The 72,089-nt window shown below is 38.6% G+C and overlaps 3 protein-coding genes across 3 annotated transcripts; all 3 read right to left on the reverse strand.

The window, feature by feature from the left end:
- Positions 1–26,564: 26,564 nt before the first annotated feature.
- On the reverse strand, positions 26,565–26,975 carry LOC142171974 (uncharacterized). The gene has a single exon (XM_075235710.1). It carries the CDS (start codon positions 26,973–26,975, stop codon positions 26,565–26,567), a length of 411 nt encoding a protein of 136 aa, XP_075091811.1.
- Positions 26,976–32,732: 5,757 nt separating this feature from the next.
- Positions 32,733–37,253, reverse strand: LOC107768816 (galactinol--sucrose galactosyltransferase). The gene is made up of 6 exons (XM_016587969.2): positions 36,448–37,253; positions 36,058–36,327; positions 35,528–35,958; positions 35,248–35,425; positions 34,049–34,416; positions 32,733–33,445 (listed from the first exon to the last, which is right to left on the reverse strand). The coding sequence occupies exons 1-6, from the start codon at positions 36,986–36,988 to the stop codon at positions 32,882–32,884; spliced, it is 2,352 nt and encodes a 783-aa protein (XP_016443455.2). The 5' UTR covers positions 36,989–37,253; the 3' UTR covers positions 32,733–32,881.
- Positions 37,254–45,859: 8,606 nt separating this feature from the next.
- LOC107768817 (glycosyltransferase BC10) lies at positions 45,860–52,246 on the reverse strand. Its single transcript, XM_016587970.2, has 11 exons — positions 51,475–52,246; positions 50,017–50,133; positions 49,421–49,521; positions 48,939–49,010; positions 48,655–48,736; positions 48,415–48,495; positions 47,971–48,009; positions 47,749–47,814; positions 46,727–46,876; positions 46,281–46,409; positions 45,860–46,140 (listed from the first exon to the last, which is right to left on the reverse strand). The coding sequence occupies exons 1-11, from the start codon at positions 51,715–51,717 to the stop codon at positions 46,099–46,101; spliced, it is 1,122 nt and encodes a 373-aa protein (XP_016443456.1). The 5' UTR covers positions 51,718–52,246; the 3' UTR covers positions 45,860–46,098.
- Between the last annotated feature and the right edge of the window lie 19,843 nt (positions 52,247–72,089).

The raw sequence follows: 72,089 nt of genomic DNA on the forward strand, positions 1-72,089 counted from the left end.
CTTCATTTGTAGCCGAGCTTTAGTTTGTGGCTGTTCTTAGCCTTTATTTAGTTCTGCTAAGTTTGTTTCTTGCTGTCGAGGTATGTATCTCAGTTTTAGACAATGTAATTGCTATAATTGCTAATTAAATGTTAGGATATTATGCAATCTGTTCACTTATGTGTTTATTATGTATGGGATTAGTTATTTATGTATTTGTTGACTTTAAATTATTATAACTTTGATTTGGGAAATATGAGAATCATGTGGTAAATGAATAATTTTGTAAAGCTGGAAGTGGGTTTGGTTTAATTCAGTTTATTAGTAACTATAATTAACTCAATAGGAGGGCAATTGATGTTCGTGCCATGATTTCTAAAAAAAGAATAATCGGTTATGTTTGTCTGATCAATTCAATTATTTTTTTGCATTTAATTATGAATGTGAAATGGATATGACTTGATGAAATTTATTTAATTTAACATGTGGGATTAATCTCCTTTCTCCTTATCATATTGGGCCTCGCATTTAGCCAATCCCTTATGATTAATATATAATGACATAATCCCAGAAGGTGTCGAAGTAGTAGTAATATGATAATTGCGTCAGTTTTGGGACATATGACCAAATATACAAGTTGACAAGTTGGCAAATTATTGATAACTATAATCCCTCTCTCACCATCTTTTCCATAATCTTTGGCCTTACAATAATCTCAAACTAGTTTAGGAAAATAACTCATAAATTAAATGACGCTAGTATGCTTTAGGCGCACAGTAATAAATCAATTATTGTGATTATGTACACGTTCACGTGACATAATTATGATTCTCAAAATAAATCAAGGTACGCACTCGCGTGACTTTGGACAAAAACGATCTTAGTAAATAATAAAGCGTGATTAATTGTGTACACGTACGCTTGGGTTGATTTTAGCGCACTAAATAAAACAGATTTACACACATGTGATCCGTTTCAAAGATAATTCCATATTTTAATAATTAAAAGCAGATAGATAAAACATGAAAACCAATAAATCACAGTATGTCTAAATTAATCCAAGCCAAGTTGTAGTCAATAAAGCGACCATGCTTGAACCACGAGACTCGGAGAATGCCTTACACTTTCTCCCCGGTCAACATAATTCCTTACCCGAACTTTGTTTTCGCAGACCAATAATAATAGAGTCAAAATTTTCTTTGACTAGGGATTCAAATAAAAGGTGACTTGGAACACCTAAAAAATCCATTTCGAGTTGCAACTCTGTAAATAAAATAATCCCTATTTCAAAATTGTCACTTTAATTGGAAAAGCTCTTTAACCGACAACCCATAACACATATCTATTTTGTGGGGTAGAAAAGGGGTATGACAAGGCCTCAATCGTTGTCCCCGGTACTGCGAGGCAGAGTACCGGGTCCTTGCCATCCTCGATTGATGAGTATCCAGCAATCAGTGCTTCCTTCGGTGCGATTGCTTCCCGTTCTTCTCCTTTACCAACTTTATCACCACCTTCTTCGCCACCAACGGTTACTACCTATTTTCCATCTTCATCCTCGCTTCTCCCAACAACATCATCTCCAACCACCGCACCTGACCGTACTGAAGGCGTCCCTCTTCCCCAATCTCCTGTTCATGGGGATTTGGGGCAAAATTATGCTGCCCCTTCTGAAGATCCTCAGAGGAGGAGGATTGTTACCCTCTTGGTCTCTACCGGATGCAAACTTTTTTCCCGACCGGTGTAGCTTGCAAATTATCTGAAGCCCCTGGCTTCAGAGAAGGATTGGGAAAAGATTCAGACACTTTCGGGAGTGTGTTTGTTGAACAATGCCATGCATAATGTTGTAACGGTATGCTTCTCTCTTTCTCTGCTATTTTGTTCAGCTTCCTGAATGAGTGCACTTTAAGCTTTACCTCTTTTTATCTCGCAGGCCAATTTTCTTGCTTCTGAGGGCCTGATAAGTGGGGATTTTGACTGCTTATTTGCGCCTTTTGACTTTCGTTTTAGTTCAAAAATGTTTAAAGGTATTCCCGAAAACTGATGAAATATGCTTACTTGCAAGAGTATTAGAAAATGAGCCATTACGATGAAATCCAACTCAAGAAGGAGTTCTTTTGAACAAGGACAAAAATCAAGCACACAGGCTCAAGTGCGGACCGCAGAATTCTATCTGCGGCTGCAAAATATGAAGAAGAATCTACAGAGATTCAGTGTAAAGTGTGGAGCACACAATAATTGTGCGACCGTAGAAGTCAAATTTCAGAGAGTTTCAAATTCAAGCCCAACAAGAACTGCGGACCGCACTATAATTGTGCAGACGCAGAAATCAAATGTGCGGACATACCCAGAATTATGCGGACCGCAGAACTCAAGAGATGCGGCCGCAATCCAGAATTGTGCGGCCGTAGAATCCACTCCTGTCAAGAGCTGAAGTAAAGTGCGGACCGCACACAGAATTGTGCAGCCGCAGAACCTCTGAAAGGGCAATTTTATCCGAAAATTCCAGCTTTGTATAAATAGACTACTTTCACGAAATTAGGTCAAATTTTGAATACCAGAAAGTCTGCAACCATTTTTCTTTACTCTTTTAGGAAACTTTAGTTTATATTGTTGATTTTACATTGGATTTTCATCTATTAATCATTCAATATGAGTTTTATTATCTTTTCTTCTTTATTTTCTTCAATATCCTCTATGAGTAGCTAAATTTCTAGCTAGGGTTGTGACCCAACCCTAGTGTGGGAACTTAATGGGTGTCTGATTTAGGGCATGTTTATGGTTGGGTGTTTATTATTTAGTCTTGTTATTGCTTATAATTGTAGAATTAATGGTTGTAAATAGTAGTTCATGCCTTTTTGACTTAGTCACTTCTTGAGAAAGAGAGACTTAGTCTAGGAAACTTGGCAAACAAGAATTTGGGATGAAATCAAGAGATTGATAGTCCCAATTAAAGGGTTGAACCTAGAGATAGTAAAACCCGACTTGGGCAATTTATCAACTATTTTCTTCAATACCTATTTGGACTTGAGAAATCCAAATTGGGCAAAACCACTCTCTTACTGAGAGGTATTGAGTGGGTATTTGAGTGTTGATTGCTATAATACACCCCGACCAACGAAACACGCTTTAAAGCTTACAATCCGTTAGGCAAACACCTAGGTGGAAGTCAGAGCCCTAGTCCTTTTATATATTTGAAAAACAACAACAAAAACATTATTCTCTAGTTTCGTATTTTAGACTTGTAATTCGTAGCATAATTTTAGAAGTGAAAACAAAACAATATTTATGGAAGCGCAACTTAGAGAATTCACGTGCTTAGACCAAATACATACCACTAATCCCATCTACGCTCCCTGTGGATTTGATCCCGACTCCTAGTTGGGTATTATTATTGCAATCGACCGCTTCACAACCCCAATTTGAGGTGCAACTTAGGCGAGACCAATTTTTGGCGCCGTTGATGGGGAGCATAAAAACGGATTTAGCTATATATTTGGTTTTGTGTGTGAATTGTCTTCTTTTCCTTCCGTGTTACTAATCTTTTTGGCGAAACAATTATAGGTGAAACAATGGCTCTCAACAACAATGATCCTCTCGGAAACATGCCTTTGGGGGATATGGACGTGGAAGATGACCAAGTTGAAGAGGTTCCTCTTGAACCTCAAGCAAATAGACGAGGCTGACCGCCTCAAGACAACGTTCCCGTTCCACCCCTACCTCCACCAAGAGCGGCTCCACACCGGGTGTTGCCAAATAAAGGATATGCAAGTGCCACAATCCCACCCCGCATTAGGGAGGGCAACTTTCAAATCACAAATGTTATACTCACATTGCTAGAGAAATGAGGATTCTTCACTGGGGATCCGAATCAAAATGCGTACAAATACTTGAAAGGGTTTGTGGACACTTGATGGGGGAGTAAACAGACAAACGTCTCTGAGGATGCTTTAAGGTTGAGGCTATTTTCTTTCTCTCTATGGGGGAAAGCCTTGGATTAGTTAGAAAGGTTGCCAAACCATTCTATCCATACATGGGATGAATTGGTGGAGAAATTTATTTCTCTGTTCTTTTCTCCCAGGCATATGGCTACTCTTAGAGACGAGATTCTAGCATTCAAACAAGAACCCAATGAGCCTTTGCATGAGATATGGGAGAGATACCAAATTATGGTGAAAGAGTGCCCGAATAATGACATGACAGAGGCTATGGGTCAACTAACTTTATATAGGGGGATCAATACTACCAATCAATGCGTGGTCAACCAACTTGCCGGTGGAAATTTTGTGACAACACCATATGCCGAAGCTTGTGAGATCTTAGATGAGATGAGAGATACTTCATCGGCATGGCAAAGTAGAGCAAATGTTCCTCAAGGTGATCCAAATGTGATTCACCTACATAAAGAATTGCATGATCATGGGCAAGCAATTTTCGACTTGACCACTACAATGAATCAATTAGCCAAAGCTCAACTTCAACAAGTTCAAGGTCCTAAGCAAGTAAATGCAATGGAGGGTGTCAATATGATGGTAAACAAGAGAAGGCAAAAGGGTCAACAAGTACAAAACCGTGCGGAACAATATGTGCAAGAAGATAGTGGGTTTGACCAAAATGAATCTTACAATGAACAAGAGGAGGAAGTACAATATGTGAACAACTTCCAAGGGTAAAGAAACAACTCTCAAAGCCCGAATCAACAACAATAGCGATCTCAAGGTAATCAAGGGAATAAGAACTCAAACAACTAAGGCAATTAGAGTGGTGGTAACAACCAAGGTAATTGGAACAATCAAAACAATCAAGGAAATTGGAATGGTCAAAACAACCAAAGAAATTGGGGTAGAAATAGTCAAGGATATTGGGGAGGCAACAACCAAGGGGGGTGGAACAATAACCAAGGGAATCGGGGGTGGGGATTTCAAAGGCCCTTGATGTATCAACAACCAAGCAACCCGCCTCCTTATACTTCCCATGGTCCTAGCTCTTCACAAAAATTAGATGGGGCGAATTGAGAACATATTCAAACAAATGATGGAGTAGAATGTCGACTCCGATGCTCAACTAGCCTCTCACAACACTTTAATTCGCAATTTGAAAGTTCAAATACGGCAAATCTCGCAAGCTTTGAACACTCGTCCTAAGGGGGCACTACCAAGTGACACGGTGGTGAACCCAAAGGGTGGGAACAACACGGGACATGCTATGCTCATGACTACAAGGAGTGGAAAAGGTGGGGATGCAACCACCTCAAGTCAAAGCAAATTTGTGGATGATGAACATGTGATTCAGATGAGATTCCAAACAATTTGGTGCAAGCCAATGATGAAGTAAGAATTAATATTGATGGCAATGTGGAGGAGACTCAAGAGGAAGTGAACCTGTCTAGGGAGCACATTGTAGACATACCAGAACCGGTTGTGCCAAAGGCTAAGGCACCAAAGCCAAGGCCTCCTCCTCCATACCCTCAAAGGCTTTCCAAGCAAAATGGCGAGAACCAATTCAAATATTTCATTGACATGATGAAAAGCCTATCTATTAATGTGCCAATGGTTGAGGCTTTGGAGAAAATGCCCGGTTATGCTTGGTTCATGAAGGATTTGGTGATAAATAAGAGGTCGATTAATTGTAAGACTATAAAGATGACACATCAAGTGAGTGCAATTGTGCACTCAATGGCTCCTAAATTGGAATATCCCGGCGCTTTCACAATCCCTTGTACTATTGGAAGCGCCGACTTTGCAAAAGCTCTTTGTGATCTTGGGGCAAGTATCAATTTGATACCCTATTCGGTTTTCAAGACTTTGGGAATTGGGCAACCAAAACCCACATCTATGAGCTTACAAATAGAGGATCGTACTATAAAGAGACCATTGGGTATTATTGATGATGTGTTGGTTCGTGTTGATAAATATATCCTCCTGGCGGACTTTGTGATTCTTGATTGTGAAGTAGACTATGAGATACCTATTATTCTAGGGAGACCTTTCCTTGATACGGGGAAGGCTCTTTGTTGATGTGAAAGCCGGTGAGCTCACTTTCGGGTGGGTGATAAAAAGGTTGTTTTCCATGTGTGCAAATCTATGAGGCAACCAAATAGCAATGAAGTTTGTTTATTTGTGGACTTGGTAGCCGATGTGATTATTGATGATACTTGTGCCATGATGAATGTGGATGATACTTTGGAGGCCGTTTTGCTCAACCTTGATGATGATGAGAAGGATAGCTATATGGAATGTGTGAATGCATTGCAAGGAATGGGGTCTTACACTTATGAACCCCGCAAATTGTCCTTGGATCTTGAAAATAGGAAGAATCCTCCAACAAAGCCCTCAATCGAGGAGCCTCCCACTTTGGAGTTAAAACCATTGCCTCCATATCTCAGGTATGAATTCTTTGGCCCTTGTTATACTTTATCGGTTATTCTTTCCTCTTGTTTGACTAACGTGCAGGTAGACTCCACATTGACGGTGCTACAAAAGAGGAAGAAAGATATCAGATGGACATTGACGAATATTCGAGGTATAAGCCCCGCCTTTTGCATGCACAAGATTATTTTGGAGGAGGATGCCAAACCCTACGTTGAACATCAAAGAAGATAAAATTAAGCAATGCAAGAGGTGGTCAAAAAGGAGATCATAAAGTGGTTGGATGTCGGGGTTGTTTACCCTATTTTCGATAGTTCGTGGACCTCTCCGGTGCAATGCGTCCCAAAGAAAGGGGGCATGATGGTGGTCACCAATGACAAGAACGAGTTGATTCCTACAAGAACGATGACCGGGTGGAGAGTGTGTATGGATTATCGCAAGATCAACAAAGTCACAAGGAAGGATCATTTCCCACTTCCCTTCCTTGATCAAATGCTTGATAGGTTGGCCGGCCGTGCTTTCTATTATTTCCTTGATGGGTATTCCAGTTGCAATCAAATTCTTATTACTTCGGAGGATCAAAAGAAGACTACTTTCACATGTCCCTATGGTACTTTTGCATTTTTGCAGATTCCATTTGGTTTATGCAATGCACCGGTGACTTTTCAATGGTGTATTATGGCTATATTCGCGGACATGGTGGATGATTTCCTTGATGTCTTCATGGATGACTATTCAGTGGTCGAGATTTCTTTTGATGATTGCTTGACAAATTTGGATAAGGTCTTAGCAAGATGTGAAGAGACGAACTTGGTACTCAATTGGTAGAAATGTCATTTTATGGTTGATGAAGGCATTGTCCTTGGCCATAAAATTTCAAAGAATGGCATTGAGGTCGACAAGGCAAAAATAGAGGTGATTTCTAAACTTTCACCTCCAACATCTGTGAAAGGAGTGAGGAGTTTCTTAGGTTATGTGGGGTTCTACCGGTGTTTCATAAAGAATTTTTCCAAAGTGGTGAACCCCTTGTGTAAGCTTTTGGAGAAAGATGCCAAATTCCATTTCAATGAGGATTGCATAAAGGCATTTGAATTTCTCAAGTTCAAATTGACAATTACTCCTATAATCACCACCCCAAATTGGAGCTTGCCTTTTGAGCTCATGTGTAACGCTAGTGATGTGGCGGTCGGAGCAGTTTTGGGGCAACGTGTCAACAAGATCTTTCATCCGATCTACTATACTATTAAGACCATGAATAATGCCCAAGTCAATTACACTGTGACCAAAAAAGAGCTCCTTGCTATTGTTTTTGCTATGGAGAAGTTCCGCCCGTATTTGATGGGTACAAAGGTTATTGTCCATAAGGATCATGCGGTGCTTCGGTACCTAATGAGCAAGAAAGATTCAAAGGCGCGGTTAATGAAATGGGTGCTTTTATTACAAGAGTTCGATCTAGAAATCCAAGATTGCAAAGGTAGTGAAAACCAAGTGGCGGACCACTTGTATCGCTTGGAGGAGGAGGGGAGGCCACATGACGGCCTTGAAATCAATGACTCCTTCCCCGACGAGCAACTTCTAGCCATTTCAATGACCAAGATGCCATGATTCACCGACTTAGCAAATTATCTTGTGAGTGGTATTGTACCGAATGAGTTTTCTTCAAACTAATGGAAGAAACTCAAATGGGATTGCCTTGACTACTATTGGGATGAACCGTACCTCTTTCGGATTTGTACCGATAGTGTGATTCGAAGATGTGTGCCGAAGGAGGAACAAGTAGAAATTCTTGATGCTTGCCACTCTTCACCATATGGTGGTCACCATGGTGGAGCGATAACGACGACGACAGTGTTGAGTTGTGGATTCTATTGGCCTACTCTCAACTCTAGTCAAGCGTTGTGATGAATGTCAAAGGGCCGGTGGGATTTCTAATAAAAATGAGATGCCCCTCACTACCATCTTGTAAATTGATATTTTTGATGTGTGGGGCATTGATTTCATGGGACCGTTAGTAAGCTCTTGTGGGAACACCTACATTTTGGTAGCTGTGGATTATGTGTCAAAATGGGTTGAGGCCGTTGCTCTACCCAACAACAAAGCTAGAAGTGTGGTGGCATTTTTGAAAAAGAACATCTTCATAAGGTTTGGTACTCCAAGGGCCATTATAAGTGATGGGGGATTACAGTTTTGCAACAAAGCTTTTGATACCTTACTCATGGTGCTCAAAGTCACGACCCCCTATCACCTTCAAGCAAACGGACAAGTGGAAGTCTCCAACCGGAAGATCAAGAGTATTTTGTCAAAGACAGTGAATGCCAAACGGACGGATTGATCAAAGAAACTTGATGATGCTTTATGGGCTTATAAAACGGCTTACAAAACACCGATTGGGATGTCTCCATAGTCCATACTGGTTAGTGTTCGGGAAAGCTTGTCACCTTTCGGTGGAACTTGAGCACAAGGCTATGTGGGCAATGAAGAAGCTAAATCTTGAGTGGGATGTCGCCGCCAACTTAAGGGTGGAACAATTGAATGAGCTTGATGAATTCCGGCACCATGCATAGTTCTTCCTTATATAAGGAGAAGATGAAGTACCTCCATGACAAGTACATTCGGAACAAGGAATTCAAAGAAGGTGATCTTGTGTTATTGTTCAATTCTCGGTTATGGATGTTTCCGAAATAGTTAAAGTCTAAATGGAGTGGCCCATTTGGGGTTGTGAGTGTGACACCCTTTGGTGCATTAGACTTGAAGAATAAAAATGATGAAGTGTTTAGAGTAAATGGTCACCGGGTGAAGCATTATTTGGGAAAAGTTGACGATGGCCACGTCGTGGAATTGATTCATTTCAAGTAATTGATGGTAATCTGCGTTGTGCCGCGACGTTAAATCAGGCACTTCTTGGGAGGCAATCCATGTTTCTTTTTGTTTTTATTTTTCTTCTTTTTTTAGATACGTCTTGTTTTGTGCTAACTGGTTTTGAAGTAAGCTGCAGGAATGAGTGTGCTTTGCAGGAACTGTGATCTGGAAAAGTGGCTAAGTGTGAAAAAAGTGTGGATCACACATTTATTGCGCGGACCGCACAATCTTGATGGCCACAGCAGAAAGGAGTCTGCAGCCGCACAATTTATTGTGTGATCGCACAACTGGAGATCACAAAATTACAAACTCTTTGAAGTTTGAATTGCATAGAAATGACTGATCTGCGGCCGCACTCAGAATTATGTGGACCGCAGATCGACAAAGAGGGAAGCAAGTGACAGGTAAAGAGTGCGGAACGCGTACAAAACTATGTGGCGGCACTCAACTGCTAATCCTTGCCCTAAAATCAGCCAACTATAAATAGTAACCCTCTACCACTGTTCAAAACTTTATACACTTTGACTAGTTGACACCAAAGCAAGCACAGTGTACTCAAATTGATTCAATCATCTCGCATTCACTTCATCACACTAGATTCTTCCCTGCATCATTCATTACTAGTATGTTCAATTCATGTTTAGATTCTTTCAAATTTCTTAATTTTTGTTCTTTATTAGTTTAGTTATTTTTAGGTCTAAATGTCAAAATGAATCATCATGTGTGCTTCAAATAGTGTGGGTAACTTCATACTTGTTAATTGGGGGATGGATAAACTGTGCATCATGTTTAATTTGCCAATACCATGTCTAAATTGTGCTAAATTGAAAAGGCCCTAAGTTTAGTGCCGTATAATTTTGAATTATGCGGCCGCACAAGAAATTGTGCGGTTCGTAGATCCTTAGGCAAGGGAAAAGTCTATGCATTGATTGTACAGACCGCACTCAAAATTGTGTGGTCCGCAGAAACTGAACTGCGGCGGCAGAAAATGTGTGCGGCCGCAGATCAAAACTTCAGAGAATTGGTATTTCTAGGCCTTAAATTGTGCGGCCGCACTCAGAATTGTGCGGATCACACTTCAATTGTGCGACCGCACTTTCAAAATTATGCGGTCCGCACAAGCCATTATGCGACCGCACAAGCCATTATGCGGCCGCACTCAGAATTGTGCGGACCACACTTCCCCCTCCTGCCCACTATTTTGTCTGTAACTGTTTTATAGTCTGTGTTTGAACTTTAACTGATTCAAGTTGCTATGTATTACAGACAATGGTCAAATAACGAGGACGAGGTGATATATCCAAGGGGAGGGGTGAACCCTTCCGAGGCCGAGGCAGGGGTGCCCTACCACTCTCCGTGCAAAAAATGATTAGTAAGAAGGCAACAATAGGCCAAGGTAGACAGCCGAAGCCCTCCAAATCAAGTTCATATGCCCCGTCTAGGGAAGCATCGGAGGGCGACTCAGTGCAAAGGCAGCCTACTGTGCCATCACAGCCACAACTACCCCAGGATAGATACCAACTGAGAGATGAGCCTACCTCTTCTGAGAGTACTTTTGAGGGATCGAAAGGGAACATTCAGGCTACAGAGCCCTCATCTACTCATGACCCCGCCGTACCAGTCATAGTTGTTGATGATGATATTCTGGATGACGATCGGGGGGGGGTGATACCAGAGTTGCAGGCCTGGAGAGGTCAAAGAAGAGGGAAGTTTGGAAAGATAGGTTTGTGAGCCTGACTGCATTCAACAAGTTCCGAGAGTGTTGGCCCCAGAGATCACTCACACTTGAGCATCAACTCCTGTTGAAATACTTGGATATGCATAATCCAAATAATTTAAGACAATTTCGGGAAAGAAAAGAGTGAAAGTGGTTTACGAAAAGCGTATTGGATGCCAAAGAGCACTTAGTCCGGGAGTTCTACGCCAATATGGCGCACATCAAGAAGGGGACTAAGGTGACTAAGGTCCGGAACTTGAAAGTACGATTTGATTAGAGCACCCTGAACACTTATTTAGGGATCAAAGATATAGAGCCGGTGTGGTATTTAGAGAAGTTCACACTAGGTGATGCAGCTCGCCCTTGGCTAGCTGAGATACTAGCAGCTCCAAGACCACCATGACCATGTATCACAGCAGGGGTTCCCATTCTGCGGAACACCCTCAACTTTGAAGCAAAAGGGTGGCAAACATTTGTATGTAGTCGAATAGACCCAAGACGGAATGAAAACAATCTCCCAATCCCTCGGGCAGTCCTAGTTGCTTCCATCATGGCCGAGTACCCAAGTAAAGTGGATGCCATCATGTCGGACAACATGTCTCTAGTTGTCAGGCAGGGTGAAAGCTCCTATCTATATCCCAACACTATCACTGAGTATCTCAATGATGCGGGGGTAGAGCCCAAGAGCTTTGATACGAAGGTTAGGGCTAAGCAACCCTTCTCCCGGTACTTTCTAAAGGACCCAAGGAACCTGAAGAACAAGGGTAAGTCGACTACTACCGTAGGCCAGTCTGATGAGTCGACGGTGGTAGTTGCATATTCTCCTGCTATGCCTTCTATAGCTTCCATACCTTCCACAGCAGCCGGGCCTTCCACTAAGACAACTTCCATGCCACCACCTCCATCTTTAGGGCCATCAACATCAGTATCAGTGCCTTCATACTCCACTTATGCACTCACTGCGCTGTGAGTCTCCTAGACACTGGCGAGTCTCAACAACTAGATGCAGACAGCTACTGTAAAGCTGTCTGACCTATCCAGTGCTGTTGCAGCACAGTCTTCTGCCCCAGCACCCCAGGTTCCTCTGTCAGTGGAGGAAACATACCATCATGGATACCTTGGTGGCAGCACATGGGGGAGAAATTGAGGAGCTAGGTAAATAGGTAAAGAAGATGAGAAAATCCCAGGCCTCGAGAAAATCAGTGGACAAGTTGAGACGTGAAGTGACCAAGATAGCACCAACTGGTGATTTTCCTTTAACTTACTGATGGAGACAGATCCATCAGTACCAGCAGACCCAGCAGCACCATCAGTACTAGTGGCACCAGCTGGCCAGTCTGAGGAGCCAGACCTCGCTGTCCACACGGCTGAGGCAGTGCTACAGATGTTCACCAACCGAGATACTCCCCGAGCAGAGGATGATGAGATCCAGTTGGAGGAGCCTGAGGGAGGTGATGCTGCTATGGACACTGAGACCACATAGGGAGTCCTCTCTACTCTTTCCCTTCCTTATTTTGATTTTTGTTAAGTATTGAGGAGAATGCTTATTCTTATTCAGGGGGGTGGTCTATTTTGATTTGATATGATATTTGACATTGGCGTGTAATAATTGATAGTATTCTCTTTTTATTTTTACTTTCATTATGTACATATTCTTCTCTCTATTTATGTATATATTCTCTTTCCCTTTCTCAGTTTGTATATTTATTTATGCTTTCAGCAGTTTACTTCAGAGCTTCTTTATTTTATTTTCTTAGTAGTCAATGTTTAGCCTAATAGCTTCTTATTTACTTTAATAGCTTCTTTTTAATTTAGTAGCTTTTTTTCATGTTTAAGTGATCAATAAGCCTTTGGTTTTCTTAATGTCACGGTTCTTAGTGGTTTTTGTGTGAGCCGGGTGACTCTTCCTAACGATGGATGCCGTGATAACTTTCTTAAGGGATTGAGTCCGTTTTTGATGTTTAGGTAAGAACAATAGTAATAATGAATAAGAGGACCTAATTGAGTCGTACTAGAAGAGTCAATCATGTTTCACTTGGTACCAACACACCTACATGCTTATGATTAAAAACAAGTTCTTAAAAAGAAATAGCTCTAGTTAGTGACATTGTGACTCTTGCGTTGACTTAGGCAATCATCGAGTGGTTTAGTTGAACCATTAGTGATTTTTAATCTTGAATACGCTTGTTGTGGGCCCTCGACTCTATCCTCTTTAATAATCCAGTTGTGTGAGAGGTGGGATGTTCTATTGCAAGTCCAAGTACCTGTGCGAATAATCTAGAACTTGCCCCGAATGTGTTTCTAGGCGAAATTTTAAGTTTTGCTTGGATTGAGAAGTGATTGTAGGATGTCCTTGACCCGTTTTGAAATTTTCCATGGCCCACCAATGATGTTATCCCTAGTCAACCCTTTTGAGCCTAAAGCCTTTCTCATTTGATAACCGTGTTACAAGCCTTTACCCGTTTTGTAGTGACCCTCTCTTGGCACCCGAATTTTTCTTAACACTAATGAGAAGCAATTGGCGAAAACTTAAGTTTGGGGGAGAGACGAGGAGTTTGAAAGTGGTATCAAGGTACAAAAAGAGAAAAGAAATGAAGAAAATTCAAGGTAAAGAAAAAGAAAGAAAGAACAAAAGAAAAATACAAAAAGAAAGTGAATAAATTGAGGAGTTGAACGGATTCAAAGAAAAGCAAAAATGCAAAGCATGGAGAAAACAAAGAAGGATAAAATGAATATCATGACCAAGAAAGAGTGATGTCAAGGCTCTCTAGTTCCCCTAAGAAAAAAGAAAATGCCTCAAAAATTTGGCAAAGAATGACCAAAAAAAGAAAATGAAGTGCTTAAGGAAAGATGAACCCGTTCTATTCGAAAATTTCCTACCTTTGTCCAAAAGCCTTCATTACATCCCGAAAAAGCCCTACGTGATTTCAAGCCGAGTGAACTTACATTAGTGGTGATTTACATGAGGGGCAAGCATATAGTACTTAGAGTTGTACTTGTGACATTCTTTTGAGAGAGATGAGTGATCTTTTTACAAATCCTTGAATTGAGTGATACATTCTTAAGTGAGATAAGATAACGGAGAGTTGAGGAGGAGGAGTTTGGGATCCACAGTGACCCACATGAAAGAGCGAACTTCCTTGATGAGTAAAGTCAACTCTTGATGCTCAAGTGTCACATTAGAACTATTTGTGCTTAAAACATCAAAACATTGCCTTGTTGATAATTCATGAGTATGTTGGTAATTGTTGGTCCCAATTGATGTGTGTTTGATTCACCGTAGATTAGCTGAAATAGCTATTATTTTGTGGAGGTGGGAATTACTTTATTTGCTTGAGGACAAGCAAAAGCTTAAGTTTGGAAGTTGATAAGTGGGGATTTTGACTACTTATTTACACCTTTTGACTTTCATTTTAGTTCAAAAATGTTTACAGGTATTCCCGAAAACTGATGAAATATGCTTACTTGCAGGAGTATTGGAAAATGAGCCATTAAGATGAAATCCAACTCAAGAAGGAGTGTTTTTGAACAAGGAAAAAAATCAAGCACACAGGCTCAAGTGCGGACCACAAAATATGAAGAAGAATCAACAGAGCTTCAGTGTAAAGTGCGGACCGCACAATAATTGTGCGGCCGCAGAAGTCAAAGTTCAGAGAGTTTCAAATTCAATCCCAACAAGAACTGCGAACCGCACTATAATTGTGCGGCCGCAGAAATCAAATGTGCGACCGCAGGACCGCAATACTCAAGAGATGCGACCGCAATCCAGAATTGTGCGGCCACAGAATCCACTCCTGTCAAGATCTGAAGAAAAGTGCGGACCGCACACAGAATTGTGCGGCTGCAGAACCTCCGAAAGGGCAACTTTTGTCCGAAAATTCTAGCTTTGTATAAATAGACTACTTTCACGAAATTAGGTCAAGTTTTGAATACCAGAAAGTCTGTAGCCATTTTTCTTTACTCTTTTAGGCAACTTTAGTTTATATTGTTGATTTTACATTGGATTTTCATCTATTAATCATTCAACATGAGTTTTATTATCTTTTCTTCTTTATTTTCTTCAATATCCTCTATGAGTAGCTAAATTTCTAGCTAGGGTTGTGACCCAACCCTAGTGTGGGAACCTAATGGGTGTTTGATTTAGGGCATGTTTATGGTTGGATATTTATTATTTAGCCTTGTTATTGCTTATAATTATAGAATTAATGGTTGCAAACATTAGTTCATGTTTACTTGACTTAGTCTCTTCTTGAGAAAGAGAGACTTAGTCTAGGAAACTTGGCTAACAAGAATTTGGGATGAAATCAAGAGATTGATAGTCCCAATTAAAGGGTTGAACCTAGAGATAGTAAAACCCGACTTGAGCAATTTATCAACTGTTTTCTTCAATAACTATTTGGACTTGAGAAAGCCAAATTGGGCAAAACAACTCTCTTACCGAGAGGTATTGAGTGGGTATTTGAGTGTTGATTGCTATAATACACCCCGACCAATGAAACACACTTTAAAGCTTACAACCTGTTAGGAAAATACCTAGGTGGAAGTCACAGCCCTAGTCCTTTTATATATTTGAAAAACAATAACAAAAATATTATTCTCTAGTTTCATATTTTAGACTTGTAATTCGTAGCATAATTTTAGAAGTGAAAACAAAACAACATTTGTGGAAGTGCAACTTAGACAATTCACGTGCTTAGACCAAATACATACCACCAATCCCATCTATGCTCCACGTGGATTCGATCTCGAGTCCTAGTTGGGTATTATTATTGCAATTAACCACTTCACAACCCAAATTTGAGGTGTGACTTTGGCGAGACCAGGGCCTTCAAAGGTTAATCCGCGAGAAGGAGGAACTCTCTTCTGAACGGGATCAGCTTTTGGCGGAGCGGGACCAGACTGTTCTTCGCCTCTCAAAACTGGAAACCAGGACCACTGAAGCCAATATTTTGGAAAACCGTTTGCAACAAAGTGAGCAAGAAGTGGTAACCCTCAGCCAGGAAGTTGGGCCGCTGAGGGCCGTATTTGATGAAGTCAAGGTGTCACGACCCAAAATCCAACTAGTCGTGATGGCACCTAACCCATCCCGTTAGGTAAGCCAATTTCCAACTAACTAATTACAATAATAATTATTAAAGCAATTTAAATGAATAAAGATCCTGATCTTTTACAATCCCTAAGAACTGGTAGTACAAATCAAGAGCTTCCAAGAATAGAGTATACAAAGCGGAAATGACATAAATACATAGCCTGTTTGAATAATACATAAACAGAGCTTTTATAAATCTAAGGCTAACCTGAATAAGAGGCAGCTTCAATAGGAACGCAGGTACATCTTCAAGTCCCGCAACCATCGAGCACAGCAACAACAACAGTCAACATCTGCACGCAATGTACAGAAGTGTAGTATTAGTACAACTGACCCCATGTACTGAGTAAGTAACAAACCTAGTATTAGGTTGAAAGTAGTGACGAGCTTCTACCAAGGTCGGGTCCAAATCCACTAATCCACAATAGTTAATAACGACATAAAGCAAATAATACCAGAAGTAACTCAGAGATAAAATGCTCAGTCACATCATGATTTCAGCAATAATAGTTCTTCCTTTCAAGTACATCAGTGAAAACCCAAATCTTTTGCCAAAGTTACCAAAAATGTGAATAAGTTTGAAAACAGAAAATTTTCCAAAATTCTTTCAATAATAGATAAATTATCTCATTTTCTTTTTTAGATAACCATTGTAAAACAAATGCGTCACTATGCCCATCTGTCAACATGTGTGATAAATCATGAATAATGTGATACCGTACATCATGAGGAAAATACATCTCTATGCATATATGTCATGTGTGCATGTCAATGCAATGTATCTCAGAGATTGTACTCATGTACTCACACTCTCAGAGTACTCAATCTCACTGTCTCACATTCTCTCTCACTATGCTCAGCTCAACACACTCAATCACTCAACGCTATACAATACCTGTTGCGGCGTGCAGACCGATCCCTGTTGATAGTCGACTGCGCTCACTGGGGGTGTACAGACTCATGAGGGGCTCCTACAGCCCAAGCGCTATAAGTACGGACAACTCACGTGCTATAATATCATATCTGGATCCGCACCCGTACGGCCAACTCACGTGCTATAGTATAATATAAGGATCCGCATGGCCAAATAGGGATCTGTACGGCCAACTCACGTGCAATAATAATATAAGGATCCGCACGGCCAACTCACGTGCAATAATAATATAAGGATCTGCACGGCCAACTCACGTGTCGCACGGCCAACTCACGTGTAATAACTTTCGCCATTTCAAGCCTAATTCTACTACGGACCTCCAAATAATTTTTCGAACACGCTCCTAAGTCCAAAATCACCATACAGAGCTATTGGAATCATTAGAATTAAATTCCGAGGTCGTTTACACATAAGTCGACATCCGGTCACTATTTTAACTTAAGCTTTAAACCTTGGAACTAAGTCTTCCAATTCATTCTAAAACCTCACTGGACCCGAACCAATTACCCCGACAATTCACACAACAACTGTAAAGTACAATTTGAGAAGTAAATGGGGAAACGGGGTTGTAATTCTCAAAACGGCCGGCCGGGTCATTACATTCTCCCCTACTTAAACATACGTTCGTCCTCGAACGTGCCAAGAGTTGTTTCCAAGCCATCAAATCACTGTACCATCTTACCACCCACGTACCCGGGGGTGAACCCACGTCACCCTATTCCACATAGGCTTCACTACACAATACAACTGAAAATCATTAATTTAACCTTAGCCCATAAACCTTGGAGTTTAATTTCTAACCTTTAGAATTTCTTTTAAGATACAAATCTTACATTTACACACCGTATAAGTCCGAACAAGTTGCATCGAGCTATAACTATAACCCTGGATATAATCAACCAACATATTACACAACTCGCATGCTCGTAGCACCATTCCTGATCGTAGTGACTACTCCAAAACCAACCACATACTAGTATTAAGCCCATATCGAACCAAACCTCATCCCAAAACCTTCGTACACTGTTGATGATAAAAGAAACACGCAGAATCTCATAACCCCTTATCAGACCAACAAGTCACAGAGCCCTCTCGCCCCAACCAGAACCATAATCCTTTTCTGAGCCGACTTTCAATATTTCACTCCCGAATATACCGAAATCAAACCTGATAGTACTCATTCTAGGTCCAATGACCTTATATTACTAAACACAACTGTTCCATAGACATGCCTCACCAATATAACTCAGAGCCACAACTCGTGCCATCCGTGCACTAATATGTAACAATTCAAATGTACCCAGTCATGGAAAATGACTCAAATGAGAGAACTGTCCCTCCAGATTAACAAGTACCTCCACAACGAAACGCTGAAAATTCATCATACACCGTAGAACCATTACCCGATTCTAACACGAGGTTCATGTTATATACTCCGAGCCACCCTGCTCCAAATTAATAACAACGGAGAGGCAAATGACAAAAAATACCACACAAAACCTGAAAGGACATAACCATTACGATATCGATCATGCAATACCCAAATACTCATCACACTAAAATTCCGCTAGAAAGCTCAAATAGAACCACACCATCTATGCACTTAACCAATGAATCACAACTCCTCGTAGCATAAAGGAGTAACTCACAGATCATTTGAGAACACGAATAAGTTCAACATCAACCAAATGAAACATCCCTTACTAATAGCATTATGGAGCCAACCATTTCGGCTCGGTGTAAAATACACATCTTAATTGGGCATACCTATGGACCCCCAAATCAACTCGGGTTACCCACAAATAGATTAAAAAAAATCCCTCCAAAAATCCATAATGACTGAATCATAACACATTTTATCGTCTGGCTAGCTCCAGCCACAACTTCACAGTCCACAACCATGAAACAATCTGCTCCTGGGAACTCCCAATCTCCAAATCCATAGAACACGTGAATCACCATATTTGATTCCATCTCCACCACCCGAATGCCTAACACCTCTCTCATACATGATCATCCCACGAGAAATACTTTGAAAGTTTTTCCGTACCACTTGACAAAATTTGAATATCAGTAGTCTATCAACCATGTGAGTACCACAATACTAATTTATACATCCGTAAGTCAAAATACAATACGCCTTCTGAAGTCCGCCCCTTTCTCATATAACACCAAGTAGTAATAGTATTCATCTAGTTATTTGAAACCGTCCATGTTGTCCAACATTCGTTACCTTCTCTTCAAGACTGTACTGCCACCTTGTACATGAAAATCTAGCTTTCGTACAACACATAACATCTATCTTGCCATCATGTGAAAAGCACAAGAATCTTATTATCAACTTTGAGTCACCAATAATTTACATACCATTTTAGTTAGAAACCTTTCTCTTGCTTCTTTTCAGGAGGAAATCACAATACACAACATGTTCTCCACACCGGTAGAAACCATCAAGAATACTTTGGAGTCCATTTGCATATAATCAAGCCCTTAAAACTAAATTAATCTAACTCGACCAAGCCACGCAGGTCGCCAAGTCCAGGTGTATTGCCACAAAGCACCTGTAGAAAACCCCCCACATCATAAGCACCCAAAGAACCGATCATATCCATTACCATACTAATCCAACCTACTACCCAACTGTCCTATTTTCTCCGAGTCCCTTTCGAATTTGTCTTCAGATTGATACTTTTTCTTGCTAAAATACCATGATCTTTAACCACAACTCACCCTACAAACCTTAGCATAGAACCACAACGCCCTACGGCCCATAAGCAACTGTATTCTTCTTAAGCACCTTCAAAAATACCACAACTATAACACTCACTCTGAGAATACCTTATGTGAATTTGAAATTGTTCTTCTTACCTTCCTTATACAAAAATGTAGAATCCATAGTCATATAGAATTTTCGCAAGTCCAGGCACCATCAAGCGCAAATCTCGGATTTTATCTACACACAAGTCCGGAAACATTCTCAATTGATATATATAATTCGCAAACCCATTGGAATTTTCTCGGGAGTCACCCACTTTGCTCAAATCTAATTGCACCGCCCAAATAGGCCAAAAGACACGTGTCCTATTAGCACCAGAACACTCAAAGAAGTAACTCTACTTTAACACCACATATCAAATTCATACTTCGTGCGCACTACATCCTTCACCAATAACAACTCACTCATCCCGCGAATTTCATTTACTCATACGTGCAATATAATCCTTAACCAGGAATTTCCTTATTCGAGTCATCCTTGATCTCAACTTCTGCAAGTCATAGCTAACCCACAAGTATTCCTCAGACCAAAATTAAAATTTAATATATAACCATGAAATTAAGCCGTCTGCAGTAGGCTCCCCCACTTGGCTCAAAGCCACAAATTTAATCGCTCCATAACTCACAATATCCATACTATACTACTGCCCTAATACTTCCGTTATTCAACGAAACTTCTTCTCAAACTCATGCAATGCCAACCATAAAAAAATACCTCAATCATCCACTAAGCTCGTATTCATCCTCTTAACATACAAGTCAACTTTCTCAACCAGATTCAGATTCAAATCTCCACCCCTACACCCCGTCAGTAGAAAAGAAACTCTCTACTCACATCATAAGGAATACTCCTACGTAGATTACTCCGCAGGGGATAACCCACCTGCTTAGCCTCAATGTGGTATCTTGTTATACCCCTTTCGCAGTCATAATTACTATGCAATCACTTAGTTTATCTGAGTCCAAACTCATTAACCAGACATGAGAGTTTGGTCTGTCCCAAAATTTAACAATGTGAAAGATCCTTCAAAACATTTATTACTCGAAACTGTTCGTCACATCAAATCGAAAATCAAGCACCCAATGGCCTTTTCCTTTACATTTTAAGGAAACACTTCTCATCATATTCAAATCGTCTTAACACATTCTGTAGTTACATCATACTCATCACAAAGCCATTCCACCGCTCATCAAGCCACAAATTCCACTGCAGGGTCATTATCAGTCATATGAGTCCAATTGTACAGGTTACAACTGAAGCTACCGAGCTTAAGCTGCGGTCTAAGCCTGGCCTCAAGTCCTCCAGACTGGCCCATCACTAAAACATAGGATACACATCTCACACATCATCCCTGAAATCACAGGCCGACGATACACAACTGATGCCGAGCGCTCATGTGCGCATACGAATACGTGGAAGGAATTCAAAGAGTTAAGTCCCAAGTTGAATCAATCCCGTACGATAAGGAAAGAAAAATAGGAAGTATATATCCTAAATGCTCTATAGCCTCTCGAAGATAAGTATGAACGTCATCATACCAATCCGCAAGACTCTACTAGACACTTGCTCATGACTTGTAGAACCTATGAACCTAGAGCTCTAATACCACCTTGTCACGACCCAAAATCCAACTAGTCGTGATGGCACCTAACCCATCCCATTAGGTAAGCCAATTTTCAACTAACTAATTACAATAATAATTATTAAAGCAATTTAAGTGAATAAAGATCCTGATCTTTTACAATCCCCAAGAACTGGTAGTACAAATCATGAGCTTCTAAGAATAGAGTATACAAAGCGGAAATGAAATAAATATATAGTCTCTTTGAATAATACATAAACAGAGCTTTTATAAATCTAAGGCTACCCTGAACAAAAGGCAGCTTCAACAGGAACGCATGTACATCTTCAAGTCCCGCAACCATCGAGCACAACAACAACAACGGTCAACATCTGCACGCAATGTGCAGAAATATAGTATTAGTACAACCGACCCCATATAATGAGTAAGTAACAAACCTAGTATTAGGTTGAAAGTAGTGACGAGCTTCTACCAAGGTCGGGTCCAAATCCACTAATCCACAACAGTTAATAAAGACATAAAGCAAATAATACCAGAAGTAACTTAGAGATAAAATGCTCAGTCGCATCATGATTTCAACAATAATAGTTCTTCCTTTCAAGTACATCAGTGAAAACCCAAATCTTTTGCCAAAGTTACCAAAAATGTGAATAAGTCTGAAAACAGAAAATTTTCCAAAATTCTTTCAATAATAAATAAAATATCTCATTTTTTTTTTCAGATAACCATTGTAAAACAAATGCATCACTATGCCCAATCTGTCAACATGTGTGAGAAATCATGAATAATGTGATACCGTACAACATGAGGAAAACACATCTCTATGCATATATGTCATGTGTGCATGTTAATGCAATGTATCTCAGAGATTGTACTCATGTACTTACACTCTCAGAGTACTCAATCTCACAGTCTCATATTCTCTCTCACTGTGCTCGGCACACTCAATCACTCAGCGCTATACAATACCTGCTGCGGCGTGCAGCCCGATCTCTGTTTATAGTCGACTGCGCTCACTGGGGGTGTACAGACTCATGAGGGGCTCCTACAGCCCAAGCGCTATAAGCACGGATAACTCACGTGCTGCACGGACAACTCACGTGCCATAATATAAATATCTGGATCCAAACGGCCAACTCAAGTGCAATAATAATATAAGGATCTGCATGGCCAACTCACGTGCAAAAATAATATAAGGATCCGCACGGCCAACTCACGTGCTGCACGGCCAACTCACGTGCAATAATAATATATATAAAGCCAACATGGCCTACTGCGGCGTGCATCCCGATCCCAAAAATATCCTCACAATCAGTCCCTCGGCCTCCCTCAGTCATCAATCTCTCCAGTCTCTCTTTTATGGGCTCACAATGTCATGAGAATAGTCCAAAATGATGATATGATGTATCAGTAAATAATAACAGAGACTGAAATATGATATGTAATGAAATGAATATGACTGAGTATGAATTTTCAATTTAAAATAAATATTTCACAACAATATGACCTTTATGGGTCCCAATAATACTGGCACATAGCCTCAACATGATTTATAATATGCTTTTCGGCTCAATTTCTTTAACTCATAAAATCGCATGAAAAATGCCAAGATCATTTAACTATAAATTTCCACAGAAACAATTATGTCACAATTTCTATAGTGCACGCCCACACGCCCATCACCTAGTATGTGCGTCACCTCCCAACAATTTACGAAATACATATATTCAAGGTTCATACCTTCAACTCCAAGAATAGAAGAGTTACTTACCTTGAACAAGCCAAATCCAATGTCGAACAAGTTAAGCAATGCTTCATAAATTCCATTCTACGCGTATCAACTTCCAAACGGCTCGAATCTAGTAACAATTAATGTGATTCAGCCCACAAAAATTATAGGAATTAATTCCATATCATAACGCTAATATTTTCCATAAAATCCGAAATTACACCCCAAAAATCACCCGTGGGGCCCACGTCTCGAAATCTGACGAAACAAATACGACAACCCATCCAATTACAAGTTCAACCATACCAATTTCACTCCAATCCGACTCCAAATCGGTATTCAAACTTGAAAAATTCATTTTGTGACATTATAGAAATTTTCTTCTATTTCTCTTGAAGATTCAATAATCTTATACCAAAAATGAAGATTAATTTATGGAATATAATCACAAGGGAATTAAGAACACTTACCCCAAGTTGTGTGGAAAATTTACACTCCAAAATCGCCCAACCCGAGCTCCAAAATCCGAAAAATGGGTGAAAATGTTGAACCCTCGAATTTAAGGTTCTGCCCAGTCGATTTCCGCATATGCGGACATTATTCGCGCACCTGCGCCTCCGCTTGTGCGAGAAAAATATTGCATTTGAGGACTTCACTCACCTGCCCAGTTTCCGCTTCTGCGTGCATTCCTCCGCATCTGCACTCATGCAGGTGCAGAATTTTCCCTCGCTACTGCGACCAATGCCTAACAACCCCCTGCCCACATCTGCGTTGCTACCTGCGCAGGTGCGATTCCGCACCTGCGGAGCATCTTCCGCACCTACGCACCTACGCACCTCGCTTCAGCGCACCCTTGCTCGCACTTGCGAGCTTGCACCTGCGATTACTTTTTCGCAGGTGCGATTAGACCAAAAGGCTTCAGTTTCAGCAATCTTCCAAATTCAAAAATCAATCCATTAACCATCCAAAACTCACCCGAGGCCCTCGGGTCCCCGTCCGAACATACCAACAAGTTTCATAACATAACACGGACCTATTCGAGGCCTCAAATCATACCTAACAACCTCAAAAATACAAACTACACACGGATTCAAGCCTAATAAATTTCTAAATTTCCAAATTCTACAAACGACGTCGAAGCCTATCAAATCACGTGCGATTGACCTCAAAATTTGCACACAAGTCTCATTTCACATTACAGACTTATTCAAATTTCCAGAATCAGATTTCGACCTCGATATCAAAAAGTCAAACCTCCGGTCAAACTTCCCAAAAATTCATCTTTCAGCATTTCAAGCATAATTCCACTACGGACCTCCAAATAATTTTTCGGACACACTCCTAAGTCCAAAATCACCATACGGAGCTATTGGAACTTAGTCGACATCCGGTCACTATTTTAACTTAAGCTTTAAACCTTGGAACTAAGTATTTCAATTCATTCCAAAACCTCACTAGACCCGAACCAATTACCCCGGCAATTCACACAATAACTGTAAAGTACAATTTGAGAAGTAAATGGGGAAACTGGGTTGTAATTCTCAAAACGACCGGCCGGGTCGTTACACAAGGCTAAATGGGCTGAGGTCCAAAATGCCATTCTTGCTTCCAATGATCGTGAGGCTGTTGTTGCTGAAAGGATAACTAATTTAGAAGCAACCTTGAATTCTAAGGCCGAAGAACTTGCTGCCATGGGGGAGAGACATGTCCGGTTGGAGAAGAAGCATAAGAAGACTATCGAGCACAACAAGCTCTATAGTTCAACTATCCATGATCTCGATGTCAGTCTTCGATCTGCTAGGTCCGCCCAAAATAATCTTTCTACCGAGATCACTCAGCTCAAAGAAGAACTCAGGCGTCGAGAGGCTTCCCTCATTGTTGAAAAAACTTATGCTATGTACAACATGAGGAGTAAAACCTTGGAAGCAGCCAAAGTTGGAATTATTGATATTGATGTCAAAATTGCTAAGGCACACGAGCTTGGGTTGGCTACAAAGAATGGACTCCTGGCGCGGTCTGACGCTCCCGGTTCTTCTGATTCTGGTTCCGATATTTCTGATACCAAAGAGGAATCGGAAGGCAATGATGCCGAAGATCAAGTTGGGGAATATGTTGATCCATCGGTTAAACCGGCTACTGCTCCTGGGATATGGATACTTCTTTTCCTCCCGATTCTAGTGATGTTGTAGCTTAGCTTTTTCTTTCCCTGTTTTATATTTCTTTTGGCCCATTCTTGTGAATGAATACATATTTTTGCTCAAATGTTTGATTGAGTCTTTCTTTTGCTTGAATGTCTGCATATTTTCCTGTTTTTATGCATGTGATCTCGGGCGCATTTTCTTCTATGCATTTTTGTTGTCGAGAATTATCCCTTTTACATGAGGGTTTTAATAAGTATTTGCGCAAGTTTGGTTTCTTCATCTTTTTTTTAAAACCCCTCCCAAATTAGGAGGATCTATAGTGTTTCCACACTTCCCCTTCAGCGTGACTTGATCCCAGGACCTAACGGTCATGGGTGGAGGTGCTTTTACCAACTGAGCAAGCCTCACTTGTCATTTCTGCATCTTTTTCATATGTAGGTTCGGGTGTATTTTTTTTCGATAGCATTTTCGGTTCAGTGCATATATTCTTCCGGAACAAACCCTTTAACATGAAGGTTTCAATAAGAGAGGGCCCTCTTATATTTACGGTGATCTTGAAGAGGACGTCTCCAGTTCATTACGACATTAACATTTAAAGTACTTGTTTAATTTTCAAATGACAAAATTAGCTCATCGTGTAGATAAGAAACAAGATAAAAGGAAAAGGACTTCATTTCACTCCTTCTGTTTCCATAGTTTACATAGGCATTTTGTTGCGTAGGAAAGAAGCTGCCATGACTAGTGGCTATCTTATTTCTTTGGGGCTGACTGTGCAGTCCCCGGTCTCGATGATGCGTGGCATTCAGTGTTGCCTTACCGGATTTTTGTTCCCGGCTGACGTGGCATTCGGTGTTGCCTTACCAGATTTTCGTTCCCGGTTGACACGACATTCAGTGTTTCCTTATAGTTGTATCATTACCCCAGTGTTCTAATGCGAAAAATACGAGTTGGAACACTGGAAGTCATGTATCTTCGAAGGTTCCATCGATGAATTGCTACGTAACCCTTAGCTCGATAATATATTTTGCTTTCCCCTTAGGAATTCATAATGTCGAGCGAAAGAATACCTAACAATCCCTAGTGGTTTGTGCTCGTGAACGATCGTGTAACCCTTGTTCGGTAGCAAACTTAACTTCCCGGTGGGAATTTGCTACCGAAGCAAATATTACATTATCGTCCTCGAACGGAGACTTGTTTGTTTTGCCTTGTCATCAAAGCTCTTATTACTGTTGTTGTTATAGTATGCTTGTTGTTATTTCTGTCTGGCTGTTGTTTGTCAGCAATAATATTTTTTGAGATGAGCCACGTTCAAGTTGCTGGGAAACTTGTCTCTATTGTGGTTTTCCAACTCGTATGACCCTTTATCGGTGATAGCTGAAACCCAGTAAGGGCCTTACCATGTAGAGGTTAACTTGCCGGCGTTGAGTTCTCGGGTGTTTTGAGTCACCTTCCTCAAGACCAAGTCTCCTACTTTGAAGTAACGAAGGTTGGTTCTTTGATTATAATATCGCTCCATCCTTTGCTTTTGAGCTGCCATTCTTACATGTGCCAGGTCTCTGCGTTCCTCGAGTAGTTCTAAGTTGATTAGCATCGCTTCATTGTTTGATTCTCCGTCTACATGGAAATACCTTAAGGTTGTCTCCCCTACTTCCACAGGTATTAAAGCTTCTGCGTCGTACACAAGGGAAAATGAGGTTTCTCCTGTGCTTGACTTGACCGTTGTCCGGTAGGCCCATAGCACTCCAGGTAATTCTTCGGGCCAATGGCCTTTTGCTACTTCTAACCATTTCTTCAGGTTTTGCATAATTCTTTTATTTGTTGACTCCGCTTGGCCGTTTGCGCTCGGATGGTAAGGTGAAGAGGTAATCCTTTATATCTTCAAATCTTCTAGGAATTTTGTGACTTTTGTGCCGATAAATTGCGGCCCGTTGTCACATGCAATCTCTTTCGGTATTTCGAACCTGCAAATTATGTTTTCCCACAAGAAGTTGACCACTTCGCGTTCTCCGATCTTTTGATAAGGACCTGTTTACACCCATTTTGAAAAATAGTCAGTCAAAATTAAAAGAAACCTTACCTTCCTAGGAGCCGGTGATAACGGTCCGACGATGTCCATTCCCCATTTCATGAATGTCCATGGGGACAGAACTGAATGCAGGGGTTCCGCCGGTCGGCGTACTAGTGGTGCATAGCGTTGGCACTCATCACATTTTCGTACGAAGTTTTTGGCATCTTCTTCCATACAGAGCCAGTAATATCCTGCTCGGACCAACTTCAGCACCAGAGAATCTGTGCGCGAGTGATTGCCGTATATCCCTTCATGGACTTCTCCCATGCATAATTGGCTTCTGATGCACCTAAGCACCGGGCCAATGGGCCTTGAAAGGATTTTCTGTATAATTGGCCTTTCTTGAAGCTATAGCGTGCAACTTTGGTGCGCAACGCTCTCAATGTTTTAGGGTCTTCGGGAAACTTTCCATGCTCGAGGTAATTAATTATCTTGTTTCTCCAGTCCCAGACCAGACTAGTCGAATTTACCTCGTAATAACCATCTATGTCCAAAGCTGAGTTCATCAGTTGTACAATCGTATCTGATTCCGGTCCTTGGATTTTTGTTGATGAACCCAGATTTGCTAATGCATCTGCTTCTGTGTTTTCTTCCCTCGGGATGTGGGTTATTGACTACTCCCGGAATCTTGTCAGTAAAGCCTGAACCCTTACTACATATTGTTGCAAACGCTCTTCTTTGGTGTCAAAAATTTCGTAGGCTTGATTTACCACCAACTTTGAATCACATTTTACTTTGATGGCTTCGGAGTCAAGTCCCCGAGCCAGTTCGAGCCCTGCAATCAAAGCTTCATACTCTGCCTCACTGTTAGTCAGAGGGATCGTTCTGAAGGCTTACCTTAATGTTTCCCCCGAAGGCGTGATCAAGACTATTTCGAGTTCGGACCCTTTCACATTTGAAGCTCCATCCGTGAATAAGGTCCAGACTCCCAGTACCTGCTCTGACACCATTGTTGCCTCTTTGACAGCCAGAGGCAATAGCCCAGGGCTGAAATCGGCCACAAAGTCAGCCATGACTTATGATTTAATCGCTGTCCTCGGTTTATACTCTATGCCAAACTCGCTCATTTGAATAGCCCATTTAACGAATCTGCCGGAGAGTTCGGGTTTATTGAGTATATTCCTTAAAGGAAAAGCAGTCACTACCATTATCGAGTGGCATTGGAAGTAGGGCCTTAGCTTCCGGACGGCTACCATGAGAGCTAAGGCCAGCTTTTCCATATGTGGGTAGCGTGTTTCTGCTCCTGTTAAAATTTTGCTAACGTAATATGTGGGGAATTGAGTACCTTTTTCCTCCCGGACTAAAACTGCGCTTACCGCAACTTCGGAGATCGCTAGGTAGACCAACAATGATTCTCCTTCTTTAGGCTTCGAGAGCAACGGAGGGCTAGGCAAGTATTTCTTCAATTCCTTCAAGGCTTGCCGATATTCTGGCGTCCACTCGAAGTCATTTTTATTTTTGAGCAGCGAGAAGAAGCGATGACACTTCTCCGATGATCGAGAAATGAACCTGCTCAAAGTCGCTAATCTGCTTGTGAGTCTCTGTACTTCCTTTGCGCTGAATAGTTGATCCGGGATGTCCTATATGGCCTTGATTTTGTCCGGATTCACCTCAATTCCTCTTTGTGAGACCGGGAATCCTAAGAATTTACCTGATCCGACCCCGAACGCCCACTTCTCGGGGTTAAGCTTCATATTGTGCTCTCTCAGTGTGTCAAACATTTCTTGCAGATGTCTCGGGTGATTACCTGCATGTAAAGATATAATGAGCATATTGTCTATATATACTTCCATAGTTCTTCCTATCTGTTTTTCGAACATCTTATTTACGAGCCGTTAGTAAGTGGCTCCGGCGTTTTTTAGTCCGAAGGGCATTACGCTGTAACAATATGTACCAAAATTTGTTCTCTTGTTAAGATCTTTAAAATCTACACACATGTGAAATTTATTGTTCTTCTTAGGAACTACTACCACATTAGCTAGCCAGTTCGGATATCTTACCTCTCGAATTGAACCAATTTTAAGTAGACGGGTTACCTCTTCTTTGACGAATTTATTCCTTGCTTCGGTAATAGGGCGCTTTTTTTGCCTTACCGGAGGTATGCTCGGGTCCAAGCTTAGCTTGTGTATGGCTAAATATATCAGGATTCCTGTCATATCCTCGTGCGACCATGCAAAACAATCGGCGTTAACTTTAAGGAATTCGATAAAACCTGACCCGAGCTCCGGGTGAAGTCCTGTTCCCAAACAAAATTTCCTTTCTGGGAATTTTTTGAGCAATGCAGCCTTCTCTAGCTCCTAAGCAGTGGATTTCGTTGCGTCCGCTTCCACCGGTACCTGAAAATACCTTGGTACATGATATTTCCCCGACTATCCTGCCCCCGGGGAAACTTCTTTAGGCTCAAGGACGGAAGTCGGTTCCGGTAACTGCTATGCCGCAGGTTCCTCCCCTTGCTATGGGAGACTGAGATCGCATTCATCTCTCTTGCTGCTGGTTGATCACCCCTTATCTGCTTGATCCCCTCGTGTGTTGGAAATTTCAACAATTGGTGGTACGTCAAAGGCACACTTTCATTTCGTGCAGCCATGGCCTTCCCAGGATGATATTAGCCCATGTCCCCATCTACTACTTCGAGGAGAGCTGTCTTCGTTACACCACCGGCATCCGTAAGCAGTAAAATTTCCCCTCGGATTGTCACGCTTGCAAGGTTGAATCCAGCAAGGAGGTTTGTTGTCGGGACGATGCTCCCGGTGAGTTTAGCTTGATCTAGAACTCTCCATTGTACGATATTGATGAAACTTCCTGGATCTACTAAAACACGTTTAATTTTGAAATTTAACACATTTAAAGAAATTACCAGCGCGTCATTGTGCAACAGTAGTAATCCGTCTGCGTCTTCATCCGTGAATGTGATATCATCATCCCGGAGCCTCTTACTGTGGGTTATCGATACTTTAGTCTTCTTTGCGGTCGAGAAAGTGACCCCATTAATCTCGTCCCCTCCGAAGATCATGTTGATCGTTTGACGTAGAGGTTCTTCTCCTGCCTTCGAGGTTTGCGCGTCGCCCCTGTCCCGGCCATAATTATTTTTGGCTCGGTCACCTAATAGTTTTCCAAGGTGACCATTCTTCAACAATGTTGCTACTTCTTCCCGGAGGTGCCAACAGTCCCCAGTCCGATGGCCATTAGTGCTGTGGCATTCACACCATAGATTTAGGTCCCTCTGGCTGGGATCGGACCTCATAGGTCTCGGGAATCGTGCCTCTTTGATATCTCTCATGGCCGACACTAACCCCATTACGCTGACGTTAAAATTATACTCTAATAACTTTGGATAAGAAGAACCTCATGGTCTCGAGATTTCTCTATCCTGTAGCGATATGTTGTTCTACCCACGATTAGTCCTCCTGTTAACGGTGAACTTGTCCGATGTCAGAAACTCCCATCACGACCTTCCGTCCGCTCGTAGGGCAGAAACGGGCCCCTTGAAAATTGTCTATGTAAGTCGACATCGTCCTTTATTTTTTCTTTGTTCTTCTCCCGTCCCTTTGCTGATGACGGGAAGTCATCCTGATCGTCTTGTATCCTTATCTTTGACTCGTACCGGTTATGGACATCCGCCCAATTTGTTGCTTGAAACCCGAATAGAATTTCCTTCAACTTCCGGGAAGCGTCTGAACTCCTCGGGTTCAAACCCTTAGTGAACGCTTTAGCTGCCCATTCGTCCGGGACTGCCGGTAACAACATCCTTTCCTTTTGGAACCGGTTAACGAACCTTCGTAATAGCTCAGATTTTCCCCGTGCGATCCTGAATATGTCGGTCATTCGGGCTTGTACCTTTCTGGCGCCGGCATGGGCCTTGATGAACGAATCCGCGAGTATTTCGAAAGAATCTATGGAATGCTCGGGAAATAATGAGCACCATGTCAAGGCCCCCCTCGTGAGAGTCACACCAAATTTCTTCAATAACACGGTCTCGATTTCGTGAGGAGCCAGATCATTTCCTTTCACCGCCGTTATGTAGGTGGTAATGTGTTCCTGTAGATTTGAGGTCCCATCGTATTTTGGCACTTCGGGCATTCTGAATCACTTTGGGATTAATTGCGTGGCCGCACTCGGTTTATACGGTAATTGGATGTACTTCTTCGAGCTCGGGCCTTTTAATATCGGGGGTGCTCCCGGGATTTGGTTCATGCGGGCGTTTACTTCCTTCATGAACCGCAAGAGTTCCTCCTTGAACGGATCGTTATCACTGTTGAGTCCAGATCTGCTCCCCCAGCCCCGTCAGAGCCAACTTCGCCCCTAGGAGTGTTGTTGTCAACTCTCTGCATTGTTTGGTTTGTAGGAATAACGGGAGGAACAGGATCTCGCCTATTTGCATTATTTGAAGCGCCCGATAGCTCTTGTTTTAACTCTGTCATGACCTGATCCTGCCGTCTGAGGTGGCCTAAGATGATTGCTTGTTGCTCTTGCAGGATCCTCACCGCGTCTGCTACGTTCCCCTGGTCAGCATCATCTGGAGTCACTTCTCGTACTCGTCTGGGGTACCGCCCGTCATACACTGGCGTGGCATCTTCCCCTTCATTGCGAGTGTCGCTGATTGAGTCTTCAAAATGGGGGTGTTCCCCTTAAACCTCAGGATTGTGAGTGTATTTAATGGTATTGATTGCCATTCTTTGTGATTTTGCTAAGACAAGAACGTTCAAGGCTTGTGAGTGAAGGAGGTAAGGATCTGTTTAACCACACGACTGCCTAGGCCCCACGGTGGGCACCAAATTGTTTATCCGAAAAATATTACAGTTGAATTTGTTCGTGGTTTCTAGACAGATAAATCAATTTGATCCCAAAAGATAATAAATTAATCAATTTTTGTACAAGATACTTGGCTCAAATGTAGATAAAATGACAGATTTAGAGAGCCCTGGAACAACGTTTCCGAACACAATGATGATAAGATTAACAAGCGAGAAAGAGAGGAAAAAAGGTATCGGATTGTTGTGTGGAATTTTTTTTTCAATGTATCCCAGAAAAAACCGTGTCTTATAATGATAGTTGAGCCTATTATTTATGGCTCAGTGGATGTAATGGTCGGGCCCACCACTAATGACAATTATTGAAGTGTGATAATAGAAACCTAACTGTAAACATAAATGCTCACATTTCTTTAATGAGCCGTTACTCTTTAATGTTGTGGAATATTTTTTATTAAATGCCATCGGGCGCAACATGCTTAATGCCCTTACGAACTTGCCTTTCTCGGTGACACACGAGTTAGTTGTGCCCGATTTTTCATCCTTCCAATTTTGATTCCACGTGTCCCCTTCTTAGGTGGCCACGTAGCATAACGTATTTTACCCAATACAGTATCTTATATAAACCTTGAAGTATGTTATTCTTTCACTTATGTTTTATATTATTTATTCTCAAGTCAAATAGTGAATGGTTAATGATCATGAAAGTGAACAAATAACGAGATGAAAGAGCGACTATATGTATATAAATAACGTTCTTACTATATTTCATCCCACATAACACTTGAGGTACGTGTATAAAGTCATATAACTTGGGATAAGAAATGGGGCTATTTTAAAAACTAGGAAAAGCCCCTAATATTATAGCTAGTTACTAGTTAGTATCTAGCATCAAAACAAATACTGAATGACACATAAACCAGAAGGACTAAACCATGGCACATTAGTTACAACCATAGAGTCCTCATATTCAAATGGAACATCATCTCCATTGATTCTACAAGCTCTTGGCTTTTCAGAAGCAAATATCCTCATTTCGCCCGCGCCCTTTACTTCAACTTCAACTGAATTAGCTTGATCGTCGAACTCAATGGATTGGATCGCTCCACCGGTATTGAGCATATTCCTGAGTCCAATCGGAGCGAATTGAACCAATTTGGCACCCAAAATAGTGATAGGAGAAATTGTTAAGAGCTCGAAGTTGAAGGGCTCAAGAGTAATTTGGACTGTGTCTGTGGGCTTTGCCAAAACCAGCTTCTTTTTTTTGAAGGAGTAGAGCACAAAGTTTTCAATTCCTTCCGCGTAAATTGGGTTGGATCCAAGTTTCCATTCGACGTCGTTTGGGCCGGCCCAACAGGTTACAGCCTTAGAATATTGAGAAGCACAAGTGTTACGTCTGGCCTCGCGGTCCCATCCTCCACCTTGGCAGTTAAATGCTCCAACAACTCCCGTATACTGAAATTGGAACCAAAAAAAAAAAAAAGGGTTAAATAAGAGCCTTTTTTTTGAAAAATCTTTATTTCAAAAAAAAAAAAAAACAAGAACTTTTTCCTGATATATTGTTTGGTTGTTAAGTGAAGATATCTTTTTTCACAAGAAATACAGATGAAGAATTATTAATAATTTTAACAGATTGGAATTTTGAATATAATGTGTAAGTATTAGATGGAACAAGTAATATGAAGATACAAGTTAATTTTAAAGAAATGGACTTCTGCCCAACAGAGAGGGAGTGATTTTTTTCGCTTTTGATTGAAAATATTTTTCTTGAAAAAACAATATTGTATAATCAAAAACAAAAAAAATAACTTTCCTAGTGAAAAATGCTTTCCGAAAAAGACTTCTTTCATACAAAGCATATTAATGTAAAACAAGGTGCAAGTATTATTTTACTTGGTATTGTAACTTATTTGAAGATTGTTCGGAATAACATGAATAACTTAGTTATTGGATTCTCAATTAAATATTTATACATATTTAATAGATTTTAAAATGCAAATATATAATTTAATTAAAAATTATTGGGTTCTTTCGAACTCGTATTTAATGCTATCTTACCTTGTTTAGGTTCCATATTTTGAGCATAGTTTTCCCATCGTGAAGTGGATCTTCAAAGAGACAGTCCCGAGTGGGAAGTGCGTAGTGTTGGCAACGCAGGATTGAACCATCAGGCAAAACCAAAGTTTTAAGAAGCTCAAAGTTGTGTTGGCCAACTGAGTCACTAACATAAATAGGACCACCAGAGATGGCTCGAGACGCGGCGTGGAACTCAGCACAAGGGTGCGTGGACTGAAACATGTCCCAATCAGGGTGAATGAAATTGCCCATCCACAAGCTATTGTAGGCACAATGGACCATGTGACAACCTTGTAGCCAAAAGGTACCATTTGGATCACCAGAAGGATCTGTGCACCAAAAGTCATCTCCTGCACATTCACCATAAAAATCAAAAACCCATTTAATTTCGCAAAAAAAATTACATTTACTGGACTTAAACTTATATGTACTACAACAATTACGTCTCAATTAAGCAAATAATGACCGATCTTGTTATTTGATGAACTCAACTAATATTACTTAAAAAAAAAAGAATAGGTAGTCTATTAAAATTACTTATAATTAATTTTTAGATAATTTTATTGTGTAATTTTTTATGTCATCGGTATATAGAAATTATATTACTCCATTGTTTAATGCAGGGGCAGATTCAAAATTTGAAATTTATCGGTTCCTACCGTAATTTCAAATTAATATAAAATAATAATTGAGTTCACAATTAAATATTTATAAATATTTAGTGGATTTTCAATAGAAATACAGCACTCTAGATCTGCCAATGGTTTAACAGTTGAGGAAGCTTATATAATTTGATTTGCACAATTATGAATTATCTATATATTTTTATTCCCTATCATGAAATCAGTAATCTATATGCGTGTCCTCCTTTATTAATAGTCATAAATTAGTTCCGTTAACCTGCACCAATTAACTTAAGAAACATACCTACAAGACAGGGCTAATATCAACCACGCACTTAATTATATTTCCCACTTATTAATACTTGCCAAAAAATAAGGGAATGATGGTGTGAAAAGCATGCAAGTTAGTATCATATTTTGGACATTGCAACATTTAGAAAAGAATTTAAGTTTTACCAACTTAAAACTTAAATAAGATAGTCATATCTCCATGTCTTATTTTTGCAACAGTCAATATAAAGGATAAGATAGGACAGAGAATAGAATTTGGTAACTTACCCACACGACCAAGGGAAATAGTCTCAGTACCAAGAAACATGAAATCATTGCAATGTTCCATACTAGCAATGACTCCATTTCCTTTAAAATGGTTCTTCACAGAAGATGTCAATGCTTTATAGTAAGCCTTTGCCAAATCCACTCTTCCACCATAATCCTCACATAGCATTTCCAGCAACTACATATCAATTACAAAGATAAAAATTTTAATTTCTATATACTGACGGAATAAAAAAATTTATCTGACGAAAGAAAATTGTATAGAGAAGAGAGTACTTACATGAATAACGTCAACTTTGACTCCGTCAATCCCAACCGACTCCAAGTGGGAGTGTAGACCCTCATATAGCTTATCAACAATTTCGGGTGGGACCAAACCAATTCCATTGTTTACTATTTTATCAACTGCCAAATCTTCCATTGTCTTCTCCAATCCAGGGGTTAGCTTAGGCCTAATAACCTTGGATTCGGGCAGACCCGATAACCCTGGCCTTAACCCGCCCCAGTACCCACATAGAGCATGCCACACGTACACATAGTCCACAGTCTTGAACTCCTCCTTTAGGTCCTTAATAAAAGCACCCATGCCCTTGTTATTATGGTCACCCTGTCCTATGCTTTTAGGACTCACATAATCTCTGAACTTGTAATTCTCCTGGAATTTAATTAGCCTACATGGCATTTGCTCACCCGCAGATGTTCTGTTTATACCTGTTGAGATATAATATAATTACGTAATTAGAAAAAAATTATATTAAATAGTTTAAACTCGTATATAAGTTGATCACGTATTTTAACATTGTATCGTACCTTCAGAGGTGATTGGATCATCGTCGTGACAAATGGATTGCCAGCCATCGTCGATCAACACGAGCCCAGGTGGGCACCCACCTTCAACTAACCCTTTCACACCCTCCCATACCCCTTGAGGGTGCACCGTAAGGTAAAATGCATCCCATGTACACCAACCAAACTTATCTACAATTCCTGGTGGTGTTTTTTCCTCCAAGAGCTTAAAAGTGCCTAGGTGAAACCTGGCAACTTTAATTGCATCTTTAACCAAGCTGTATGGATCATCACCTGCATTATAGACGAATTCAAAATTTAATCTTAATTTATAAAGAGTTTAAAATATGTACTATTTTTTCTATCCCGATTATTAATGTGATACTTTTTGCTTCTCGAGATTCAGTCACTTACTTGCATGCATGTAGAGTACACTCCGGAATGAGTCGCCGGTGACTTTAGTGGACCCGCTTTCGACACAAATATCGACAAAGTCGTCTTTTCCGGGCTGGAGAGAAGCCCGAAATGGGCCTTCGATGAGAGGGAGAAGCAAGATATAGGGCCGGCCCGAAGAATCAGACTTGTCAAGAATGACCATTTGGGTCTCGTGTTCCAAATCTCTTCCGTTGGTTCCGGTCCAGTGAGTAGTCCACCAGACTTTGAACCGGAAAATACTCATGAATTTTATGTCTTTCAGTTTCCCAATTGGAACAACGTGGTGGCTTTGGGCTTCAGCTGTCTCAAAGCCCAAAAAGCAACCGGGAGTGGAAGTTACTGGTTTGTCCTTGGTTGTGTAGGGTGATGGAGTTGCAATAATATTATCTGGGACTTGAGAGAGGATAATTTGGTCATTGACTATGAAATTTGATTTTTTCAGGCTAATAGCTGACCCATGCAAAGGGCCATCAACAAGAATTTTGAAGTTTTCATCAGCTTTGTTCAAATTAGGAGCCATGGATGAGATCAGTTAGCTGAGTAATCAAGAAATATTTAGGTGCTTTGTATTTGTATAGACGAAAAAGATATGTTATACAAATGACGGAATATTTATTTAAGGAAAGAATGGAATGAAGAATCAGTACAGATTTGTAATAATATTGAAAGTAATGGTACGTAGCTTTTTCTGTGCGTGTATGGTTAAGAGTAAAATGAAGTTATGAGGATTTGATTTGGGACACTGCAAATTTATAGACACGTAAAATGGTGAAGAATGAGCAGGTGAGAAACTTCAGAGGAAGAACGATATTGTTTGGTCGGTTAAGAAGAATTGAATTTTGATAGATTTAGGTGGGACAGACTATAGTGTAGCGTAGCTAATTAATATCATCCACCTGTCCTTATCGTCGAGAAGATATCCTGTAGTGATTTTGGCTAAATTTTGAAAGTGACGGGTGATTTCACTTTGACTAGTATTGAGTCGCGGATCTAGTATTTTAATTTTATGAGCTTAATATTTAAATTTTTAGTATTGAACTCATTATATTTTTAAAATTATGAGTTCATATTTACTATTTATTATAATTTTAGTAATTTTTACATATAAATTTATGTTCCGCGTCAAAAGTTTGGATTCAAGAACCACTCTTAGTTGCATTCGCCCCTGCAGTCGATTAACTGAGAATGAGAATAACTAGCTAGAGAACGCTTTACTAGAGAGCACCAAATATTTCTTTTTCCTGTTTCTTTCTTGCTTTTAGGAGTATTTCCTTATATTCTTCTAGGATAGTCTATGAGAATATCTAAACTTTTTTTTTTCATATAGCGAAAATCTTTTGTTTTCCTTTTTCTCTTTTTATTTTTGTATTTTTTTATGTTTAATAAAAGAAGGGAACATGAGTCAATGTATTGTCGATGTAATACGTAAACACTGGTCGTTTGGTGGGAAAATAAGGTATCCCGAGATTAGTTATTCCACTCTTCCATAGAGATAAAAAAATTAAAATCTTACATAAATATCCCAAATAAGTCCCAACTTACCAACATCTACTCATTAATCATAAACTTACCAAAACTAACTAACCACAAATAAAAATTAAAATCCAAGTAAATAAGGTTTTTTCTTTCCAAGAATTACACGCAAAGATCTCTTTCCATATTTTTAAGCGTGATCAACAACATTAGATGTAAGACGGAAAGGAAATTTTATGGATGAGGCAGCAAATAAGGTGATGAAATACTATATATATATAGTGTATATTATACACACACACAAGATTCCAAAAATCTAAGCAAAAAAGGACTTTTTTAATGGGTATGGTTGAAATTCATTGAAAACATATAGATGAGTGAATATACAAAACTTGAGGAAGATTGGAGGTGATTTGGACTGATTTGATATCAAAATTCATAGTTAAAACAGAGTTCAAAAATTCTTCTACGACATATGTATCAAACATGTATCTCACACACAAGTATACATGTGATACATATTTGATACAAATATGATATATATGTCACTACTAGAAATTCGGCAAAAACCGACCAAGGTCGACCGACCAACTTTGGTCGGTCAAAAAACCGACCAAAAAACCGACCAAAGTTGGTCGTTTTTTCAAAATATATATATATATATATATTTTACGAAACCGACCAACTTTGGTCGGTTTTCTTTGGCGCAAAAATGCGGGAAACTATTTTTGAGTCCCGCGAAATTTATGTTTCAAGAAACCGACCAACTTTGGTCGATTTTTCAATTAAAATAAATAAAAATTAATATTAAAAAAACCGACCAAAATTGGTTGGTTAAATTTTATTTTTTAATAAAACCGACCAACTTTGGTCGGTTATTTTCGTGTGAAAATACAATTAAAGAGTATAAATCAAATAAAAGACAGTCTTAAAATAAAATGTACCAATGGTCTAGTGGTAGAATAGTATCCTGCCACAGTACAGACCCCGGTTCGATTCCTAGATGGTGAATCTTTTTATTACATAATTAAAATACCGACCAACTTTGGTCGGAAAAAACCTGACCAACTTTGGTCGGTGTTTTTTGCAATATTTTTTTTTGAATTTAATTGACCGACCAAAGTTGGTCGGTATTCCTTTCCGACCACAAAAATTCTGTCCACACGTAAATGGTAGCGTTTTGATCGATTTTTTGCCATTACCGACCAATGTTGGTCGGTTTTTACCGGATTTCTTGTAGTGTGTGATACACAAATGATACACAACGTAATACACGTATTATTTTTTCATATTCATCTTCTAATTCAAATTTTCAATTCAAACCACCTCAAAACTCCACCCCAAAATTGAGATTTAAGCTCATTAAGATGTATCAAATCTATTCTAATAACACACACTCAAAAGAAAGCAAAAATTTGACCTTTTGTGGCTACAAATAACTAATTGGCTAATAATGGTAATATTTGGCTAATATTAGTAGTATTTTATGAATTGATTAATTTTAGTAATAAGCTACTTATAAATGGACATAGCTGATAGTTTTCTGTAAAAAAAAATACTATAATCCCTGGATAAATAGAGAGGGCAGGACGTCCTTTTTCGAAGAGGGAAGAGTTTTAGTGGGCGTTTGGACATAAAAATTATAAAATTCCAAAAATAATATGAAAATTATTTTTAAGTGAAAAAATGGTATTTGAAAATTAGAGTTGTGTTTGGACATGAATATAATTTTGGGTTGTTTTTGAATTTTTATGAGTGATTTGAGAGAAAATTTTAAAAAATAATTTTTTAGAGTTTTTTAAATTTTTAAAAAATTTCAAAATTTATTTTCAAGTAAAAATTGAAAATTTAATGGCCAAGTACAGATTTGAAAAAAAAATGAAAATTGTTTTGTCCAAACGCGCTCTTAATTACGATGGAAAAGTGCGACAACTAACTTAAAGAAAAAGGCATCAACGTGTCGTAGTTTTGGGGGTCCGAGCCCCACCAGCACCGACCAACTCTAAAATTTTACTTGTCAAAAAGAACAAGATAAGGTGAGAAAAAGAAATAAATGTTTGATATCTCAAAGAAATTATTTTACTTTCTTCTGTTTACCAAAAGAACAAGATATAAGAAGCGAAAGGGGAAAAGGCTAACGTGCTATATAGTGGCAGAAGCCACGTAAAAACTTCGTAGACAAGCAATGGGAACTTGGAGAAATTGACCCAACGGTTACGGTTAACGATTGGAAACCGTTGGAAGAATGACGATAGTTGGTTTCAAGTTTCAACTAACCTCATAGTAAACAAAAGAGGATTCATAATTAAAATTTAATGGGTTTAATTTTGTACTGAATTAATTATACCATTCAAACTATAGGTTCAAATATAATATTTGGTAAAATTTTAGTAAATTTTTATATATATATATATATATTTATATTTCGTGTTGAAAATTATGGATTCAGATGAACCTCGTATCCGAAAGGTTATATCGGCACCTGATAGTAAACACACACGTCCCAATAAGCAGGTCCCACTTCGCGTTGTGCTACTCTCACTGTTTATGACTTCTATCCAATAGTTAACCAAAATTGGCGGACGTTTGGTGAAGAAAAAGTTGTATTAAAGCTAGTGTAAAATGTAACGCGGTCTTGACGCTAACTTTAATTTTTTTTTTCCAGTTAATACCGACCATATCCGAAATTCCCAGATGTCCCCCTTGACTAGTGGAATCTAGTGTAACTAACAACAAAATCTACTATTGCGATTTGGTTGTCAATAATAGACATAGCGTATAGAAGCTCATCTATCGCCTTGGACTTATGTGAAATAATTAACTTATTGTCAAAAATATTCAGAAAAAATACGGTACTATTTTCTGTGCTGTTAATTACAGTATTCACTTATGTTAGACGTAATATATATATATATATGATAGACTTAAGTCTCAAATGTACGGTATATGGTCCTTAGATACAAAAACGGATCGCTTTCGTTATATTTTCTTTCAATTACGTTGATTATATTATGGATTAAATTTTAACATATAAATTTTTACACCGCATAAAAAATTATGGATCCAAATATTAAAATTTTAAAAATTAAACATATAAAATTTAAATTTTAGATCTGTCTTTGTTCATTGATTGGGCTTATAATATTAGAACGTTTCTCCTCTTACTAAAAATAAAATAAATTATTAGAACGTTTCATTCGTAGATAGCTAATTTAGCAAAATGTAGGATCATTTTGACCAAAAATAAAGAAGGAATAGATGACGCATTTGAAAATTGCAAATTCAAGACCGTTATAATCGTTGGGCTACTTTTCATGTGTCGGTTAGATTAAAGCGAAGCAGCAAAGATGGGTGATGTGAGCACTGTCATGCACGTCCGCTAATTAGAACTTAGAAGGATAAGTTGATCCAATCTAGTAACTTTTGTTTAAACTTGTATTTATATTATAAAAAATATTATATATAAACAAATCAAAATTCAGGTTCCACTTATTAACATATCATAACGATATTTTAGAATTCAAAAGCCTTGCTTTAGACACTTTTGTAGCGAGGAAAAGGGAAGGTGATAGAAAAGGCACCTTCTCTTTTATCTGAATCTCTTCTGATTCCATCCAATACGGAGTTAATTGGAAAAGAAGAACGGAAAATAAATAAATATAGGCTGTCTTGGCATTTTAGTCGAAAAGCAACAGGCAAATTACTATGAGGGTGTTTGGCTAGTGTATTAGCTGATTAAATTAGTTCAAATGAATTTTTTAGTTTATTCATGAGTTTAGTAAATATAAAAAATGCTTATAAGCAAATTAATCCAAAATTCCTAAGTTGATCGATCACTCCCGACTTTTCATCTTATAAGCTTTTGGATTGACTAAAATTTTAAATTCAATATCTTTTGTAATCTTAAATATCTCTTCCAAAAAAAATTAACTTTCTCTATATTATTTGTGCTTTTTGTTCTTCTCCGCATAAAGATATGGTTTAATTTTTGGACAACGTGGCATTAAGCTAATAGGGTTTCTAGTAAATTTAATTTCAAATACCAAAAGAAACCCAACGAAAATTCATTCATGTTTCTTTAAATTTCAAGTTTCTACAATTCATTTTTGATTTTACTCAATGATGTTTATGAGGAAAAGACCAAAACAATACATCATCATTAGCTTTAGAATCAAAGTCATACATATTCTTTCACATGGAGCACTAATACTACATTTACTTTAACAAAGTGCGGTGCACTTTGAGTCATAACACTGAAAAAAAGCCCAAAAACATACATTATCTTTGGCTTTAGACTCAAAGTCATACATATTCTTCCATATGGAGCACTAATAGTCCATTTACTTTAACAAAGCGGTGCACTTTTAGTCATAACACTAAACACATTTTATTTTTTAAAAGAAATCTAAGATCTAACAAAATATTTGTTCCCTTTATTTTCTTGTTTACCGAAAGAAATAAAGATGACAGATTTATCTAGATAGCAAATAGTAAATATACATAAAATTTATTTACTATTTATCTATTTACTATACGTAAAATATATATTTTACTAAGAAATGTTAAACACCGTTAATTTTTATTTGCAATGATTTTTATCTAGATAACCTCAAATGGTATCTAGATTTTTTATTATATACATAATATTTACTATACGTTGACATAAAATAAATATACGTAAAATCATTGCTGAGAGTAAAATAAATTTTATTACTAAAATAAATATACGTAATATATATTTATTAGATTTTTTAATTTTATGGGAGTCAGCGTATAGTAAATATACATAAAATAAAAATAAATATTATGTTTACTATACGCTGACTCCCATAAAATAAAAAATATAATAAATATATATTACGTATATTTATTTTAGTAATAAAATTTATTTTACTCTCAGCAATGATTTTACGTATATTTATTTTATGTCAACGTATAGTAAATATTATGTATATAATAAAAAATTTAGATACTATTTGAGGTTATCTAGATAAAAATCATTACAAATAAAAATTAACGGTGTTTAACATTTCTTAGTAAAATATATATTTTACGTATAGTAAATAGATAAATAGTAAATAAATTTTATGTATATTTACTATTTGCTATCTAGATAAATCTGTCATCTTTATTTCTTTCGGTAAACAAGAAAATAAAGGGAACACATATTTTGTCAGATCTTAGATTTCTGTTAAAAAATAAAATGTGTTTAGTGTTATGACTAAAAGTGCACCACTTTGTTAAAGTAAATGGACTATTAGTGCTCCATATGAAAGAATATGTATGACTTTGAGTCTAAAGCCAAAGATAATGTATGTTTTTGGGCTTTTTTCAGTTTTTTGACTAAAAGTGCACCACTTTGTTAAAGTAAATATATTATTAGTGCTCCATGTGAAAGAATATGTATGACTTTGAATCTAAAGCCAAAGATCATGTATGGTTTTGGGCTTTTCCTCCTCGATGTTTCTCGACAAACTTCTGCTAATTTAATCAGAAGATTTTGATTTTCATCTCAATAACTAATTGCTACAATACTCCAAAGAAATTCTCCAATTTTACTATCCAATGCTGATAATTTTGAATTTTACTATTAGGATAAAGATTCGATTGTTTTCATATTAAATTGTGTTCAATAATGAAGATTATTCATTTGGGCATTTTACAATGCAGGATATAGCTAGAAAGAAAAATCCGCCTCCTACGATTAAATTCATTAAAAAGCTGCAATAAAAACTACTCCTACTTGTTAATAACCGTTGAGAATATCTGGAATTCTTTTCAGAAAATAGAAAAGGAATTTTCAATTGTAGGTCAAAAAAAAAAAAAAAAAAATTGTAGGTCGCTGATCAAAACAGCGTCCTAATAAATTTAACGGGAAACGCTCCAACCGGCGCGTGTCCTTCAAAGCGTTTAGGGTTTTAGTAAATTTAATTTGAAATATCAAAAGAAACCCAACAAATAAATCACTCATATTTCTATAATTTCAAGTTCCTATAGTTCAATTTTGGATCTAATCAAATGATGTTCCTCCGATGAGCATCTGCTAATTTGCTCAGAAGATTCCATTATTCACCTCAATTACTTACTGCTACTCCACTTTAAAGAAATTCCTCACTTTTACTATCCAATGCTGGCAAATTTTGAATTTTATGGAACTATTTTCTATTCATTAGGATGAATAATTGACTTTTTCATATTAAATTATGTTGAGTGATCAAAATTTGGGCATTTTTACAATGTAGAACAAGATACTCTACTCTGTCTCAGTTTTGTGGATACTGCATACACTGATTTATTGATTGTAGTAAATCAAATGAAACTCTAAATCATGGCACTATGGCATTTACAATGTAGAAACAAAAATAGAATAATAATTTAATGGATTGAGCACACTCTACATACATATACGACCAAACATTATTGAGTTTTAAGTGAAAATAATGCAAATATACAAACTGGTATAACAAATTTCATTACACAAACTATAAGACTAACTCGTCAGTCAAGTTAGAGTGCTGGAAAAAGACATTAGAGGGATATAATGAAGGTGAAAATAAGATGTTCCATGTCGTAAAGAGATAAAATTGGGCATTTTCCAAAATATAAATATACATTATTTTTCCATCATTAATCAAATTCACAAAATCAAAAATCTAACCTTACAAAAATTCATTCATATTTCTTTAAATTTCACGTTTCTACAATTTAACTTCGATTTTACTCAAATGATGTTTCTCCGACAAACTTCTGCTAATTTAATCAGAAGATTTCGATTTTCACCTCAAATCAATCACTAATTGCCACTCCACTCCAAAGAAGTTCCCCAATTTTACTATCCAATGCTTATAATTTTTGAATTATACTAGCTAGTATTAAGATAAAGATTCGGTTGTTTTCATATTAAATTGTGTTCAATGATGAAGATTATTCATTTGGGCATTCTACAATGTGTCGATATATAGCTAGAAAGAAAATCCGCCACCTATGATTAAATTCATTAAATAGCTACTATAAAAACTACTATTTCTTAATAGCCGTCGAGAATATCTGGAATTCTTTGCAGAAAAATAAAATAGGAATTTCTAGTTGTACGTCGCCGAAGAAAATAGCGACGTACTGTGTATATATATAATAAAAGAAACACTCCAACCGCCATGTCCTTCAAAGGGTTTAGGATTTTATTAAAATTTAATTTCAAATACCAAAAGAAACCCAACAAAAAATCAATCATATTTCAATACTTTCAAGTTCCTATAGTTCCATTTCAGATTTAATCAAATGATGTTCCTCTGATAAGCGTCTGCTAATTTGCTCGGAATATTCCATTTTTCACCTCAATCACTTACTGCTACTAAGAAATTCCCCAATTTTACTATCAATGCTGGTAAATTTTGAATTTTATGTAACTACTTTCTATTCATTAGTGAATTTTTCATATTCAATTATGTTCGATGATCAAGATTTGCATTTGGGTATAATTACAATGTAAAACAAGATACTTTGCTTTGTGTCAATTTTATGGATGCATGCATGTTCTCACACTCGAACTCTCCTATGGTGTGTTGTGTGTGCTTTCAAGCAATAATGCTTGCTAAACGAACCATTGTTAACAAAGTGCCACATACCCGTACTAAGGGATAACCTAAGATAAGGTATGGAAGAAGTCTGATTATTTCCACTTGAGTCGACTTCTTTCTACAATCTTGGCTCTAGTAAAGAGGGGGGGAAAAGCACTTTCTACCCTACAGGCACCGACCTCTCTGCCAGCAACACAAGTGAATAAAGAAAGATCATGTCGCCATAGGTGGCAGTATCATCATCTACAAGTCGAGTCATGAGATCTAAAGTGCATATACTACTGATCTATTGATCGTAAGTCAAATGAAACTCTAAATCACGGCAATATGGCTTTACAACGTGGAAACAAAAGTAGAATAATAATTTAATGGATTGAGCTCACTCTACATACATATACGACCAAACATTATTGTGTTTTAAGTGAAAATAATGCAAATATACAAAGTGGTATAACAAAATTCATTAGTTTTTCTTTCTACTTACACATCTTCCAAATTTATTACCTAGATTACAATTTTGTGTAGCTAGTCAACTTTGAAGTATATCTTCTAATAGCTAGATGGCACAGCAGTATAAATGTCAAACGTTGCTCGTTTCTTCGTGGTAAAGTCCAAGCGCAGACTGCATAGAGACCAGTGCAATAACCATCCACAAAATGGAACCAGATACGAAATTAGAGAATACAAATGAAAATGAACAAAACAGCGCGAACGATAACTTGTACTGATATTTTTGATAGAGTGCAGATAGATGGAACTAACCATATTGAGAAGCCTCAGAGCTGCAGGCCGTGTGAATTTCCTTGCAAATAGGAAACAAGGGGCAGGTTTCTCTTTGCTGGTGCACCACTCTCTCCGGTATTCTGTCTCATAATATATATTGTCTATGTCCTGTCAAAATCGAATAGATCTCTAAGGTGCACATTCATCATTTTACACAGGATAATTCAGGGTCATATAGTAAGACAATCATCCTCATTTCAATTACTGAAAAAGAGGTCAAATTTTCTCTGTGTTGTGAACCCTTGAAATGCCTTACTTCCTAACAATAGCTACTTGAGTGGATTACTATTTCATTAACTTCTCCTATTGGCAATACATGTGTAATATAAGTTCATGAAACATTTTTTTCCCAAATGATCACCGTGTTTTCTGCTAGTAGACCTGGCTAATCTACTAATCTGCTTGCTGAAAAGAACCAAGAGTACCTTGATAGATTGGATTAGCATGGGAGTAGCATCGGCTAATTTATAGGTAACAGGATGCCATCCTTTCCGTTCACGCTCCTTGGAGGATAAAATAAGCCATGAAGTGTGAGTCAGTGTCCTCCGTGTAATTTCACCTTCAAGTCCTTCGTGCTGGATTAAATGAAAAGCTCCTCAGAAAAAGATAAAGGCTGATACTAAGGTATCAAGTGAAAACTTAGGTTACATTTTGGAGAAATTATGCCTCTTGCATTTATTCAAATTCCGCTCGTTAATAACTTTGCTAGTTAACCACCCTATTCGTGAGATAAAATGTAGCAAACTTGAAAACAATAGAGTTTACAACTAGCTGAAATCAACTAACAGTGCAAGATGAGCTAAACCTAAATTAGTACTTAGAAAAATAGGGAAACTGACTTGACACAGTAAATAAAACCTAAACAAAACTGCCAAGGTTCTTTTGCTTTTTGTCCGATGTTAGTCATATTAATACGTTTCCTTTTAAGTCCAATGTATGCCAAGGGCCTTTTAGTCTAATTAGAGATTTATATGCCAGTAGAATATGTAGAAAACCTCGTGTAGACAAACTAAATTTTTTTTATTTTTTTAAAAATAATCTTGGACTTAGAAGGGCTTAAATGGAGCGACAGGGACAGCGCGGATTCAGATAGCCGAACCCAACATAGTTGGGATTGAGGCATAATTGTTGTTTTCTTTTTCTCAATTTTTTGGGATAAAGAAACAAATGCAATGCAACTGACAAGGTTATTATATTACCAATTACTTCCTCATAAACAATTACCATTATTAGTACTCAACCAGGTCATGAGATAGTGACTTAAATGTACTGGCAATCAGCTCAAACTTGAATTGAACTGTTGTAGAGTGTGGATTGCCCTATGCTACCAATGATCCATGCAAGGGAATTTTCTTTGCCAGAATATCATTGTTTGAAGTGAAATCAGTGATATTTTAGGGAAAAATCAAGTTGCCAAGACGGGTTTAGATCACAGAAAACAACTTACAGCAAGCAGAGTTTGGACATAGTGTTCATCAGGTATACAATTATGAATTTTGGATGTATCTGGAGGCTGCAGAAAACAACAGGTATTAGAAACCAGTTCAACAGTATATAGAAGAAGTATTTTATAGATTGGTATGTCAAGAACTTTTAGCAGAAGTTAAACGTCAAAAGATCGACTAACAGTAGAAGAGGAAAGAAATACTCAAACAGCGTGGACACTCACCACATACTGATCCCGCCAAAACTCAGGTAGCGGCTTTTTCTGCACAGTGATAAAGTAATTAAGGTGAGCAGTGAGCACCATGATAATATGAAGGTATGCCCAATGGGAACATACAAATGCAGAATTTTAGATATCATCAGAGTAGTTAACTTCTGTATACATTAGTTGGGTAATCATAATATTTGTACAACCAGCAAATTAGAGGCACATGAGAAACTAATACTAATGGATTCAACTTTAACAATGATTTTTCTATTGCCTAGTCTTCGTCCATCTAAAAGAACTAAGGACCATCCATTTTTTCTTAAAATGAAAATAAAAAGGCTAAGATAATTTGTCCTGCAATGCTCATGAACTCAGGACCATCCATGAGCATCGTAAATCAAAATCCATACCCTGGTTTTGGAACAACAGTAAAGCTAGATTTCAAAAAAAGTAACTTGCCTTGCAATGCAACTGAAACATAGGAAATAATCTTTCATCCTTCACTACAATATCTGCATGCTTTCTGTTTAAAACAGCCCACTGCGAAAACAACATGAAATTGTAAAGTAGTAAGCTATACAGCTAGTAATAATGAAAGATACATCTTGCCTTTTTGCTCCATTTCTCCTTTTGAGAATTTCCTTATAAGGAGATTACGTTGAACTTCATGAAGCTAGAATTCATATTTCAGACCAATACCTGAGAACCTTTCCTCCAGCTTTGAACAGGAATAAGTGGATCCATTTTGGGGTTGTAGCGGCCTTCTTTTGTATCAGCAAAGCTGTTTTCATTTTTAAACAAAAGACGATTAGATAAATAAAGCATGAAGACTGTTCCACATTTTAATTTGTGAAAGTAAGATGCTAGCTAGATATTTGGCTAAACAAACTGGGTTCAGAAGTAATAGTTACTTATTACTTGATTTCCGACTACAGGAATAAATCATTTACTCAAGAAAGAGAAGAAATACCACTGTCTCTTACCTGTCAACAAAGCTATTTGGCGTAGACATTATGTAGTCGTATGTATAGCTGAAGTTGTACAAAGGTATGCAACTGAAATAACATGAAAAAGCTGAAACAAATTAGATGACAGTCACAACAAAACTGTTAATATGATGGATATTATTTCAGAGATATCAATGTTGGAAACAACATAATAGCATGGTTCTCTCAGACCAATGTGCCAAGTGCTCTTTTACAACAGATGTGGCCAATGATTATCCTCAGTGATCCTAAGCAAAAATCATCATCTGAATAGTTTATTTAAACAGAGTTTGACTATTTCAGACAATTTACCAAAATTAGCTCAGGAAATTAATAGAGTGAAGGGGTACAACGTGCAAAAGTAGCTTACCGCTACGGTTCTGATAAATTAAGAGTCAATTAAGCTAACCAGTAGTACCAAATGAGTCAGCTTGTGCTACAAATTTGATAAATGAAGATGCTAGTGAATTATATCTCACCTGTCTGAAAGAAAAACAAATCGTTCATTGAGAGAATCCATCAATGCATGCTGAAGTAAAATGCGCTCTGCCTGGATCATGCTTGCTTCTCCCCAATCTACCTGAAGGAAAAGACACTTGCTAAATATTGCTAGGCCATACGAAGTATGTGAAAGAGAAAAAGAAATTTAGGTGTCGTTATAAGCTCATCAATCAAAATAAAGACTCGATCCACAGAAAGTCTTTACATGATTGCTTGTCATAACATAAAGAAGGGAATGCTTTTTAAATCAGAAACAGGTGTCAGGCATAATAATAGCCCACATGCAGTGTGTACTATAGGGTTAATGGACCAGAAAGGAAACCCCCAAAAGATTTTCTTTTGATGAGCAAAACAATTGGGGTGAGGGATGTCCTTGGCAAACCAAGTAGAGTGAATATGCAACAGTGAACTGGCAAAGAACTTGTCTATAATAATGCAGCACATGCATTTCTATCATAAATGCTTAATCGGATGAAGTATGCAACAGAAACTGAAGAGGTAAATTACCTACCTACTAGACTTATCGATGATGATGCTATCAACAAGAATTTTTCATTCAGAAGAAGAAAAAAACCTGTATACTATCGTTAATTTGGCGATTCAAGAAATATGCTGATCTTGTCGTTACTTTGTTCAATAGAAACCCTGGTCGTGAGTGAACGAATATTGAAAATTTGTTTTCCTCATCCCCCTGCAAAACATGCACGTACACAAAATATAAGTCTTGAAAGCTAGCAAAATTTTGAAAGAGCAAGATTTGGTTTGAATAAAGAGAGAGATCTGCAAACTACAGGAAAGAGCTACACGCAGGTGGTTTCAAACTTTCAATGAGTCTACCTTCAGGTGGCATGGAAAGCAAGTACGGGACAGCGGAAGCATTTGGGGAGAAGAACATAACACCAGAGTCGAGTTCTTTTAGAGCAAATATAACCTGAGAATTAAACATTACATCTGCGCTCAAGGGACACTTGGATAACTTCTTTTAGAGCATAAGAGCTCTGGGGGAATCAAAGTTAACCCCACGTGTTGCTGATGAACCAATGACAGAGATGTTCCACAAGTTTTCAAACCATAAGAATTTGCTAATATTGTTCAAAAGACGTGTATCCCTCAAAACCAATACAAACTTAACTAAGAACAAAACATAAAGTGAAGCGAAGGATCCGTACATGCTATACCAACTAGTAGGAATTAAAGCTTAATTGATGTTGTTGTTATACTTGCATCATAAAAAACTTGCATTAAGTCGGGTTTCGCCAGGAGTTTTTTGAGTCTTTTTTATTGCAGTTATTGTATATCAGTATAGGATAAGTGTGAAATTTAGAAAACATTCAACTTTAGGGACTCATATTTTTCCTTCAAAAGACAAATATTTAATGTTAGAATGTAATGAGACTGAATAGAACCGTATAGGGCAAATGATTCATATAACCAATCTCCATGAATCTGGGATTACGGCATAGTTTATTGATTGAAGAACTTGGTGATGTTAGTTTTAAACTTTTTCATAAAGCTCCTTGTTTCCACTAAGACAAACAATTGAAAATCATTTTTGATAATCCTTCCACCAAAAAAACAGGAAATGTCAAATACCTCAAAGATTATTAATAGAAGATTGATAAGCATTTAAATAACAGGCTGCTTCTGTTTCACACATTCTGGATAATTTGTGATCTCAGCAGGATCCAAGTGACCCCCACCCCCCCAAAAAGAATCTTGTAAAGCAGACATAATCGACGCTAACTATACTAATATTGCACGTCCGTATAAAGAGTGTTTGGCACTTTCAACATAATAAACTTAGTAAAGAATGAAATTTCCTAAAGCTTTCCAATTTCCAAATATGAGAAAGGAAGTAATCAATGTAAACAAAAATGACAAATTTAAACAATACACGCAGGATTAGAAATCAATACTGGAAATAATACAAACATAATAATTAAGGAGGAAAGAGAAGATTTGACAAAAATAGAAAGGTAAAAAAAGAGTTAAAACAGGAAAAATTCAACTGCCACGTAATTAATTAATTTACCTGAAAGAAGGCATCCCAAACGATGTCCAAAGGCAGACGATTCCGAGCTATAAACAAAAACGCAATTTTGGGCTTTTGAACTGTAGGTGTAGAAAGCAACGCTAACATTCTAATTCTACTGTACTGCGTCTCCATTACTAATGTCCCGAAGAAAAATCCAAGTAAAATCATAACAAACACCTTTATCTTCCATCTATGCTGAGATTTCTGAGAATTGGACCGTCGCATCAGTTTCAACCCCATATTCCCACACTCAAATCATATAACCATTTCCAGCTAAAAATTCCATAAAAATTGGATCTCTAAGTAATTAAGTGCATTTCAGTGTCAAAAATGGATCCAACTCCAACCAAAGGGTGTGGAAATAGAGAATTAGGAGAGAGTAGGATCTGGGAAGAAATTAAAGCTGGCTCGTGATTTGAGACTTGGGTTCGACGTGAATCCCGTGAACTGACACTAAATTAAAGAGAAAGGGACAGAGAAGAAGAAAGATAAGAGAGTGGAGTAAAGAGCTGACTTGAGTCTTGACTGACTTAGCTTGAGAACTGAGGAAAATTTACGAGATTTTTACTACTGAAAGAATGAAAGATAAGCTTAATTATCAGCTTCGTTGCGTGAATTGTAGGGAGAATCAGAACCTCTTTTCAATGGCGAAACGATTTTCTCTTTTGCCAGCAAATCTACCAAACTTGGGTCTGTTCTGGACCTGCCTCCACTTTGAGGGCCAAGTTAGGCTTTGCCTTTACTCAAAATTGATCTTCTTTTTCAAAACATTTAGCTGTTTTCTATACTTCTTTTATCTTTTTCTTATTTTACGCAGCTTTCTATAATTTCAGCGAATGTTTTCACTCTATGTCCCTGTCTCATGCCAGTCAAAAGTAGCAATTACTTTATTTCCATATATAATAAGGATAATTTGTACCTTCTTGCTGTTTTTTTAAAGTAATATTATAGTACACTTGATTTTAATAAAGATATTCATAATTATGAGTTTAATTTCTAAACATTAAATATACTATACTTTTAAAATTATGTAGTATTAAAAGTTACTAGTAGTATTTGAAATTTTTATAATGATTCACGTGAATTCAATTTATAAGACTAGCATTATTTAATGATCCGTATAAGAAATAAAAACGTTAGTTGAACGCATTTACTAAGGGTGTACATGTGTGGGGTTGGTTCTAAGTTCTAACTTTATTAAAATTAGATCAAATCAACTATATCGGTTTGGTCAGTTTAATTTTATCGGTTTTGTCGCTTTTTTTTTGTCATGTGAATATTATTTCAATCTTATTTTGTAGAGTTAGATAAACTTTTGATAAGTTAATATATATTTAATAAGAATTAAAAAAATTGACAAATGTAGGATCTATTAAAATATCTTATAGGAGATTTTTTTGGTAACACATTATAGTTATTTTCTTAGTCTAATAATAATTTTTGGTGATACGCTTTCAAGTTTAACCGAATTTTAATAATTAAACACAAAAATTAATATGAAATCTAAATAATAATATGTTATATTTAATTTTAAAAATTACCAATAAAATATTGTTTTAAATTCACAAAAGATATGAGAGTTTAATAGATCTTGACGTATGAATACTAAAAAAATAAAGCGACTAGCGCATTTTAATAATACTTGATAAGAAAGTGATGATACACATTAGAATCGAATATTATTTAAAATTAATTAAAAAATATATGCACTTTATATAGTTCTATTAAATATTACATTTCATGAGAGGATTACAAATATTTCTAGAAATTTTTTCAAAGAAAATTATATATAAACGTTTTAAGAATATATATAAAAATTATATATCTATATATCGGTTTGCTTCGACTTTTTTACTCAATACCAAACCAAATCAAACCAAACATAGTCAGGTTATTTAATCGGTTTGATTTGATATTTTAATTTGGTGCGATTTTCTAATTTGGTTCGAATACCTCTATCATTTACTATGACTTCATCTAGCTCTACAATTTAGAACATTTTCAAAACGACAAATTTACTTCTACATACAATACGGAAATACTTGTACCTTTTTATCTTTTTCTATTGAAATAAATATAGTACATAACCACGACAACACTAAAAATAGCAAAAATCAAATAACAACTAGCATACGGCATATGAGTTAAAGTGAGATATTTAAACCATAACTAGGTTTTTATTGCACTATCAGAACTTCGTGTCATGTACACTTGCTTCAAATAGGAATGTAATAAATAAAGGTTATATTTATTGGTTTATACTACATTTGAATAAACATTAATCACGCACTTTTTAAAAGTTTAAAAAGGTAACTTTTGTACCAGTACGAAATTAGATGCCCCTTATTGCATAATACAAGAGCTTTTTTTTTTTGTAAATATCAACGATGTTAATAAAAATGAGTTATCAAACTTAATCACTAATAAAAACAAATTAAACATATAATACAACATTAAGTAATATTTAAAAAGAATTAATAGATGAAAAATAGACAAGAGTGTGTTGCTCTAGTGGTGAGCACCCTCCACTTCCAACCAAGAGGTTGTGAGTTTGAGTCACCCCAAGAGCAAGGTGGGGAGTTCTTGGAGGGAGGAAGCCGAGGGTCTATCGGAAATAGCCTCTCTACCTCTGGGTAGGAGTAAGGTGTAAGTACACCCCAAGAATTATTGTTGTTGTTGTTGTAATAGATGGAAAATAGAAGTCAATTAAATATATTTTTAAAAAGTAATATTTAATGACATGTGAGGATTTTTCTATTAGTAAAGTACTTCCATTACCAACTATTACGTTGAGAGTTTGATAATGCAAATATAATCGTTATAATTTCATTTCATTTATTCGGAACATTAAGGGAAAACTCTGTTCCTTCACTTATTTTCAACAATATTATTTGTAATGTTCCTTCACTCATTTTCAACAATTTTTTTTTTGTAATGTTCCTTCACTCATTTTCAACAAAACAATATCAATGGTGATTGAGTAGTGGAAAATCTGTTCCATGCCATGAATGTTACCGGACAACTAACAAATAATTATAGAGCTAATCAGGAGCTGGAGCTGATCTATCATTATATAGGTTCATATATATATATATATATATATATATATATATATATATATATAAACTATAGTTTTTGTTGAAACCATTTATGTGTGTTAAGAAACTCATCATTTAATCAACTAATAGATTTTAAATTCAGTAAATCAAATGAATTATGGTGGAATCATGAAACGGAACTAAAATTTAAATCTTACATCTTCCTTCGGCTAATATAATGTTTATAACTACTGCCATATATGTCTAGGTGCTTGACTTGCTTGGCAGATCATTGATGAGAAACCCAAAGCAAAACATATATTTTCTCCGTCCTGTGAAAGTATTCGGATCATGAAAGTCAACTAAATTATACTTTGGCTGTATTTTTTTCATATGCCTATTAAATATTATAAATTAATAAATATTGTGACATATAGTACTGTTTATCTATAAAATGGTACAATTAAATTTATATGTGGTTTCTATATAAGTGAACTAATTTGATCCTGAAATAATGCAATAATTGAAGAAATGTACAATACTTAGCCTTGAAATATACACAAAACAACAGAGATGACGGTTCCGGGAATAAGATTTCCGGACACATCAATGATGAGATCAGAAAGCAAGAAAGTAAGATTGTATTAAGTTTCGTATAGAATATAGTATAAGTTTTTCCAAAAAATTTATATCATTTACAATGATAACTGAGCTCACTATTTATAGCTATGTCTAGTGAAGGGGGTCTAAGGATCGTGTCCTCCTTTAATGTCAATTATGAGAGTTATTGATGAAGATGTAACGGTGAACATAAATTCTGAATTCTCTGTAATGGACCGTCGCTCTTAATGCTGCAGAATATTCCCTAATAAATGCTACACGGCTCAGAGCATTTAACACACCTTTATGAACGTTATCCTTTCCGGTGACAAGCATAATGGCTGTGTTCGGTCTTCGGCCATCCCTGTCTTGGGTTCCATGTGTCCTACCTTTAGATGGTCACGTGTCATATCATATTTTACCCTATACAGATAGTCCCCCTGCTTTCCGGTGACATAACTTTGTGTTACCAGAAAGTTGGTAGAAACGCCTTTTTGGCGGGAATTACTATAACACCCTCTGAAGGTCCCTGACAGTTGATTAGACGCACGTCTCTACGCATTTAATACGCGTCATCCCATGATTCAGTATAACTTTTGTCGATTATCGAGGTAATCATGGCCATGAATTTAGCCGCCAAAATTTTACTTATACGCCACATTATATTCCTTTGCGTTTCATAATTTCTCGAACTCCTGATTTACATCTTTGTTTTCCATTCTTTCTCTAGTTCTCTTCAAACACTAAACCTTTTCATTCTTCTTTTTCAATGGCTTCTTCCTCTAAGCGTGTTGGTTCTACAAAGAATAAGAACAAAACCGAGGACTTTGTTCCTCCAACGGTGGGTTCCATCATCCCAAGAAAACTCAATACCACAAAGGACCTTGAAGAGAAATTCCTTATTGCTAACCCTCGTGCATGGGTTGTTAGTAAGTATCTTCTTCCATTCGTCCTTCCAGTATTCCTGCTGTGAAGGAAGACTGTCGCTGCCATGAGTTGGATATCATCTCTCATGGTCTATCGGAGCGAGTGACCCTTCCCAAGGAAGGTTTTACATACTTTTACACATATCCCTTTACTTTGGGTGCATTTTCTTTGAGTGGAGAGCTTGATTCCGTGATTGCGGAGTTTTGCCTTCGCTACCAAGTGTGTTTGGCACAGGTAAGTCCTTCAGTGTAGAGGACGGTTGCCTGTCTTCGACGCTTGTGCCAGGAAACTAGAGATGAGCTAACCTTAGCTCATATGATGAATCTCTATTCCCCCAAAATCTTTCATGGGGGAATGATAAACCTCTGCAAGTGTGGACACCATGCTTTGCTATTCAGCATGGATGATGACAACGACAGTGGGTAGATGGAACGGTTCGTTGTAGTTGCCACCAACGACATCATTCTGATAACGGCTTCATACTTTCCGGCCGCTTGGAACCGCATTCGTAAGCTCTTTGTTTTGTATTTCTTTCTACTAGATATTCCGTTGTGGTCGTATCAACTCTTCACCCTTCGTATGTTTCAGCAACTTGATGGATCCCACCGGTGGGTTCAAAAGATCTTAGACGTCACAACACCCGAAACTCGTTTGTGGAAAGAACTGGCCCTTAAATACGGGTGAAAGGCCAAAAATCGTGGTAATTTTAATTTACCTTGCTCCCATTATGAAGAACTTGGTTGAACCTTTCTGACTTGTTCATGAAATTAGGTCTACCTGTGAGCTCTATTGTTGTCCTCGGGGAGGACGTTTAGGCTGATCCCGCTGATGCAGTGAGGCTGCTTCAGGAAGCACTTACTCGAACAGGTATCTCCGGGCCTGTCTCGGGTGCAAACACTTCTTTACGGAGTCCCCGACCGGAGGATAAGCAAACAAAGAGAAGACGTCCATCCGCGGATAGGAAAAAGAATAAGAGGGCAAAGATTGATGCCCCTGAGTCATCTCCGGTGGCAATGATGACTGGTCCTCCTTCCGGGCCGATCATAGACACTGTGATGATTGATGATGATGAAGAAGCTATTGATGAGGCATATTCTTTACATAGAAGGTGATGATCCTCATAATCTCAATAGGATGCTCGACCTGTTGAAATAGTTACACCAACTGAAGACGATGTCTCGGCACTTTGGGGAGAATCTGATTTGGTAGAATATGCCAACTCCCATTTTCGGGCCCTAATTGCTGTAACCGGTGCTGCGGGCCTGAGTATCGGGTCCTTGCTATCTTTGGTTAGCAAGCATCCAACAGCCGGTACTGCATTAAATGTAGTTGCTTCTCGTTCTTCAACCCCATCACCTTCATCTCCACATTCACCAACTCCAGCAACTGCTACATTACTTCCATCTACATCCACTCTTCCACCAGCAGTTGCTACATCACCTCCATCAGCCGCACCTAACTATGAAGAAGGCGTTCCTCTTCCACAGTCCCCAGTTCATGGGAATTTGGGGTAAAATTATGCTGCCCCTTCTGAATATCCACAAAGAATTAAGAACGTTACTCTTTCAGTCTCTACTGGATGCAACTTCCTATCCCGGTCGGTGGAGCTTGCTAATTATCTGAAGCCTTTGGCTTCAGAAAAAGACAGAGAAACGATTCAGGCACTCTCGGGAGAGTGCTTGTTGAACAATGCCATGCACAACGCCGCAGCGGTACGTCCTTTTCTTCCTTCATTACTTCTTCTACTTTTGTATGAAGGTATTCTGAGTTTTACTTCTTCTTGTCTTGTAGGACAATTTTCTTGCTTCTGAGGGCCTTCAAAGGTTGATTCGTGAAAAGGAAGAACTTACTTCTAAACGGAATCATCTTTTGGTGGAACGAAAACAAACTATTCTCCGCCTCTCGGAACTGGAAACCAAAGTTACTGAGGTCGTTGTTTTGGAGGCTCATTTGCAGCAAACAAGCAAGAAGTGGTAACCCTTAGCCAAGAAGTTGGGCCGCTGAGGGTTAAATTTGATGAAGCCAAGGCCAAATGGGTTGAAGTCCAGGACACCGTTCTTGCTGCAACTGAGCGCGAGGCTGTTGCTACCGAAAAAGTAACCAACTTAGAAGCAGCCTTGAACTCCAAAATAGAAGAGCTTACTACTGTGGGGATGAAACGCGCCCAACTAGAAGAGAAGTACATGAAAACTATAGAGCATAATAGGCTCTTTAGTTCAACTGTTCGCTTCCTTGATGTCAACCTCAAGTATGCTAGGTCTGCCCGGGAAAGCCTTTTTGCCGAGGTTTCCCAACTCAAAGAAGAACTTAAGCGTCGAGCAGCTTCCCTCGTTGTTGAAAAAACTTATGCCATGTACAACATGAGGAGAAAAACCTTGGAATAGGCCAAAGCTGGTATCATTGATTTTGATACGAAAATTGCTAAGGCCCGAGAGCTTGAGTTGGCTGCTAAAAATGGACTCTCGGCGCATTCTGATGCTCCTGGTTCTTCTGGTTCCGGTTCTGAATTTTTGGGAACCGAAGAGGGATCGGAAGGCGATGATGCTGAAGACCAAACTGGGGAAAATGTCAAGCCATCGGTGGACCCACCTACATCTCCCGGGCAAGCGAATACTTCTCTTCCTCCTAGTTTCGGAGGCGCTGCAGTTTAGCTTTTCTTTTCTTTTTCCCATTTTGTATTTTTAGCGTTTTGGCACATTCTTGTAAATAAAGATATTTTTTGCTCAAGTATTGTTTGAGTCTTACTTTCGTTTGAATATCCATGCAAGTCTTTAACCTTTGCACTTGCTCAAGAATTCTGCACACATTTTTCTGTTAGCGCTTTACTATATGTAGTCTCGGATGCATTCTCCTCGAAACATTTTAGTTCCGAGCATTATCCCTTTTACGTGAGGGTTTCTATAAGTATTTGTGCAAATTTACTTTTTGCGTCCTTTTCATATGCCACTTCGGGTGTATTTTTCCCCGATGAAATTTTGAATTTCGGGCATAGATTCTTCCGGAACCAACCCTTTAACGTGAGGGTTTTTATAAGAGATGGCCTTCTTATATTTACGGTGCTCTTGAATAGGACTTCTCATGTTCATTACGACACTAACATTTGAAGTATTTGTTTAACTTTCAAATGACAAAGTTAACTCATCGTTCAGACAAGAAACAAGATAAAAAACAAAAGAATTTCATTTTATTCCTTCTATTTTCAAAAAATATATAAGCATTTTGATATGCAGAAAAGAAATTGCCATTACTTGTGGCTATCTTGTAAAACTTGTTTCTACGGGGCTAGCTGTACAGTCCCCTGTCCCGATGATGCATTTAGTTTCCAAATTTTTGTTCCTCGGTTGACGTGGCAGTCATTGTTGTTGTATCCTCATATCATCCCCCTCGGTGTTCGAATGCGAGGATTGCGAATTGGAACACTGGAAGTCTTATATCTTCGAAGATTCCACTAATGAATTGCTAGATAATCCTCAACTTAGTAACACAACTTTACTTCCCTTCAAGAATTTATGTTATCAAGCGAAGGAATATCTAACAGCCCTCTAGTGATTTGTACTCGTGAACAGTTGGGTAACCTTTGTTCGGTAGCAAACTTAACTTCCCATTGGGAATTTGCTATCGAACCAAAAATTATCTAACCGTCCCCGAGTGTAAGCTTGCTTGTTTGCCTTGCTATCAAAGGTCTTATTGTCGTTGTCTTCGTAGTAAGCTTTCTGTTACTGCCTCGTTAAAAACCTTGCTAGAAAAACCCAATTGGGACAAAAACTGAACGAAGGGAAAAAGAGTGCAACATATACTTTCCACTTGATTTAACGTTCATCGGCAAAAAATATCTTTTGAGGTGTGCCACATTCCAGTTGCTAGGCAACTTGTCTCCATTTTGGTTCTCCAACTTGTATGAATCTTTCCTAGTGATAGCTGAAATCTGGTAGGGACCTTCCAACGTTGGACCTAGCTTCCCCACGTTGAGCTCCCGGTATTTTGGGTTACTTTACTCATAGCTAAGTCTCCTACTTTGAAATAACGAAAGTTGGCTCTTCGACTATAATATCGCTCCATTCTATGCTTTTAAGCTACCATTCTTATATACGCCAAGTCCCTGCATTCTTCGAGCAGTTCCAAGTTGATAACATTGCTTCGTTATTTGATTCTTCATCTGCCCGAAAATATCTCAGAGTGGGTTCACCTACTTCCACCGGGATTAGGGCTTCTGCACCGTATATAAGGAAAAAAGGAGTTTCTCTTGTACTCGATTTGGTCGTTGTTCGGTAGGCCCATAGAACTTCGGGCAATTCTTCGGGCCATTTGCCTTTTGTTGCCTCCAACCTTTTCTTGAGGTTTTGAATAATCACTTTGTTTGTTGACTCAGCTTGACCGTTTGTGCTTGGATGATAAGGAGAATATGTGATCCTCTTTATCTTTGAGGAATTTTGTAACTTTTGCACGGATAAATTGTGGCCCGTTGTCGCATGCTATCTCTTTTGGTATTCCGAACCTGGAAATTATATTTTCCCATGGGAAATCGACCATTTCGCGTTCTCCGATCTTCTGATAAGGACCTGCCTCCACCCATTTAGAAAAATAGTCAGTCAAAATTAAAAGAAACCTTACCTTTTCGGGAGCCGGTGGCAGCGGTCTGATGATGTCCATCGCCCATTTCATGAACAACCATGGGGAAAAAACCGAATGTAAGGGTTCTGCCGGTTGATGTACTAGTGGTGTGTAGCGTTGGCACTTATCACATTTTCGTACAAAGTCTTTGGCGTCTTGTTCCATGCGAGGCCAGTAATATCCTGCCCGTACCAACTTCAGCACCAAAGAATTTGCGCCCGAGTGATTGCCGCATATCCTCATGACATAATTAGCTTCTGATGCTACTAAGCACCGGACCAGCGGACCTTGTAAGGATTTTCTATACAATTGGCCTCTCTTTAATCTATATCATGCAGCTTTGGCGCGTAATGCCCGTGATGCTTTGGGGTCTTCTGGCAACTTCCCGTGCTCGAGATAGTTAATTATTTCATTTCTCCAATCCCAGACCAGACTAGTCGAATTTACCTCACAGTAACCATCTGTATCCAGGACCGAGCTCATTAGTTGTACTACCATCCCAGATCCCGATACCTTTATATTTCCGTCGATGATCCTAAATTTGCTAATGCATACACTTCGGCGTTATCCTCCCTCTGGATGTGAGTGATTGACCAATCCCGGAATCGCTCCAAAAGAGCCTGGACCTTTACCACGTATTGTTGCATACGTTTCTTTTTGTTATCAAAGATCCGATAGACCTGATTTACGACCAGCTGCAAGTCACATTTAATTTAGATCACCTCGGAATCAAGTCCCTAGGCTAATTCGAGCCCTGCAATCAAAGCTTCATACTCTACTTCATTGTTTGTTAAAGGGATCGTCTCGATGGCTTGCCTTAGGGTTTCTCCCGAAGGCGTGATTAAGACTATTCCGAGTCCAGACCCTTTTACGTTGGAAGCTCCGTCCGTAAATAAGGTCCATAACCCCAATGTCGATTTCGACACCATTATTGCCTCCTTGGTTGCCAAAGGCAAGAGTCTCGAACTGAAATCGGCCACGAAGTCAGCCAAGACTTGCGACTTAATTGCAGTCCTTGGTTTATATTCTATGTCGAGCTCACTCATTTCGACATCCCATTTGGTCAATCTTCCCGAGAGCTAGGGTTTTTGGAGGATGTTCCGTAAAGGAAAAGTAGTCACCACGGCTATCGGGTGACATTGGAAGTAGGGCCTCAGCTTCCGAGCAGCGACTACGAGAGTAAAGGCCAGTTTTTTCCAAATGTGGTTAGCGAGTTTCTGCTCCCGTTAAAACTTTGCTAATGTAATAAATGGGGAATTGCGTACCTTCGTCCTCCCGAACTAAAACCGTACTTACCGCAACTTCTGAAACCGCGAAGTAGACTAGTAGTGTTTCACCTTCTTTTGGTTTTGAGAGAAATGGAGGGCTCGATAAGTACTTCTTCAGATCCCTCAGAGCCTGTTGTCACTCTAGCATCCATTTGAAATTCTTCTTCTTTTTGAGCAATGTGAAGAAGCGATGACATTTTTTCGATGACCGAAAAATGAACCTGCTCAAAGCTGCTAATCTTCCTGTGAGCCTTTAGACTTCCTTTATGTTTGACAATTGATCTGAAATATCCTCTATGGCCTTGATTTTGTCAGTGTTTACTCTAATTCCCCTTTGTGAGACCAGAAATCCCAGGAACTTACCAGAACTAACCCCGAACGTGCACTTCTCGGGGTTAAGCTTCATGTTATGCCTCCTCAGGATGTCGAATGTTTCTTGTAAATGCTTAAGGTGGTCACCTGCATTCAAAGACTTAACGAGCATATCATCTATATAAACTTCCATGGTCTTTCCTATTTGCTTTTCAAACATCTTATTTACGAGTCGTTGATAAATGGCTCCGACATTTTTCAACCCGAAGGGAATTACATTGTAATAATATGTACCAAAATAAGTTATAAACAAAGGTTTTTTCCTGATCTTCTGGGTTCATTTTAATTTGATTATACCTGTAATAAGCATCAAGGAAACTCATCAACTCGTGCACGGCCGTGGAATCAATCATTTGATCGATATTTGACAGTGGGAACGAGTCTCGTGGGCACGTCTTATTAAGATCTTTATAGTCTACACACATGCAAAATTTATTGTTCTTATTAGGAACTACTACAACATTGGTTAGCCAGTCCAGATATCTTACCCATCTGACTGAACCAATTTTAAGCAAACAAGTTACCTGTTCTTTAACGAATTTATTCCTGGCCTCGACAATGGGGAGTTTTTTCCTGCCTTACCGGAGGTATGTTGGGATCCAAACTCAGCTTGTGTACGGCTATTTCCGTCAGGATACATGTCATATCCTAGTGCGACCATGCAAAACAATCAATATTAAATTTAAGGAATTCAATAAAACCAGACCTGAGCTCCCGGTGCAGTCCTATCCCCAAATGGAATTTTCTTACTAGGAATTCCTCGAACAATGCAACTTGCTCCAGTTCCTCTATCGTGGACTTCGTTGTGTCCATCTCTTCTGGAACTTGGAAATATCTTGGCACCTGATATTGTTCTGACTTCTTATAACTCTGTTTCCGGGCTAACTCCTTCTAGTTCGGGAATAGGTGTCGGTTCATGTAATTGTTATGCCATGCGTTCCTTCTCTTTGCTATTAGAAACTGAGATTGCATTCATCTCCCTTGCTTCCGGTTGATCACCCCCTATCTGCTTGATTCCTTCGGGTATTGGAAACTTCAGCAATTGGTGATATGTTGATGGTACAGGTATCATCTCGTGTAACCATGGCCTTCCTAGGATAATGTTGTATCCCATGTCACCATAATCTAATTCGAAGAAAGTTGTTTTCATTACTCTTTCAGCATTTGTGAGCAACAAAATCTCTCCCTGGGTCGTCATACTTGCAAGGTTGAATCCAACGAGGAGTTAAGTTGTCGGAATAATGCTTCTGGTGAATTTAGTTTGCTCCAATAATCTCCATTGTATAATATTAGCCGAACTTCCTGGATCCACTAGAACATGTTTAATCTTAAAATCTAACACATTTAAAGAGATTACCAATGCATCGTTGTACGGTAACAGCAACCCGTCTGTGTCCTCCTCCGTGAAAGTGATATCGTCTTCCTGGAGTCTATTACTATCAGTTATCGATACTTTCGTCTTCTTTGCTACTGAAAAGGTGACCTCGTTAACCTCATCCCCCCCGAAGATCATATTAATCATTTTGCGTGAGGGTTCTTCTACTGCTTTCGAAAGTTCCGCGTTGTCTCTATTATGACCATAATTGTTCTTAGCTCTGTTGCTCAAGAATTCTCAGAGGTGACCATTCTTTAATAATGTTGCCACCTCCTCTCGGAGGTGTCGGCAGTCCCCTGTCCGGTGATCGTTCTTCCCATGGTACTCGCACGATAAGTTGGGATCCCTCTGGCTGGAATCGAATCTCATAGGTCTCGGGAATCGCGCCTCTTTAATATTTCTCATGGCTGACATGAGTTCTACTGTGCTGGCGTTGAAGTTGTATTATGATAACTTGGGGTAAGAAGAATCCCAAGACCCTGACGTCTTTTTATCCTGGAGTGATATGTTGTTTCGACCAAGATCGGTTCCTCTGTCAACGGTGAACTTGTTTGCTGCCCGAAAGTTCTTGCCACGGCCTTCGGTTCGCTCGTAAGGCAAAAACCAGCCCTTCGAAGTCCGTCTATCCGCGTCATAGTCATCCTTTAATTTTTCTCTACTCTTCTCCCATCCTTTGGCCGATGATGTAGAACTGACCTGGTCATCCTCGATCCTTATCTTTGACTCGTACCTATTGTGTACATCTGCCAAAGTTGTTGCTTGAAATTCAAGCAGGCTCTCCTTCAGCTTCTCGGAAGTGTCTGAGCTCCTCGGGTTTAATCCTTTGGTGAATGCTCCAGCTGCCCATTCATCCGGGACATCTGGGAGCAACATTCTTTCTTTCTGGAATTGGGTAACGAACTCTTGTAATAATTCGAATTCTCCCTGTGCGATCCTGAATATATTGGCCTTCCGGGATTACACTTTTTTGGCTCCGGCATGAGCCTTGATGAAAGAATCCGCGAGCATCTCAAAGGAATCTATGTAATGCTCGGGTAATAATGAATACCACGTTAGGGCTCCCCTCGTGAGAGTTTCTCCAAATTTCTTTAGTAGCACAGATTCAATTTCGTGAGGAGCTAGATCATTCCCTTTTACTAGCGTTGTGTAAGTGGTAATATGCTTATGTGGGTCTGAAGTCCCGTCATACTTTGGAATTTCAGGCATCTTGAACCGCTTCGGGATTAGTTCTGGTGTCGTACTCGGCTTGTACGATAATTGAATATACTTTTTCAAGTCTGGGCCTTTCAATACTGGTGGCGCGTTTGGGATTTAGTCCATGCGGGCGTTTACTTCCTTCATGAACCGTAAAAGTTCATTCTTGAACGGGTCGTTCTCGTTGTTGAGACCGGATCTGCTCCCGCTTCTCTGCGTTATTTGATTTGCGGAAACACCGGAAGGAATTGGATCTCGTCTGTTTGCATTATTCGAAGCCTCCGATAGCGCCTGCTTCAATTCCTTCATAACATGATCTTGCCACGTGAGATGGCCTAGAATGATTGCATGTTGCTCTTGCAGGATCCTCATCGCATCCACGACATGTTCCTCATCAACATCATCGGGAGTTGTATCCCGAACCTATCGAAGGTACTGCCTGTCATGCACCAATGTGGCATCATTCTCCTCATTGCGGGTGTTACTGATTGAATCCTCAAAATGAGGTTGATCCCCTTGAATTTCTGGGTTGTACGTGTTGTTAATAGTGTTATTTGCCATTTTTTAATAATTTTTTCTGAGACAACAATAATCAAATCGCGTTAGTGAAAAAGATAAGGATCAATTTAATTGCACGACTGTCTAGGCCCCACGGTGGGTGCCAAAATATTTACCTGTAAAACTGTATAGTTGAATTTATAAGTGGTTTCTAGACAAGTGAACTAATTTGATCCTGAAATAATGCAATAATTGAAAAAATGTACAATACCTAGCCTTGAAATATAGACCAAACAGCAGAGATGACGGTTCCGAGAATAAGGTTTTCGGGTATAGCAATGATGAGATCAAAAAGCAAGAAAGTAAGATTGTAGTAAGTTTCGTATAGAATATAGTATAAGTTTTGCTAGAAAATTTGTGTTATTTACAATGATAATTGGGCTCACTATTTATAGCTATGTCTAGGGAAGGGGATTCTAGGATCGTGCCCTTCTTTAATGTCAATTATGAGAGTCATTAATGAAGACGTAACGGTGAACATAAATGCCGAATTCTCTGTAGACCATCGCTCTTAATGCTACAGAATATTCCCTATTAAATGCTACCGGGCGCAGAGCATTTAACACGCATTTATGAACGTTATCCCTTCCGGTGACAAGCGGAATGACTGTGTTTGGTTTTCGGCCATCCCTGTCTTGGGTTTCACGTGTCCTCCCTTTAGATAACCACGTGTCATATCATATTTCACCCTATACAAGTACTTTTTACATAGTTTCTAAATATGTAAACTTTATTTTGAAAGATTAAAAGATTCTATGTCCAAATGCAAGGTCAAAATTGAAATATTTAAATCTTGAAAAGCAAAAAATATCATATAAATTGGGATAAAGGGAGTGGTATAACACATTAAAACTGTTAGTTGCTTAGGTTGCTGTTGCTATTGATGGATTAAGATTGAAGAATAATGTAAATATTGTGAAGGTAGCATTATTAATTAATACATTTTTATTGTTTGGTAAGAGCACCTGCGCTAGTTTGTTCTTTACTTCATTGATGCGCTTTTTCATCCTTCTATGTTTTCTCGTCCAAAGTAAATTAAGTAACCATTATTTCTAGAGTACGGTGTTTGAGATAATAATACCCTCTGAAACTTGTGCAAAAATATTATCAAAATCCCCTTATGGTTTACACCACATTTACTTAAATATGTACGAAAAGATGTTGGTGTAAGTCTCAATCAATTTAAATTGCATGTCCTCTTCTTGTGAACAAATTTAAAATTTATTATATGTCCTCTTCTTCTTTTCCTCGTCCTCTTCTCTCTCGAGATAAGTTTGTTTCGTATTGAGTACTACTTGTTTTTTCAGTTTGTACCCTTCTAAACAATAATGATGTTCTGTTATATTACAAAATTTAATGTTAATATTTAGTCATGGGCACGAAAAAAAAAAACATTTAGAGCTAGTTTAGTGTTGATCATTATTTCAATATGTCAATCAGTTTACTTTCACCTCAATTATAAACCACTTCCGTTTAATTAGTTCACGTATATTAAAAGAAACTTGACTAACTACGTTTTTGGTTCGACAGTCAAACCACTTGGCTACTACGCTTTTGTTTTGATGAAACCTCCAAAAAAGAGATACTCTTATTTTGGGAGGTGTTTGTGAAAAAACACACCCCAAAAAAAAATGGAAGAAAAAAAAAGAGAAAGAAAATGAGAATTGCATGTGATGCTAGCTCCTACTACACATTGATGTGGAGTAGTTCTTTATGACTTCTCATGTATTGTTCTCGCTTTGGGATCGACTAATTTGGATTCGTGTATGTATACGGTCAAAATAGATTTCGGCTTTCGTACGATCGATCGAGGTCGAAATATAATGGATCGAAAAAAGACTTCGAGATGGATTCCGAAGATGGTACAAACAAGCTTCGGATTCCAGGTATAGGTCAAACACAGAGTTCGAAGTCATCATCGAGCTCGGATCCGAATCGAATTGAGATGAGATGATTTCGAGCTTAAGGGGTAGAGGCCAACCGGGACCGAGTCCGAATCATCACCTGATCCTGAGTCCACATCGAGCTCCAAAAGCACTACCGACCAACACCGAGGCCGATCGAGTTTGAGCTCACAGACAAGAGCCGTTTCAAACACACTAAGGGAGAGAATCTCGACGGAAATTAGAAAAAAATTGATTTATCATGGATTCTCCACTGTGTATTTTTAATTATATCTAAAGTAGGATTCTCCACTATAAAAAGGATGGCTACATTTCTGTAGAAGGCAGTTTTTGGCTTACATTGTAATTCGAGCACCATATTCTCCTATATTGAAGAGTAGTTCTTTTAAACTTCATAAATTGATTCAACTTGCTTAGTCCTAAAAATCATCTTCTTTACAACCTTGTTTACTTCGCATTCTTTGCAATCCATATTTGATATTCCTATTTATCCATACGATTTGTATTAAGCTATACTACATATCCTTAGAACTACGTACAAATTCAACTATATCCGTTTTTTCGGGTAAATAGTTTGGCGCTCACCGTGGGGCTAAGGATAACAATGGTTATTTGATACGAATCTGCAAAAACACACCGTTTTGCGCTTGTTTTCGAAAGTATCTCGGATTTCGAATTAGCAATGACTAACTACCAATCAAATGGCCTTACCTATCGACAACGAAGTTGGTCTTCAAGATGAGAATAACAACTTGACACCCAGTACCGTAAGACCACTTGTCAACGCCGTTGGAGCTCGGATCGGAGTGCCGATAGATATCAATTCACATGTGGCCATTGAGGCGAACATACATTCTGAACCTGAAAATAACATTCATGGTGGCACTCGGTCTGCAGCTTGAAACACCCATAACATTGAAAAAAACGGTGTCAGCTTGCGTATGATTTTTAAAATGTTACAAGCCCAACAGGTAGTGATAGCTCAGTTGTAGAGCCAAACCCAGCTACCAAGTAGGCCGGAGCCTAGTCCACCCCCGAGAAATTGCCCACGGAATGGAGCCAGCCATTGTGAGGTCAAATGAGCAAGAATCGAGGACTACTCCCGAAATCGCTAAAATACTTGAGGAGCTCACAAAGCGAGTCGAAGCCAACGATAAAAAAGTAAAAATATATAATTCCAGGGTCGACGAGATCCCGAGGGCTCCACCAATGATAAAAGGGTTGGATTCTAAAACAATTCGTGCAAAAGCCTTTCCCCTCGAGCGCGGCCCCAAAACCGATCCCCAAAAAACTCCGTATGCCCGAAATTCCCAAATATAACGAAACAACAGATCCCAACGAACAAGTCACCTCTTACACGTGTGCCATCAAGGGTAATGATTTGGAGGACGATGAAATCGAATCTGTATTGTTGAAAAAGTTTGGAGAGACCCTCTCAAAGGGAGCAATGATTTGGTATCACAACCTACCACTGAATTCGATCGATTCATTTGCCATGTTAGCAGATTCTTTCGTAAAGGCACACGTCGGGGTCATAAAGGCCGTAACGAGAAAATCAGACATTTTCAAGGTAAGACAAAAGGATAACGAGATGCTAAGGGAGTTCGTATCTCATTTTCAAATGGAACGAATGGATCTTCCACCAGTCACGGGTGATTGGGTTGTTCAAGCTTTCACTCAAGGTTTGAACGAACGAAGTTCGACGGCATCACGACGTCTGAAGCATAACCTGATCGAGTACCCAGCTATCACTTGGGCTGACGTGCATAATCGGTACCAATCAAAAATTAGAGTCAAAGATGATCAGTTGGGGACTGAACCCGCTGCTCGAAGGGATATCATTCGAGAACAAGGTTCGATCAGGGATCGATATCGACCGTATAACGGAAACCACATAATCAATGAATCGATACGTAACCCCGGACAAATCAACAAAAGAAGTGATCGTGGTCAAGGGTTTCGGGGACCGATGAACAGAAGTAGGTTCGACAGGCCTACCGAATCTAAGGAAGCGCCTCGGTTATCGGAGTATAACTTCAGCACCGATGCATCCGCCATCGTGTCGGCTATCAGACGCATCAAAAACACTAAATGGCCCCGACCCATGCAGACCGATCCTGCCCAGAGAAATCCCAATCAAATGTGCGAATATCATGGCACCCATGGCCACAGAACGGAAGATTGCAGGCAACTAAGAGAGGAGGTAGCCCGGTTATTCAATAAGGGGCACCTTCGGGAATTTTTAAGGGACAGGGCGAAGAACCATTTCAAAAATGGGGATTTCGGCAAGAAGAACCGCAACACATCATTCACATGATCATCGGCGTTGTCGATACCCCTCAAGGGTCGGTGCTTAAACGCAGTAAGACATCGATTGTGAGAGAAAAGCGATCTCGAACTTAGGATTACCCACCCATAGGAACTTTGTCTTTCAATGATGAAGATACAGAAGGAGTCATACAACCTCATAACGATGCACTGGTAATATCCGTACTTATGAATAAAACCAAAGTTAAGCGTGTGTTAATGTCAGCGACCGGCGCTCAACCAAGTGAACCCGACCGAGCAAGCCTGTTAGATTTCATTCTACCCAAACTCATCCACAAGTGGAGATAAGACATATTTTTATTAATTAGACAAAATGGTGTTCACGTCTATAATACCAATTCATTTCCAATAGCTTCATCATTTTTAAAGTCTCAATGGACAAGTAGTACAACCACAACATAACATATTTTGTCTTCCCCAGCACCAATACACAACCCATACTATGTATACGGAGCCTCTATAGATAAAGAAGAGTACAATGATAATGCCGGTAACAAGGCCCCGGCTATACCTCAACCATAATACATAAAGAACAAAAGATACATAACCCCGGGATGAAGTGAGGCTCACCAAGTCAGCTGGAAAGAAGGTGTACTGCTATCACTGATCAATATCTCCTGTTGTGGAACCACCTGCATCCATTTAAATATGCAGCACCCCCATCAAAAAGGGACGTTAGTACCGTCGAATAGAACTAGTATGAAAACTAAACACCAATTTAAGAATTTAGAAATACAAGATAATTATGATGAACAGTGCGGCAATAGAATAATATAAATAACCGTCTCAACCATAGCAAGCTTATTAAAAACTATCAATAATATTTATAGGATTTAAGATGAGATCCTCTATAACCATATTCACACAAAGCGGCCCCGTCTCCTCACCCGATGTATTTAGGTGGAGGTGTACGTACAATACCACAACTCTAATCAAGATGAGATCCTCTATAACCATCTTCACACAAAGTGGCCCCGCCGCCTCACCTGATGTATGCAGGTGGAGGTGTACGTACAATACCACAACTTTAATCAAGCGGCCCAGCCGCCTCACCCCAGTACATGCGGGTAGATGTATAACCACAGTACCAAGAACCTACACAAAGCGGTTATGCTGCCTCACCCCAATATATGCGGGCGGTGGTACCACAATAATACCAAAACTATACACAAAGCGGTCATACAACCTCACCCCAATGTAAGTGGGTGGAGGTGCAGTCCCACAATACCATAATCCCTACACAAAGCGGTCATACCGCCTCACCCCAATATATATGCGGGTGGAGGTGTATCACAACCACAATCTCTATACCATAATCCCCATACAAAGCGGTCATGCCGCCTCACCCCTATGTATGCGGGTGGAGGTGTATCACAATCACAATCGCTATACCATAATCCCCACATAAAGCGGTCATGCCGCCTCACTCCAATGTATGCGGGTGGATGTGTATCACAATCACAATCGCTATACCATAATCCCCACACAAAGCGGTCATGCCGCCTCACCCCAATGTATGCGGGTGGAGGTGTATCACAATCACAATTTCTATACCATAATCCATAGTTTGGGATACATCCTCAATTTATAATGCAATATGATAAGAGCATTTGAAAGATGAATTGAACATATATCTTCTTCACAAAACTTATCGGAATACTCATTTTATAATCAATATCTCGGAACTTACAAAGATGATGGGAATTCTAATTCTTAAAGAAGATTTTAGCTAACATACCTCACTTGAGATTCCTTACACTCTAAATATTCCGAAATTCTTAGCAACTTCACCCTATTTTAGAAATATAACAAATTGAACCAAAATTAGGAAGATGATTATGGTTCTAGCTCATTTGAGCATTTTATCAAACACTAGGTGTGCATAAGGTTTCAAGGTCCTTTAATGGAGGATTCCATCATCCCACAACCTAATCTTTACTATTTTTATCTCAACAATCTTCCTACACTCTTTGATAACACATGCAATAAAATAAACAACTCTCATACCCAAGAATTGTCTTGTTAATTACCCATTTTCAGAAAATTTCAAAATTAAGGGTTAGGGTGTAGAATCTTACCTCTAGGATGAAGATCTAGTGAGTTTTTCTTGTTAATCCCCAAATATTTGAGCAAGAATCAAAGGAAAATTTGTTAAAGAACACCTTATCACTCAAGGACACTCTCTCTCTCACTCTAAAAATATCAGATTTTTGGCCAAAATGACTTAACCCCTCTCTATTCCCGGCCTTGGGGTTATTTAATGAGTTCCCACGTCCGCAGCCGCGGATTTGGCCGCAGATTGGCCGCGTATTTGAGGAAAAAACTCTCAAATATGTGCGGCCGCGGATTTGGCCGCGCATCTGACATATGTCCAGTAAAATGGCCATAACTTTCTGTATAGGTTATACATCATATAACTCTTCCTATCTTGAGAGTT

This window comes from Nicotiana tabacum, chromosome 17 (assembly GCF_000715075.1).
Source record: "Nicotiana tabacum cultivar K326 chromosome 17, ASM71507v2, whole genome shotgun sequence".
NCBI lineage: Eukaryota > Viridiplantae > Streptophyta > Magnoliopsida > Solanales > Solanaceae > Nicotiana > Nicotiana tabacum.

Bases quoted from the DNA above. Each gene is read 5' to 3' on its own strand.
- LOC107768817 (XM_016587970.2), bottom strand. From the start codon at position 51,717: ATGGGGTTGAAACTGATGCGACGGTCCAATTCTCAGAAATCTCAGCAT. The intron at 48,010-48,414 runs GCAAGTTACTTT...ATCACTGTGCAG, and splicing joins TGTTTCAGTTGCATTGCAAG to AAAAAGCCGCTACCTGAGTT. The intron at 46,141-46,280 runs GTTAGTTCCATC...GTCTCTATGCAG, and splicing joins CTCTGAGGCTTCTCAATATG to TCTGCGCTTGGACTTTACCA.
- LOC107768816 (XM_016587969.2), bottom strand. From the start codon at position 36,988: ATGGCTCCTAATTTGAACAAAGCTGATGAAAACTTCAAAATTCTTGTT. The intron at 34,417-35,247 runs GTAAGTTACCAA...GTGAATGTGCAG, and splicing joins TATTTCCCTTGGTCGTGTGG to GAGATGACTTTTGGTGCACA. The intron at 33,446-34,048 runs GTAAGATAGCAT...TTCCAATTTCAG, and splicing joins AAATATGGAACCTAAACAAG to TATACGGGAGTTGTTGGAGC.
- LOC142171974 (XM_075235710.1), bottom strand. From the start codon at position 26,975: ATGCAAAACCTGAAGAAATGGTTAGAAGTAGCAAAAGGCCATTGGCCC.